The sequence below is a fragment of the Primulina tabacum genome, chromosome 8, assembly GCF_025594145.1.
Source record: "Primulina tabacum isolate GXHZ01 chromosome 8, ASM2559414v2, whole genome shotgun sequence".
Lineage (NCBI taxonomy): Eukaryota > Viridiplantae > Streptophyta > Magnoliopsida > Lamiales > Gesneriaceae > Primulina > Primulina tabacum.
The window spans coordinates 20,372,137-20,444,225 of NC_134557.1; the positions used below are offsets into that span (position 1 = coordinate 20,372,137).

At 35.7% G+C, this 72,089-nt stretch overlaps 1 pseudogene; it reads right to left on the reverse strand.

The window, feature by feature from the left end:
• Positions 1 to 9,548: 9,548 nt before the first annotated feature.
• Positions 9,549 to 57,612, reverse strand: LOC142554632 (uncharacterized; annotated as a pseudogene).
• Between the last annotated feature and the right edge of the window lie 14,477 nt (positions 57,613 to 72,089).

Here is a 72,089-nt window from a genome sequence, read left to right on the forward strand (position 1 = left end):
GTGGCTTCTTCAATGCCATGACGAGTCCATTGAACTTTCACAAGAGGAATAGTCTTTGTTCTGAGTTGTTTTTCTTTACGATCGATAATCCGAATCGGTTTCTCGACATAACTTAATGTCTCATCCAGCTCGGTCTCGTCTGGCTGAATAATATGAGAATCATCAGGGAAATACTTCCGTAGCATAGATACATGGAATACATCATGTATCCCTGATAATGAAGGCGGTAAAGCGAGTCGATAGGCACGATCTCCTATCTTCTCGAGAATTTCATATGGACCAACGTATCGTGGAGACAACTTTCTTTTTTTGCCAAATCTGACAACTCCTCTGAAAGGTGAAATTTTCAAAAATACTCTGTCTCTTGCCTCAAATACTAACGGTCTACGTCGAATGTTGGCATATTTGGCTTGTCTGTCCTGTGCTGCCTTCATTCTTTTCTGAATCAGTTTCATTTTTTCAGTCATATCCCTGATCATATCAGGTCTAGTCTCCGGAACTTCAGAGATATCATCCCAATAAAGAGGGGATCTACATTTTTTTCCGTACAACGCTTCGAAAGGCGCCATCTCAATACTCGTTTGATAGCTGTTGTTGTACGAAAACTCACAGAGAGGCAATGCATCTTGCCAATTAGTGCTAAAATCAAGCACTACAACTCTCAGCATATCTTCCAATGTCTGAATCGTCCGCTCTGACTGTCCGTCAGTCTGTGGATGATATGCGGTACTCAGATGTAACTTCGTACCTAGAGCCTGCTGAAAACTCTGCCACAAGTGCAAAGAAAACCGAGGATCACGGTCTGAAACAATCGACTTCGGCACTCCGTGCAATCTAACCACTTCTCGGACATAAATATCGGCCATCTGGTCATATCTGTATGTCATTTTGTATGGAATAAAACATGCAGATTTGGTCAATCGATCAATCACGACCCAAATCGCATCACAACCTGTGGAGGATCTCGGTAACTGCGTCACAAAATCCATGGAAATGTGATCCCATTTCCATTCAGGAATGGATAAACTCTGTAACAATCCTCCTGGTTTCTTCCTCTCAGCTTTCACCTGTTGGCAATTCAGACACTTGGCTACAAATTCAGTAACATCAAATTTCATCTATTTCCACCAATACTGCGTCTTCAAATCATTATACATTTTCCTGCCACCAGGATGAATGCTAAAACGACTGTTGTGCGCTTCTGTCAGTATTCATTGTCTCAATTCTGAAACATTTGGCACAACAATACGATTATTCACATACAAAACACCGTCACGAACCTGATATTCGGATTGATGTCCAGCTCTGACCATAGCAATCGAATTCTGTACGTTCTGATCAACTTTCTGTGCCTCTTTGATTTTCAATATCAATTCTGGTTCAGCTCGAATTGCACATAATCTCAGAGGCTGACAAACTGTTTCAAAAGCTAATTCAGACAAACATTAGTCTTCTATCAAATTCGAGACACCTATCGTCGATAAGGATAAGGAACATACCTTTCGACTCAGTGCATCAGCTGCTGCATTGGACTTTCATGGGTAATATTTGATTTCACAATCAAAATCCTTCAATAAATCGAGCCATCTTCGTTGCCTCATATGCAGCTCGGACTGTGAAAACAGATACTTTAGGCTATGATATATCTCAGGTACCAGAACTTGGGCCTGATATGATTCGTGAAATGACTGAGAAGGTAAAGATCATTCAGAAGAGAATGAAGGCAGCGCAGGATAGACAAGCCAAATATGCCAATATCAGACGTAGACTGTTGGTATTTGAACAAGGAGACATAGTGTTTTTAAAGATTTCTCTTTTCAGAGGCATTGTCAGATTTGGCAAGCGTGGAAAAGTTGTCTCCTAGATACATCGGTCCTTACGAGATTCTGGAGAAGATTGGCGATCGAGCATATCGACTGGCTCTTCTTCCTTCTTTATCTGGGATACATGACGTTTTTCATGTATCGATGTTGCGTAGATATATGCCAGATATTTCTCATGTCATTCAGCCTGACGAAGCCGAGCTTGATCAGACGTTGAGTTATGTTGAGCAATCGATACAGATTCTTGATCGGAAAGAGAAGCAGCTCAAAACGAAGACTATTCCACTTGTAAAAGTTCAATGGAGTCGTCATGGCATCGAGGAAGCGACTTGGGAGACAGAAGCAGATATGAGACAGAGATATCCCGAGCTATTTCTATGACGTGAGTATTTATTTAGTTTTTATTATATTGCATCTTGTATATACTTCGATTGATTGAAGTCGATTTCGAGGACGAAATAATTTTTTAGACGGGGAGAAATGTAAGGCCCGAGGATTTAGTTATCATAATCAGATTTGTTTTGTTGATAATTAAGGTGATTGTAGACGCATTGTATCGGACCGGAAGAAACGAGAAAGTAGATGCAATTTTTGGTGCGAGATGAGCTCTCGAGCATATGCGCCACCAGCACGGCGCATATGCACGCAATTTCAAGAACCATTGGCGCACATGCGCGAGTAGATACGCGCACATGTGCTAGGGGTCCAGAAGTCCTCGCGCATATGCGCGAGATGAGGCGCGCATATGCGCGAGGTGTTGAAATGGACATTGCCGAGACCCGTACGTCTCGCGCATATCGCGCATATGCGCGAGACGTGTAGGAAAAAAAAATACGACACTTGTCCCTTGCCATGCATAGATGATATATGTGTCTTCATTTCCTTTCTAGTCTAGCCTAAGAACCGAGAGAAAGAGGGAGCAAGCTTCAGAAAATTCCCTGAAGTTTCATTCCATCTTTGAATTGTGATTACTCAAGATTTAACCATCCAAATTTCAATTCAAGTTCATATTTGTGCTCCTTGCATCAAAGGCTACAAGAGGATGCAAGTATTGTTAACTTTCAACATATTCTTGAAGTTGAGATATTGGGGACATCAGATTTTGATGGCTATTTGTGCTTATAGTGAGCGTTTATTCGTAGTCGGATCGAAGAAATGTTATCGCATACAATTGTTATGAATTTCCAGCATATATATGTATGAGCTTATGCAGAATTTCAGAGTTTGAAGTGTATATGATGGTGGTTATGAGTTATTGATATGGAGTATTGATATTGAGTTGATTTGGTATTACAAGATCACGTCCTTATGCCGTCGAAATGTACCGAGAATGAATATTGCTACGTACATGTATTGGTTGAGTTGAATGTTGATCTTGTATCTATTGAATGTTGCCATTTCAGATTCATCGTGCCTCACTTCGACTTCGAGACCTCGACATCGATAAATGTTTAACAAGAAAGGTATAATTCAATGTTTGTTTGGGAAAGACACAACTCAAATGAGATTCAATTTGAGTTTCCCAACAAAATCACATACTTGTTCTGTTTGTACTTTATATTGATTTATATATATGTACTGAGATAGGAGTGTCATTGGTAGATACGCCAATTTTCTAAACGTTCGGTGATATCGATGCTTCGGATCAGATTCACTCCGATTGTAGATTTCGATACAGACCAGACCGAATTTTAGGAATAAGATGTAACGCCACCACGATTGGGAGAGTAGGTGGGAGACCTGTTACATCTTATTCACACCGGGATCCCTAGACTTAGATACGAGTCGAGTTAAAGAGTAAGAGTCAGATTGTTTTATCTGTAATCACTAATGTGCCATAATTACTGATTATGTGTTATGATTTGTATTAAACTGCATGACATGCATGTATACATGTTTTATACTAGGATTTATTCTCACCGGAGTTTCCTGTTGTTGTTGTGTCTGTATGTGTGCATAACAACAGGTAGGGCAGGATCTGGGTCGCAACAGAGATGAGAGATGGATATAGCGTGGTGATCACGGGCATAGCAGATGTACTAGTAGTTTGTACTTTTGTCATGTACTGTATTTGAATACTAGTTTGTTGAAAATGTACTAGACAAGACATGTATATTATGTTTGTAGAGATAAAATAAATAAAGACCTTGTGCCTGTTTATATACATTTGAATTAATGTTAAAAGCAAAAATTTGACCCACATTTTCTAGCAAAGATCTAACTAATCCCAAAAAGAATCGAGTTAGAGCCCGGGTCCCCACATCTGGAATGCCTGAAAGTGCCCTGGAGTGCGGGTTAACGAAGGAGTTGGCACGAGGACGTGCAGTCTAAAGGGGTCGGGAATGATGTGTCCCACATCGGTTAGCAAGAGTTGTCTTGGGTAAAATATATATGAATTCACAATCCTCCTCTCATGAGCTAGCTTTTGAGGTGGAGTTAGGTGGATTCATATCACGATATTAGGCTGGTAGAGCAGAGAGAATTCCGATCTGCAGTGAATTATGGTTAGAGGGAAGAGCAGGACTGGAAGGAAATAAATGTTAAGAGACAATGGAAACGATAGGATTCACAGTCCAAGGTTCATCGGAAATTTAAGAAGAGAAATCAAGTCCCACAAAAACCTCAGGAGCAGCGACCACTAGAAGCCACCGCTCCTAAACCCGAAGACAAACCTATTTGCCCCAATTGTGAGAAGAACCATCGAGATGTTGGAAATTTTAATAAAATTTAGAGGTTGAATAAAAAATTATGTCTCATGAATGTGAGAGTGTCTTTTTGCTCTCCACATTCTTTAGTTAATTGAAGAGTTTTGGCTCTTCATATTCTTGAGTTAATGAGAAGATTAATTGAGTTAATTAATCTTGGCTGACTCTTGGTGTGTATTTTGTGGCTTATAAATAGTGTGTTCATTTCCTCAATTCATACACACGAAAATTTTATCTCTTCCAAGCACTCTTTTGCATTACATATTGTTATCTTTCCATTTGACCTCCGTTAAATCTCGGTGATAAAGTAAAGGTACGTTTTCAGTTCTCCGTAATAGTGCCTCATGCTAAGTCACTGCTGGTTGTTCCGTTGTATCTTGGGAAACAGACGTCCAAGACGATCCTCAAAGCACATACAAGAGGGGACAAATTTGTTTTAAAGAAACTGTACACGGTACAGGCCCCGGTTTAGTTTTGCTTTCTTTTACACAATAGTCATACTGTAAACATCACACTTATTTCGGTTATTGTTTTATCTCTACAAGTTGGTTTCTACGCTACTGTTTTTAGCAATTTTTCTAACAAACCTAAAACAGATTACTCATTACGTGGTTTGTTTCATATATGGCTACTGAAACCAGTGTGAAAAGGGAAACTAGTTATGTTGTCCCTACTGTGGCTCAAGTTGTCCCTCATGTTACCCCACGTGCTGCTGCGGTTGCTATCCCAGCCAGTCACGGTGAAAAGCCTAAAAAGTTCACTGGTGTGGACTTCAAAAGATGGCAGCAGAAGATGTTGTTCTACTTGACGATGCTGAACCTGGCCAGATTCCTGTCTGAGGATGCTCCTAAACTCGAGGAGGGTGATGGTGTAAGGCCCGAGATTTTATTACTGTAATCTGAGATTGATCTGAAATGATTTATTTATTAATTGAGATGATTATAAATTAAACGGATCAGACCGGGAGAGCCAAAAGAAGATTTGACATTTTGGTGCAAGAAAAGTCCCCGCGCACATGCGCGACATGTATGGGCGCACATGCGGGAGGAAGACCGAACCATGCGCGCACATGCGCGGATTGAATGCGCGCATACGCGCGGAACGTCAAGAGAGTTCGGCGCACATGCGCGGCAAAAGGCGCGCATATGCGCGAGTAAGTGGATGCACGAGACACGGCGCGCATATGCGCGAGCGGTTGAGACACAAGCGCCGAGATAATAAATCTCGCGCATATGCGCGGGGCTTGGGCGCGCATATGCGCGAGAGGTTTTTTGGCAAATTCTGGAGAAACCACGTACAATTTACATGCAATATATATATATACACATATATCAACTTTGGCTTTAGAAGAAAGAGGAGGAAATCGAGAAGCTCAGAATTCCTTCGAAGAATACAAGTGAGATTTACGCAAAATCCGTCCGTCCGATTTTAAATCCGACTTGGGTACTGTGTTCCTATCAACGCAGGCTACAACTGGACGTAAGTTTTGTTACGTTTAGACACGATTTGAAATTATGATATTGTCAGAATTGAATATGAATCAGATATAGTGTTTCTGCTACAGTAGGCATTGTATAACTGAAGTCAGATTAAAGAATAGACTTTTTATGCAATTGTTATGATTTTTGAAAGATATTGATTGGGATTTGATATCAGAGTTGTGTTGTTACTGATCTTAATTGTACAGATATTGAGATTATAAAATGTACTGATACTGATTATGAATTCTGATATTATATCTGTGATGTTGAGATTGACGGGGATATCGAGATCGTATTGTTACGCCGTCGAAATATCAATTGATTTAGAGTGATCAGATTCAGTAATGATTTCGATGATATCGTTGATATGAATTAGATTGTACCTTGTTCAGATATGGATCAGATTATATACTGATTTGAGTATTGATCAGAACACGTTTTGAATCGAATTATATACTGATATTGTATTTATGTGATTGTCATTGCCATACTGGGTATGGACAGATTGGAATACAAGACTTCGTCTTTGTCAGACCGGGAAGACAAATGTATAATTCATGTTTTGTTTGGGGAAGACACAACTCAAATGAGATTCAATTTGAGTTTCCCAACAAAATCACATACTTGTTCTGTTTGTACTTTATATTGATTTATATATATGTACTGAGATAGGAGTGTCATTGGTAGATACGCCAATTTTCTAAACGTTCGGTGATATCGATGCTTCGGATCAGATTCACTCCGATTGTAGATTTCGATACAGACCAGACCGAAGTTTAGGAATAAGATGTAACGCCACCTCGATTGGGAGAGTAGGTGGGAGACCTGTTACATCTTATTCACACCGGGATCCCTAGACTTAGATATGAGTCGAGTTAAAGAGTAAGAGTCAGATTGTTTTATCTGTATTCACTAATGTGTCATAATTACTGATTATGTGTTATGATTTTTATTAAACATGCATAACATGCATGTAAACATGTTTTATATTGGGATTTATTCTTACCGGAATATCTGGCTGTTGTCTTGTTTTGTATGTGTGCATGACAACAGGTGGGACAGGATCGGGGTCAAGAAGATGATGAGAGAAGACGAGTTTAGAGTGGTGATTCCGAACTCATTGCAGACTTGGTTTAATACTTGAAATTTAGTAGTTGAACCTTAGACTAGTTTGAATAATTGTTGTACATTATTGTACTTTTATATTGAGATTTATATTAGGTAAATTCCATTACGTTCCGCACTTACATTTTTTTAAAAAGAAAAACTTTTAGACCATGTTTATATTAATGGATAATTAAATCCCCAAAGATGATTAAGAAGATGATTAGCGTCCGGGTCCCACAGAGGGAGATGTTGAATTTGTTAGTGCTGTGGAGGCATGGAATTATTCCGATTTCTTATGCCGAAACTATGTGCTAAACAGATTGGCGATTCGTTCTACAACTTGTTTTGCGAAAAAAAAACGGCTAAAGAGCTATGGGAATCCCTTGACAGAAAGTACAAAACCGAGGATGTCGGGGCCAAGAAGTTTCTTGTTGGCCGTGTTTTTTGGACTTTAAAATGGTGGATTCAAAGCCAGTTACCGGCCAAGCTCAAGAGTTGCAAGTGAGTCTTCACGAGATTCACGGTGAGGTGATGACTTTGAGCGAATCATTCCAAGTGGCTGCTATTGTTGAGAAATTACCACCAGCTTGGAAGGATTTCAAAAATTACTTGAAGCAAAAGCGCAAGGAGATGAATGTTGAAGAGCTCATTTTTCGACTTCGCATCGAGGAAGACAACAAGAGTTCGGAAAGACGATTGTTTTCTCCTATTGTTGCTAAAGCAAATGTTGTCGAGCATGGTCAAAGCTCGAAAAAGAGAACCTTTTCCACCTCCAACAAAAGGTTGAACATGGGACCCAAGGGAGGCATTTCGAAGAAAAAGTTCTTTGGAATGTGCTACAGCTATGATGGCATGGGTCACAAGGCATCATGAATGCAAGAATCCAAAGAGAAACCGAGAGGTGAATGTGGTAGAGAACATATCTCAAGATGTTTCTAGCATGAATCTCTGTGCTGTAATATCAGAAGTTAATCTGATGGGTTCAAACCCAAGGGAGTGGTGGATCGACACTGCTGCCACTCGCCATGTTTGCTCGAACAAGGAGATGTTTGCTACTCTTGAGGAATCTGTGAATGGTGAAAATTTATTCATGGGAAATTCCGCCACTTCTGAAATCAAGGGTCAAGGAAAAGTTGTCCTAAAGATGACATCGGGAAAAGAACTGACTACGAACAATGTGTTGTATGTACCTGACATCCGCAAGAACTTGGTGTCCGGGTCGCTTCTTAACAGGCATGGTTTTCGCATTGTCTTCGAGTCAGATAAGGTGGTTTTGTCAAAATATGGAATATTTGTTGGCAAATGTTATGTTTGTAATGGTTTATTCAAACTCAATGTAATGGCTATTAAGCCCATGATGAATAAAGTTAATACTTTTGCTTACTTGCTTGAGTCTTATTGTTTGTGGCATCGTAGACTTGGACATGTTAATTATGATACAATTCGTAGACTAATTAACATGAAAATCATTCCTTCATTCCTAATTGATAAACAACACAAATGTGAAACTTGTGTTGAGGCAAAACTAACGAGATCATCTTTTCGAACAATTGAAAGAAATAGTGAACCGCTTGATCTAATTCACAGTGATATATGTGATTTAAAAGGTGTACAAACTCGTGGTGGAAATAAATAGTTCATTACTTTTGTTGACGATATCACAAAATATTGTTATGTGTATCTTCTTAAAAGTAAGGATGAAGCTATTGACAAATTTGTCCAATATAAAAGTGAAGTTGAAAACCAACTTAGCAAGAAAATTAAGGTGCTAAGAAGTGATCGTGTAGGTGAATATGAATCACCATTTGCTGAGTTTGTGCTCAACACGGTATCAAACATGAAAGAACTGCACCTTATTCTCCTTAGCGAAATGGCATTGCAGAGAGAAAGAATCGCACCTTGAAAGAAATGATGAATGTGTTGTTATTAAGTTCTGGTTTACCACAAAATATGTGGGGGGAAGCTGTTCTAACAGCAAATTACCTTTTAAATAAGGTACCTCGAAAGAAGCAAGATAAAAGTCCATACGAATTATGGAAAGGTAGAAGTCCTTCCTACCAATACTTGCGAGTGTGGGGGTGTCATGCCAAGGTAGCAGTACCCACTCCATAGAAAGTAAAGATATGACCAAAAACTGGTGATTGCATTTTCATTGGATGTGCTCAAAACAGTAGTGCGTATCATTTTCTTGTACATGAATCTCAAATAACTGATATTCACAAGAATACGATAATGGAATCAAGAAATGTTTCGTTCTTTAAACATGTTTCCATACAAATCTAAAGAAGAACCAAGTTCATCCAAAAGATTATATGAGACAATTGATAAAGAACAAGAGCTTGATCGAGATATTGAACCTAGACGTAGCAAGAGAGCTATGACTGAGAAATCCTTTGGTCCGGATTTCGTCACTTTCATGATGAAAGTGAACCTCAAAGCTTCAAGGAAGCAATGAGTTCATCTGAGGGACCTCTATGGAAAGAGGCTATCAATTCCGAAATGGAATTCATTTTACAAAACCATAAGTGGGAATTAGTAAATCTTCCTCCGAGAAGTAAACTACTAGGCTGTAAATGGGTTTTCAAAAGGAAAATGAAATAAGATGGAAACATAGATAAGTATAAAACTAGATTGGTAATCAAAGGTTACCATCAACGTGAAGGGCTTGATTACTTTTGACACATATTCTCTTGTATCGAGAATAACCTTTATTCGTGTGATACTTGTGATTGCCGCCTTGCGAAATCTTGAAGTACACCAAATGGACGTAAAAACAGCTTTTCTAAATGGAGATTTAGAAGAGGAAATTTACATGGAACAACCTGAAGGATTTTCTGCGACTGGGCAAGAAAACAAGGTTTGTAAACAGGTGAAGTCTCTATATGGCTTAAAACAAGCACCAAAGCAATGGCACAAAAATTCAATAAATCCATGATAGAAAGTGGATTTAAATTCAGTGAATGTGACAAATGTGTATACATAAAAAACACTGAAAATGGATATGTCATTTTATGTCTTTACATAGATGACATACTTATCATTGGTAGTAATGATAATATGATCAAATCCACCAAGAACTTATTGAGCTCAAGATTTGACATGAAAGATTTGGGCTTAGCTGATGTAATATTTGGAATAAAAATCATAGAACATCAGAAGAGCTAGTTCTAAGTCAGTCACATTATGTCGACAAAATATTTGAGAAATTCAATAAGGATGACTCTGCATTGGCTATACCCCGATAGATAATAGTCAGCATCTATCAAAGAATCGAGGTGAGAGTATGTCTTAATTAGAATAATCTCGAATCATTGGAAGTCTGGTGTACTTAATGAGTTGTACAAGACCAGACATAGCTTATGTAGTATGCAAATTGAGTAGATTCACGAGTAATCCAGGAGTTGAACACTGGAAAGCAATTATCAGATTGCTACGATACTTAAGATTCACTCGTGATCATGGGCTGCACTATACCAGATATTCTGCTATTATTGAAGGATACTGTGATGCAAATTGGATATCTGATATGAAAGACTCAAAATCTATAAGTGGATTTGTATTCACTTTAGGAGGTCAGCAATTGCGTGGAAATCTTCTAAACAAACTGTAATAGCCAGATCCACGATGGAATCTGAGTTTATAGCTCCTGACAAGTGTGCTGAAGAGGCTGAATGGCTGCGTCACTTCTTAGAAGATGTTCCAGGATGGGAAAAACCAGTGCCGACTATATGCATACATTGTGATAGCCAATTTGCGATTGGAAGGACACAAAATAAAATGTATAATGATAAGTCTAGGCATATACGTCAGTAGAAACAATACCATTAGACAACTCTTCTCAACTGGAGTTATCTCTGTTGACTATGTAAAGTCAAATGATAATATAGCGGATCCGCTAATCAAGGGATTAAGCAGAGAGTTAGTTGCGAAAATGTCAAGGGGAATAGGGCTCAAGCCTAGAGAATAAATTGGTGTGAAGGAAAACCCAACTTACGCTGACCGGATATCCCAAGAACTAGGTTCAATGGGACAACCTAATCGCACTGATTAGGTATATCACTGTGGGGGCTATCCCTAGCCTCCTTAAAACAAATTCGTTCCCTCTTGTATGTGCTTCGAGGATCGTCTTGGACGTCTGTTTCCAGGATACAACGGAACAACCAGCAATGACTTAACAGGAGGCACTATTACGATGAACTGGAAACGTACCTTTACTTTATCACCGAGATTGAACGGAGGCCAAATGGAAAGATAACAATCTCAATTAATCTTCCCATTAACTCAAGAATATGAAGAGCCCAAACTCTTCAATTAACTCAAGATTGTGAAGAGCCAAAAGACACTCCCACATTCATGAGACATAATTTTTTATTCAACCTTTAAATTTTATTAAAATTTCCAACAATCCCCCACATGGATGAAAATTGATACAAATCTTGGTGACAATGTTCTACAGTTGAATCCTGCATAGGATAGGTAGATGTTATCCTTTGAACCTTCCCTCATTAAATATATTTGCTTTACTAGCTGACCCAGTAGACATGATGACCTTGAACTGTTCTTCCGTTTATGTAAATTAAGATATACTTCACACAAGACTCTCCTTGGTACTATTCAGTTCTCATTATTGTGTTTTTTTTTTTCCATGAACACACGCCTGGTTCTGCGAGAGGTTCTAGAATTGAACCTTACAATTCCTTCGAAGTGGCCCCACTTCTCTCTCACATATGTACACGCTACAGGCCTCGATTTGGTTTTGCTTTCTTTTACACGATAGTCATATTGTAAACATCACACTTGTTTCGGTTATTACTTTATCTCTACAAGTTGGTTTCTACGCTACTGTTTTTAGCAATTTTTCTAACAGGAGGAACATGCAAGATAGGTACACACATTTGTTTTAAGTGTGGAACACTCGGGCACTTCGCCAATATTGTCCACAATTGCAACATCAGTGAATGGGAGAGCATTTGGGATCACAACAGAGTAGTCAAATCCAGTGGCCACAATGATCACAGGTATGATACTTTCAGCTCGCATACCTACTGCATTGATTGATTTTTGTGCTACTGATAACATTAAAATTGTACATTAATTAAATGTTTTATAATATAAATTTATAGTTTTTTTTTATTAAATGTTTAAATATTATATGTTTTATAATAAAGTGTATAAAAAATAAGTTGTTGTGTAATTATAAGTTTTTACTATTTTTACAGGTTCGATAAAACAAGAATATCCTTGGCGTTGCAAATGGGATTAAGATAATTCTTGGACATGTAGAAAGTTGATGATAATATCTACAATATTGGTGACAAGCATGAAAAAAAATCTTCTCACAATTAGGATCAAATAAGCAACAAATAAAGTTACCAAAAGAGTGGCAGTTTTACCATGCTCTAGCATTTTGACCATATCTCTAAAATTACTTGGTCAAATTGTGAAAAATAAATACCACAATTCAAACAAATTACTTGGTCAAATTGTTTAAAATAAATACCACAATTCAAACAACTCAATTATCTACATGTTTTGTTTTACATGGAAACGAAAATTCGGATGGAAAGATTTTCAAAAGTGATGTGTATGATGAAATAATTTCTTGGCTTACAAATGAAGACTTATGTGTAAAAAAATAATATTTTATTTGTGATTGTCTCCCCAAATTTGGCTATAAATAGGGGTACGTTGTAATGTATTGAGATATCCATCATTTTATGAACAAACCTTTGAGTTCATAATATTTCTCTCTTTTTTTTTCCTTTATTTCTTCGTTTAAATATAATTAGCATGTTAATTTCAAGTTCAAAGTTTTATACTTTGAATAATGAGTAGCTAACTTCCCAAAGTTAAGATGAAAAGATGAAACTCTTGGCATGATAATAAGGTTACTAAAAGATAAGAATCTATGTTTTATATTATTTAATCATTATTTATTCTTTATGTTATATATATTTCTTTAAGCATTATTATACCCTACTTAAAAGTGGGAGTTTTGATTTATTGTTGTTATATGTTACACTAAATTCTTGGAACCATTTAAATGTTAGTTTGGTATTACCAACCATTTAAAGTGGATGCCTTAATTTATTATATATGAATATATCATAATATTAATTTCTTGGTACCATTTTAATGTTTGTTTTGTTTTACCAACCATTTAAAGTGGATGTCTTGATTTATTATATATCAATATATCATAATATTAATTTCTTGGTGCCATTTAAATGTTAGTTTTGTTTTACTAACCATTTAAAGTGGGAACCTTGATTTAGTGTTTACAAATATATATATAGCACAATAAATACTTGATAACATTTATAAGTTTTGGTATATATACTTATAAGATAATAATATATAACATAATATAAATATGATTATTTAATATATTGGAACTATTTTATTAAGTGGATTTTAATAATATTCATTAATGTTAACTTTATTAAAATACCAAGAGTGGATCCTTTAATCTCAACTACTTAAATTAAAATTTTGAACAATTAAAAATTGCCAATTAAATATTCAAATAATTAAAAGAAGAAAACAAAAATTAAACAAAAAGACATTGTAGTAGGACTTGTAATTACCTTAGCTTCCCTGTGAATATGATATCGGACTCACCGAATTATACTACTTGTGGACAACCTGCTCTTGGGAGTGCAACAATCAAAGTCGCAGCAAGTTTTTGGCGCCGTTGCCTGGGAAGTATAATTTAATTTCAAGTCTATTTAATTTTGTTTACAGTATGTTTTTCTTTCTTTGAATTTTTATTTTTTTTTTGTGTGTTTTTCTTTTGCATTTGCATGAGAATTTGGTCACGTACACTTAGTGGTTGACTCATTCGAAACAACCCTTTATTTTCACAAAACATGGCGGAAGAACCCATCCAAGAAAATGAAGATGAAATTCAATCTCAACATGATCATGATAGAAGAAGAACACTTAGAGATCACATGAATCCTACACGTACTAGTGCACCTTCATGTCTAGATTTTCCATCTGATGCATCTCATTTAAATTTTAAGCCTGGTATTATTCAACTTTTACCCAACTTTCATGGCTTAGGATTCTGAAAATCTATACATGCATTTACGAGAGTTTGAAGAAGTGTGCAACACATATAATGATCTAAATTGTAGCATGAACACCATTCGACATAAGTTTTTTTCTTTTTTTTGAAAGATAAAGCTAAAACTTGGCTATAAAATCTTAGATCGGGATCCATTCAAACTTGGGATGAATTGCAACAACAATTTTTGAAAAAGTTTTTTCCATCTCATAGAACAAATTCTTTCAAAAGCCAAATAATCACTTTAACACAAAAACAGGGAGAAACTTTTTATCAGTGTTGGGGTAGATATAAAGAATTTCTTAATCTTTGTCCACGTCATGGTTTTGAAATTTGGAGAGTTGTTTCTAAATTTTATGAAGGCTTAACACCTAAAGATAGACAATGATTGAATTTATGTGTAATGGAACATTTAAAGATAAAGATCCAAACGAGGCAATCGAGTATCTCGATTTATTAGCTGAAAATACTCAAAATTGGGACACTATAGGTACAATTGAACCATCAAACAAGATTCAATCTCCCACATCTGGTGGAGGTATGTACACCCTCAAAGATAAACATGATCTCCAAGCTAGATTTACCTCTTTGGCAAAACAAATTGAGGCACTTGATGTAACGCCCTCGACTGATTTTATAAAATAACACAGTGGAATATTAAAAATTTACTTAGAGGGAAGAAGGATTTAAAATTTTCTTGACATAAAAATATTTACAATCAAAAGTATATACATGATCAATAAAGAGTTTCATCAAAATACAAAATATCATTTTTGATCATGTCAAAAGCTAACAAAACATCTTTCTTCCTTCCATCTTTTGTATGCATATGACCTCGGCTCCAATCAATGTCCTAGCTCGTCGCTCTTATCTGCATCACATGAAATAACTGGAATGAGTATAAAACTCAGCAATTGAAACTCTTACATAATAATCAGCACATATCATACTCTGTAAAACATGACTTTGAAATCATTAAATACCATCTAACTCTTAAACATGAATAATATAGTAGAACATGAACATAACGATGGTATTTCTCTTTTCTCTGGTGGATTGATATTTTAATAGTATCTCTATCTCTGTACCTATATTCCATCTATATAAATCTATTACTCTGTTGGGATATAAGCCTATGATCGTTGATCAACTAATTGCATGCATTTTCTGACTATCTTTTTATTAATCCAATAAATCATTTGAATTCTCTCTTGGACATTAAATCAAACACTTTGAATACTCTATTCTCTTGCATTCCCTTTTATACAATTGAGACATATAAAAGTCTCTAATATACAACAAAGTGTATACATACATAACATGAATCAAGTGGAAGGGAATACCATATTAAAACCATTGAAATACAATACATATAATTCATGTGAGCACAAGAAATGAATTCCACTTATAACCAATGGAAACCTTGATTCTAATATCTCGGTACAAATCCTACAACAATAAACCATGAATTGAATTATCAACAACTTAATAATCACAAACCCATAACATAAAACACATAAAACCAACACAATCAAACATTCCATGATTTTTCCCCCACACCATAATCCAAAGATGTGGGGACCCGGGCTCTAACTCAATTTTTTTTGGGATTAATTGGATATTTGCTAGAAAATGTGGGTCAAAATTTTGCTTTTAACATTAAATCAAATGTATATAAATCAAGCACAATAACTTTCTCTCTTCTATTTCAACAAACATAAATGCATGTCTTGTTTCATTTCAAAGGTATACAAACTATTGTTCAATACTAACTACACACCACACGTAGTACATGTCTAGTAAGAAACCATTAATAGTTTTCTTCTATGCCCGTAATCTCCACGCTATCTCGATCTCTCATCTCTGTCGCGACCCAGATCTTGTCCCACCTGTCGTTATGCACACATACAGACAGAACAACAGCCGAAAACTCCGGTGAGAACAAATCCTAGTATAAATGTAGTGCCCAAATTCAGTACACGTATAACCCATGCATCTATTTAATTATTAGATCATTTAATTAATTTTAAATGAGTTTTAGCCATGCATGATTTATGAAAATGCATTATTTTAAATTATTCATGTTTATGGTGATGCACGTTAAAATGTTTTTCGAGTTTCACGTTTCAGGCGATTACTCGAGGAGGGATTGAGGAAAAGAGACCGGTGACGATTGGTGGCAATTTTAAATGTGATATTTTATTTTAAGCTAAGTTCGGGGCGTTTTAAATAATTTATTGAGTTTTAGCATTTTTAAAGTTTAAAGCACTTATTTAGTAATTTTGAGAGTTTAAAACTTTTAAACTTGTTATTGTGTGGGTGTTATTTTAATTAAGGAGTTATTTAAACCAGTGTGTATTTTATTTCCAAGAAATTGTGAGTTAGTGCTTGATTAACTTTTAATTAGTTGTTAATATATTTTTAAGCAATTTATTTCCCTAAATTCACCCCTAACTCATGCACACACACACATTATTTCACACACTACTTATCGGCTAAACACACACACTATCACAATTCACATTTTTATTATTTTAAAACAAGGAAAGACCTAGGGCTCTTGTTCCTAGAGCAGCCGCACCCCCTCCACTAGATTTCCAGCAGGTTTCGTGTATTTTGTGGCAAGAAAATCGTTGCGCGATCGTCCCGAATCAACCTTGCTTCTATCTCCGCTTCGGTGACGCCGTTTCAGTAACGTTTGTTATCATAAGGAATGTATAATCTCTCTTTTGCTGCGTCGATCATATCATAGTATGTGTTGCGTTGTTTTTATGCGTAAAATTCATGTATGATGTGTAGTAGTTTGAGCGGTTAATTGTTTGGATCGATTTTGAAGGAAAATTTTTAGATCTAAACAACGTTTTTACTGTTCTTATTAAAACTTCGAATTTTCGGTCAAGATTTTGGGAAACTTTCAACGCAAAAAACGTAGAACTTTTCAATACATTCGATATGATATAAGATTCGAAATTTTTGGATAAAAATTGAGTGAGTTATGGCGTTTTTCGTGGAACTGCTCAAACTGCGTTTTCAGAAAATTATGATATTGATGCGTTCTTGAAGTTTATTTGTTGCAGGCTTCGTTGGGGATCGACGGGTGATCGTTGTTGCTTCTAGGTATGATTATTATGATGTTGGGTTGGTATTTTGTATGTCGTTTAGTGTCGATAGGTACTCGAGCACCTTAGTAGTCGTAGGAATCGAGTTGGTGTCGTTTACCACGTTTTTTGAAATGTATGTGCCATAGGGTGAACATCGTTTCTTTGGATGTCGTACAAAATTGGTTTGATGTTATAGCATGCTAGGATGGGTCTCGGGGTGTCGATTCATATTCCGTGCAATCGAGTCTAGAAAGTTAAGCAAAACATGTACAAAAACTTTCGTTAGTTCGCGTTCACAGTAGTTACACGGACCCCTAGACGGACCCTAGCATGGGGTCCGTGTCCTCACTTCTTCCCGAGTTTCACTTTTGCGCACCTACACGGACCCCCACCCGGACCTAAGCAAGGGGTCCGTGCCTTCCCTTTTCTTCATGAGTCATTCCACCGCACCCACACGGACCCGGAGCCGGACCTGGGCTTGGGGTCCGTGTACTTGAGTTTTGGGGAATATTATGGTATGCTTTGAGGTTTGATGTCTTGGTTTAGTGCAATGTTTAATAATGTCGAGTCACGGGAATTTTAGAACGTCCTAAGGAAATGTATGAACTCGTGGGTAAGCTTGACTGTTACGTTTAAGTTACAACCATTAAGCTTATGAATTAACGTTAGTATGTTGCAGCAACGACCCCGGTCGAAGTCCAACGAATCCCTCAACGCCAAGTAAGTATGTTGACGTGCAAGAAAATATTTTAAGTTTTTGAGGTATACTAATTGTCTTGTGACCAAATTATGAATGGGTTTGGAAGTTGGTAAACGTGGCCGAGGACCTCTCCATCCCTTTAAATTATGAACGGGTTAGATCGTGGTTGGAAAGCGTTAAATTATGAACGGGGACCAACCAGCCCGTTAATTTATGAACGGGGATCTCATGTATGTGGCAGTGGATACGTCCCTGTCAGCCCAGTACTGTGGTTTGTCTGATCAGGCGTTTATTATGTATGGGTCATTTGCTTTGAAACATCCTCTACGCAAAAATGAAGTCATGTATGGTTAAGTATGATCAAGTATGTAAGCATGTTTATGAAAGCTTTCAAGTTATGGCACGTCTATGTACGTATGCAAGTTTAAGTTCATTTCAAATCCAATCTTCAAGTATGTATGTTCTATTTTAAAGTTGCATGTGGTTTTATTATGTAGTACTCGCTATTTCCAGTTTATACGTGTTGAGTCTTTAGACTCATTAGACTTGATCGATGCAGGTGAGGAAGTCTATGAGGAGATCGGAGGTGGCGACCAAGGGGCAGGCTTGGACTGAGCGGAAGGCTAGACCCGAGGACCGCCCATGTTATTTTAACATTTTTATGCAAGTTTAAAATACTCTGATTTTTTTTATGTTTCGGTAAGAGATGTTTGGGACAAGTATTTTGTTAGCAAGTTTTATTGGTGTTGGATGATTTCAAAGATATTTTTATGAACGATGAGTTGACGACCGTATGGATGTTTATATTCAAGAAAATTTTTAATTTTTCCGCAAATTTTAAGTAGTAAAGAATACGGTTCGTTACAGTTGGTATCAGAGCGGCGTTCCTGTAAAGGGTTATGCCTACTGCTAGTCGCAAGAAGCTCTCGAAGTCACACCTCAAGTATGTAAGTTTTAATTTTTGCATTATGTATGTAGTAAGCATTGAATCATGAATTCAGCATATCCATGTTTTAAGTTTAGATTTCGTGCATCCTATGTCATTGATATCATGTTCATGCATAGTGGGTTTACGTGTTGGGTAATTGATGGGACAGAATGCCTCCTAGACGTGTGGTTGATCGAGAAGCAAGGGAAGAGGATCGAGAGACCCGAAATGAGGAGAGAGCCAATCCTCCACCTCCACCGCCAGATATGCAAGCGCAGATGCTGGCAGGAATGATTCAGTTCTTCGCACAGTTTGCGAGGAATCAGGCTGCAGTTGGCGCGGGGAAGAGGCCTAGACCCAAAGCGGTGTATGAGAGGTTCCAGAGGATGAATCCTAAGGAGTTTTCAGGATCTACTGACCCGATGGTAGCAGAGGGATGGATTAAGTCCATCGAAGTGATCTTTGACTACATGGAGCTGCAGGATGCAGACAGAGTCCGTTGTGCCATATTCCTTTTAGCAGGCGATGCCAGACGTTGGTGGGACAGTGCGTCGGTGGCAGTTAATTTGCCGACGTTGTCCTGGAATGGATTCAAAGAAGTGTTCTTCGCCAAGTACTTCACTGAGGAAGTACGATCCCGGCTGACTAGGGAATTTGTGACGTTGCGACGAGGAGATAGCAGTGTTGCAGAGTTTGTTAGGAGATTTGAGAGGGGATGTTACTTCTTGCCCCTCATTGCAAATGATGCCCAGGCAAAGCTAAGGCATTTTATGGATGGTTTGCGGCCGATCTTGCGCCGTGATGTGAGGGTAGCTGGCCCTACTACATTCGCAGTTACCGTTTCTAGGGCTTTGGCGGCAGAACAAGACCAGCGAGATATTGAGGCAGACAGGCAGGGCAAGAGGCCCTATCGGGCCCCACCGCAGCAGCAACAGCATCAGAGGCCTCAGTTCAAGAAACCTTACCAGGGGCAACCGGGAAAGAAACCCTATCAGGGACCGCCGAAAGGCAAGGGTCCTATCCAGCAGTAGGGGGCGCCTCAGAAGCCCGGTGACTTCCCAGTGTGTCAGAAATGCAATCGCCAGCATCCCGGTCAGTGCTTATGGGGATCCGGGAAATCGCTGGAGCATTCGTCAGTCTAAACGGCATCACTAAGAACTCGTAATGCCCATATCTGGTTCTGAAGGCTGTCTTGTGCACATCTGCAACTTTCACCTTCACCTGATGATACCCTGATCGAAGATCTATCTTGAAGAACACTGTAGCTCCCTGCAACTGATCAAACAAGTCTTCGATTCTAGGAAGTGGGTATTTTTTCTTGATCCTCACTTTGTTTAACTCTCGGTAATCGATGCACAATCTCATGCTCCCATATTTCGTTTTCACAAAGAGCACTGGTGCGCCCCACGGTGAGAAGCTAGGGCGAATGAATTCCTTGTCAAGGAGCTCCTGAATCTGCTGTTTGAGTTCAAACATCTCAGCTGGAGCCAAACGGTACGGTGCTTTGGGGATTGGCATTGTGCCTGGCATAAGATCAATAGCAAACTCTACTTCTCTCTCTGGTGGAAGACCTGTGACGTGGTCAGGAAAGACGTCTGGAAAGTCTCTGACTACTGGCACATCTGATAATAACGGAATGGGTATGTCAGGTGTTGAAATGATGCTGGCCAAGAAAGCCTTACACCCCTTGGAAATAAATTTCCGTGCCTACATGCAAGAAATCATTCGAGAGAAACTCCTCCATCTAGCTGCTTCAAAAAGAAATTGCTCCATACCCAACGGTCTAACCAATACTGACCATTTCTGAAAATCTATCAGGACTCGGTACTTCGTCAGCTAGTCCATACCCAAAATGATATCAAATTCTGGCATCGGCAACACTATCAGTTCGGCATATACTAGGTGGCCCTGCAAATCAATATCAATGTCTCTGACCACACTAGTAGCTGACAACTCTTCCCTTGATGGGACTGTTACTAAATAATTCACGTCAGAGTCCAATAGACTTGACGTCTAGATGACTAGCGAACGATTCTAAGATAAAGGAGTGAGTGGCTCCTGAGTCTATCAGAGCCTTCGTGGATACTCTCTTTGTAAAAATATTTCTTGAGATAAATTAGCACAACACAAAACTTATTTCCCCAAAATTCTACATTAACCTCAAGCATCGTAGAAATTAATATACCAAGTCATTCGAAAATATCACTAGCACACTAATAATTCCCCAAATCAAGAACAAACATGAAAGGCAAAAATTGAATACTGTACTGAATTACATATATTACCAGTCAAAAGTGTCGTGTCTGGGTTCGCCTCCTGGGCGTGCATGGCGAATACCCACCCTTGTGTTGGTTGCGTCCATTGGGGGCAGTCATTTAACATGTGGTCGCTGGCTCTACACTTAAAACATTTTCCTGATCCCCATAGGCACTGTCCCGGTTGCTGGCGGTTGCATTTAGGACACACTGAGAAATTACCAGGCCTCTGAGGTGCCTTCTACTGTTGAATAGGACCCTTGACCTTTGGCGATCCCTTATATGGCTTCTTCCCTGGCTGCCCCTGGAACGACCTCTTAAACTGAGGTCGTTGTTGCTGCTGCTGATGTGGAGCTTGATAGGGCCTCTTGCCCTGTATGTCTGCCTCAATATCCCTCTGATCCCGCTCTGCCGCCAAAGCTCTAGATATGGAAATTGCATAAGTCGTAGGACCAGCAACTTGAACATCACGGCGCAAGATCGTTCCGCAACCCATCCATAAAATACCTCAGCTTCTCCTGGGCATCTATCCCCCTGACGCAACGTCATGAATTCCCTGGTCAATCTTGATCGTACTTCCTCAGTGAAGTACTTGGAGTAAAAGACCTCCTTGAAACCGTTCCAAGTCAACTTCTGCAAATTGACTGATACTGACGCACTCTCCTACCATAGTCTGGCGTCCCCTGTCAGAAGGAACGTGGCACATCTGACCCTGTCTGCGTCTATCAGCTCCATGAAATCGAAGACTACTTCGATGGACTTAATCCATCCTTCAGCTATCATCGAGTTAGTGGTCCTCGAGAACTTCTTTGGGATCATCCGTCTGAACGTCTCGTACACTGCCTCTGGTCTGGACCTCGCTTCTGTATTTGCCGCAGCTTGGTTCCCCGCAAACTGTGCAAAGAATTGAGTCATACCTGCAAGCATCTGTGCCTGCATATCTGGCGGTGGAGAAGGAGGAGCGTCTCTCCCCTCCTCTCGAGTCTCTTCATCATCATCCCTTGCTTCCCGGTTAATCAAACGTTTAGGAGGCATATTGTTCCAGAATTTACCAAACACGTAAGCCCCACATGCATGAACATGATACCAATAATATAAGATGCACGTAAATTGAATTTAAAACATGGACATGCTGGAATTAGAACTTAATGCTTACTACATAACATAAATTTAAAACCTTAAAACTTACAGACTTGAGGTGTGACTTCGTGAGCTTCTTGCGACTGGCAGTAGGCATAACCCTTTACAAGAACACCGCTCTGATTACCAACTGTAACGTACCGTACTTTTACTACTTGAAATTTGCGGAAAATAAAATTTTTTTTAAAAGAGTAATCAAACTTCAATTTCGATAGCGTAAACCATACGTCCCAAAAGTGGTTGCAACAAAAGATCTAAAAAAATAAAGTTTGACAGAAGTATTTGTTTAAAATCTCATAACCAGTAGCGTGAAATCAGAGTATTTGACATTTCATAAAAACTTAAAAACTTGGGCGGTCCTCGGGTCTAGCCTCCTGCTCAATCCAAGCTAGCTCCTTGGTCCCCACACCTAGTCTCCTCAAAATCATCATCACCTGCATTGATCAAGTATAGTGAGTCTAAAGACTCAACACGCATAAACTGGAAATAACGAGTAATACGTAATAAAACCACATGCAACATTAAAATAGAGCGTACATACATGAACTTGAACTTGCACTTAAACTTGAACTTACATACGTACATACATAGACGTGTCATAAACATAAAGCTTTTCTTAAGCGTGCTTTCGTACTTGTACATACATGAACATACATAAACTTCATCATTTTGCGTAGAGGCATGTTTAAAAGCAAGTGACCCATAACATAAATTGCCTGATAAGACTAAACCACAGTACTGGACTGACAGGGAAGATCCATAGCCACATACATGAGATCCCCGTTCATGCTTCAACGGGTGGATTGGACTCCGTTCATGCTTTAATGCTTTCCAATCCTGATCTAAACTCGTTCATGCTTTAACGGGGTGGATTGGTCCCTGGTCATGCTTTACCGCTTTCCAATCCCATACATAATTGGTCACAAGACAATTAGCATACCTCAAAAACTTGAAATATTTTCTTTGCACGTCAAACATACTTACTTGGCATTGAGGGATTCGTTGGATCTCGCTTGGGGCCGCTGCTGCACAAACTAACATGAGTTTGAAATACTTAACATCCATAACTTAGACTTAGGTACTCAAGCTCACCACCGAAGTGAATAAGTAGCTTATGACACTCTAGTTCTCTCAGGACTTGACCGCTTTTAATCATCGTACGAACCATTATCTTAAACTCCAAAAAAAAACCTGATGTGAAGTCTAATTTTATTTCCCAAAATGTGAAGTACACGGACCCCATTCCCGGGTCCGTGTATAGGTCCGTGTAGGTTCGCAAAAGAAATGCTCGAAAAGAAGTGAGGACACGGACCCCGTGCTAGGGTCCGTGTAGGCTCGCAAATTTGAAACTTCCAAGGAAACAAAGGCACGGACCCCATGTCAGGGTCCGTGTAGGCTCGATTTACTGACACTAAGGAGGAAACAAGGGCACGGACCCCGTGCCAGGGTCCGTGTACGCGTCTGTGCAGACTCGGTACGCGTGAACCAACGAAAATTCATATACTTAAGGCTTATTTCTCCTAACTCGATCATACCGACCAAGAATCGACACCCCGAGACCTCTCCTAGTATACTATAACCTTGAATCCAAACCCGTACAACCGCCCCAAAACAACGACATCCACTCTACGACACAAAACAACTCAAAAACACGGAAATTAATCCCAAATCGTTTCCTACGGCTTCTAATTAATTCAAGTGCCTATCGACACTACCCGGCATACCAAATACCAACCCAACATCATACTAAACATACCTAAATGCAGCAACGATCACCCGTCGATATCCAACGAAACCTGCAACAATAAAACTTCAAGAACACATCAATAACATAATTTTTCAGAAAATGCAGTTTGATCAGTCCCACGAAAATGATCATAAATCTCTCAATTTTTATCCAAATATTTTGAATTTTATATCAAATCCAAGGTATCGAAAATTTCTGCAATTTCTGTTTTGAAAGTTTTCTCAGAATCACGACCGAAAAATCGCAGTTTTTGAAAAGACAGCAAAAATGTGATTTTTTATCCAAAATCTGTTTCAAAATTGATCCAAACATCATTGCTCAAACTTCTACACATCACACATGTATTTTTAAGCATAAATAAAAACACAACGCATAATATGACGAGATCGATGCAGAAATAATAGAATATACGTGCCTTGTGATGTTAAAGTTTACCGAACCGACGATAACGAAGCGGGAACGGAGCGAGGCTTGATCAGTAACGGTTAGTGGCTTGTTTTCTTGCACAAAAACCAACGAAAATTGCTGAAAATATTTCAGAGAAGTGGGGCGGCTGCTACTAGAGACAAGAACCCTAGTTTTCTTTCAAAATCTGAAAAATGAAAATGTGTAGTGTGTGTTGTGTGTTTTGGCCGTGTAAGTGTGTGTGTGTGTAGGTGTGTGTGCGTGAGTTACCACCTAATTAAGGGGATAGATTGCTTAATTATTCCATTAACTTGCTAATTAAAAATGCTAATCAAATTGCTACATAAATTGCTATATTAAATGCTAATAAAATGCTAACCCACTAAAAGGGAATTTTAAAAATACGCAGTTGAAAACCTTTAAAAGTTTTAAAAATCTAAAATTCACCTTATAACTAAATTAGACTTTAAGATGATAAAAGCTTAATAAACTATTCAAAACGCCCCATCCACGACTTAAAATTAAAATACCACATTTAAAATTGCCACAAGCGTCGCCGGTTTCTTTTTCTCGATCCCGCCTCGAAATCGCTTGAGACGTGAACTCAAGAAAATATCTAACATGCATCACGAAATATAAATAATTTAAAGTAATGCATTTAAATAAATCATGCACCACTAAGACTCATTTTAAAATTAAATAAATGCTTTACTAATTAAATAAATGCATGAGTTATACGTGTACTGAATTTGGGCTCTACATGCCTTTTTTTGTAATGCACATGGGCTATCCCGATTGGGCTTAAGTCCCCTCATGGTTATCTCATTACCCATTACTCATAGAACTTCTCTAGCCCAGACACTGAAGCTTTTGCCTTCCCAGGATCAGAACCAGGTATTGCCACTATGAGTTTATAGTCATGCCGTTTGGTTTAACGAATGCTCCAGCTGTATTTATGGGTTTGATGAACCGTATATTTCAGAAGTATCTTGATAATTTTGTGATTATCTTTATTGATGATATTCTGATTTATTCAAAGAATTTGACTGAACATCTGAGAACTGTATTGAAAATTCTGAGACTGAGAAACTGTATGCCAAGTTATCGATATGTGAATTCTGGCTGAGACAAGTTGTATTTTTGGCACACATTATATATGGATATGGTATTTCTGTTGATCCTAGCAAAGTTGAGGTTGTGATCAGTTGGCCTAGACCGACATCAGTGCCAGAGATACGCAGTTTTATGGGTTTAACAGGATACTATTGTCGATTCATCAAAGATTTCTCTAGTATTGCTAAGCCGATTACTCAGTTGACTCAGAAGAATGCCCCTTTTGTTTGGCCAGAGGCGTGTGAATCCAGTTTTCTAGAGTTGAAGAAGAGATTAACCAGTGCTCTAGTGTTGACTATTCCATCAGGTACTGGTGATTTTGTTGTTTATTTTGATGCTTCTCACAGGGGAATAGGTTGAGTTTTGATGCAACGAGGACATGTTATTGCTTATGCTTCGAGACAATTGAAACCACATGAGACTCGCTACCCGATTCATGATCTTGAATTGGCTGCAATTGTGTTTGCATTGAAAATCTGGCGACACTACCTATATGATGAGAAATTTGAAATCTATTCTGATCACAAGAGTTTGAAATATCTATTTTCACAGTCAGAATTGAATTTGAGACAACTTAGATGGCTTGATTTATTGAAAAATTTTGATTGTGAAATCAAATATTATCCGGGAAAATCAAATGCAGCAGCTGATGCACTGAGTCGAAAGGTATGTTCTTTATCCTTATCAACGATTGGTGTTTCGAATTTGATTGAAGATTGATGTCTTTCTGGATTAGTATTTGAGACAGATTGTCAACCTCTGAGACTGTATGCCATTCAAGTTGAACCAAAATTGATTTTTCGAATCAAAGAAGCACATAAAGTTGATCAGAATATTCAGAACTCGATTATGATGGTCAGATCAGGGCATCAATCAGAATATCAGGTTCGTGATGATGTATTATATGTGAATAATTGACTTGTTGTGCCAGATGTTTCAGATTTGAAACAGCAGATTTTGACAGTAACGCACTGTAGTCGTTTGAGTATTCATCCTGGTGGCAGAAAGATGTACAATGATTTGAACAAACAGTTTTGGTGGAAACAGATTAAAGCAGACATTGCAAAGTTTGTATCCAAATGCCTGAATTTCTAACAGGTGAAAGCAGAAAGGAAGAAACTAGGAGGTCTATTGCATAGCTTATCTATTCCAGAATGGAAATGGGATCACATTTCCATGGATTTTGTTACGAAGCTACCCCGATCCTCCCGAGGTTGTGATGCGATTTGGGTCGTTATTGACAGATTGACCAAATCAGCATGTTTTATTCCTTGCAGAATGACATACAGACAAGACCAGATGGCAGAGATTTATGTCAGAGAAGTAGTCAGATTGCATGGTGTGCCGAAGTCCATTGTATCAGATCGTGATCCTCGATTTACTTCACACTTTTGGCACAGTTTGCAACAATCTCTAGGTACGAAATTACATATGAGTACTACATATCATCCTCAGATCGACGGACAGTCAGAAAGGACTATCTAGGCATTGGAAGATATGCTTAGAGTTGTAGTGCTGGACTTTGGCACTAGTTGGCAAGATTCTCTACCGCTTTGTGAATTTTCATACATCAACAGCTATCAGACGAGCATAGAGATAGCTCCATTTGAAGCATTGTACGGAAAGAAATGCAAATCCCCTCTTTATTGGGATGAGATATCTGAGGTACCTGAACTTGGGCTTGATATGATTCGAGAGATGACTGAGAAAGTAAAGCTAATTCAGCAGAGAATGAAAACAGCTCAAGATAGACAGGTCAAATATGAGAATATTGACATCGACCGTTAGAATTTGAACAAGGAGGCAGAGTATTTTTGAAGATTTCTCCTTTCAGAGGCATTGTCGGATTTGGAAAGAAAGGAAAATTATCTCCACGCTATAGTGGTCCTTATGAGATTTTGGAGAAGATAGGTATTTGTGCCTATCGATTTGCTATTCCTCCTTCTCTATCTAGGATACATGATTTCTTTCATATGTCTATGCTGAGGAAATATCTACCTAATGCTTCTCATGTTCTTCAGCCAGACGAGGTAGAACTTGATGAAACTTTGAATTATTTTGAAAAACCGATCCAGATTCTATATCGTAAAGAAAAGCAGCTCAGAACGAAGACTATTCCGCTTGTGAAAGTTCAGTGGAGTCATCATGGCATTGAAGAAGCCACATGGGAGACTGAATCAGATATGAGACAGAAGTTTTCAGAAGTATTTCACAGATGTGAGTTTTCTTATTCAGTTTTTGTTATATATTCTGATTTTATGTGATTTGATTGCCTGTGATTTCGTGGACGAAATCATGTCTCAGAGGGGGAGAATTGTAATGCCCGAGATTTTATCCTGTTAATCCGAGATTATTAATTGATAAATTGATGTGATTATAGAAGGACCACTTCGAGACCAGATTTGGAAAAGCATGAGTATTGTATGTGTCAAATCCAGCAGGTATCGCACACATGCGCGGAGATGAGACGCGCATATGCTCGAGAAGCAAGTGCCGAGGCAGAAGACCTCGCGCATATGCGCAAGACTAGGCGCGCATATGCGCGAGCATGTGAATCACCCGAGTGCCGAGACAGTAGGTCTCGCGCATATGCGCGGGACGAGGCGCACATATGCGCGAGATGGTGAATTCATTATTGCCGAGACAGAGAGTCTCGCGCATATGCGCCGGTGTTGGACGCGCATATGCGCGAGATGTGTTGAGTGAATATTAAGCCACATGTCTTGCCATGCATATAATATGTGAACTTAATTCATTTTCCTTCAGAACCTGCAGAAAGAACGTAGGGAACTCCATGAAATCCTAAAGTTTCATCCTAGCTTAAAATTGTGATTTTGCGAGATCCGTTCGTCAGAATTTCAATCCGAGTTTAGTTCCGTGCTCCTATCATCAAGAATTTCAAAAGTATGTGAGTTTATTTACTTTTCAGCATGGTTCGAAAATTTATTGTTTGGAGAATCATAATTTGATCTATATTATGTATTCCTGAGATTGTGGTAATCATATAATCGAAACCAGATCGAAGAACGGACACCGTATGAAATTGTTATCAATTTTCAGCCTATGTTGAATGAGATTGTACGATTTGATATTATGGGTTGAAATTATGATTGATTTTCAGTTGTGATTTGTATCTGTTGATATTTGAGTTGCTGGATATATCGAGATTGTACTGTTATGCCGTCAAAATAGAATTAGATTGAGTTCTTATCATATCCAGTATTTCCTTGAGTTGTATGTGATATTGTAATGTCATTCCAGATTTGGTATTGAAGGCTTCGAATAAGAGATCAAAGCCAGATTGAGGTTTGAATCAACCAAGAACTATGAAAAGAAAGGTATAAATGAATGTTAAACCGGGAAGATACAACTCGAGTAAGAGATTAGCTTGAGTTTCCCAAAACAACATACTATATTTTTATTGCTTTGATGTAATTGCAATTCTTGAGATTGATATGAATAGTCTATTGAGTTATAGCAAAGCATGAGTATGAGTCTTTGGCAGAGGTGCCAAGTCACTGGACGTTGGTTTATATCGATGTGCTTAGGAGTAGATCGACTCATATTGTAGAGATTCAATATAGAGGGCCAATGTCTGGGAATAAGAATGTACCACCATCTAGCCGGGAAGAGTAGGTGGGAGAATTGTTACGTTCTTATTCAACCGGGATCCCTAGATAAGAGTCGAGTCAAGATTATGAGTTAAAGAGTTTGATTTATTGCTTTGTATCGATTTATGCTTTCGTAGACTACGATGCATATTGTTTCCATATGTTATATGATTTTGTATATGTTTATATGAAATGCATATATACGTTGTTTATACTGGGAATATATTTCTCACCGGAGTTATCCGGCTGTTGTTGTGTTTGTATGTCTACATGACAACAGGTGGGACAGGATCAGGGTCGAGAAGAGAATGAAAGATCGAGATTAGAGTGGAGATCCAGGCCTAGATGTAGAACTTGTTTTCAACACTTGATATGTAGTGGATGAACATTAGTTTGTTATGACTTTCTTTTGTACAAGACTTGTACTTTTGATCAGGTTGTAGATATTAAACTTGATCTTGTAATTTGAATGAGATGGGACCTTACTTGTTATAGATATTTGTACACTTGTTTATAAAGTGTTCAACATTTTTAAAAAAAATTTGCAACCCAGTTTATTTAATTGATACATTTAATCCTAATGATGATTGAAAAGAATGAGTTAGCGTCCGGGTCCCCACAGTATCAGAGTGAAGGTTTTCGCCAAAGGGTTGTGTTACTGACTCTAAGAAGCTCAATAAGTCACGCCTCAAGTATGTGAGTTTTTACTTCTTTATATTTTATACGTTAAACTTTTTTAAATGCTTTGATGATGCATGATAGAGTTTAGTTACATGTAAATATTAAGTGCATGTTTGTTTCTTGGTATGGACGATTTGTACAAAGATGCCTCCTAGACGAATTATACGTAGTAATAATGAGGATATACATGAGGAGGAGATCCCAAAGCCTCCACCTAATCAGGATGCTAGTGCTCGTGTACTAGCGGGCACGGCACAATTATTAGAGCAGCATGTTTGATATGCTGTGAGGGGACGACCGAGGCAGCTTATGAGCGATTTAGGAGGATGAACCCCGAGGATTTTTCTGGCACTACTGATCCATTCGTGGCTGAGGGGTGGATTAGATCTTTAGAGGTGTTCTTTTGAGATATGGATATGGCGGGCGCTGACCGAGTTCGTTGTACCATCTATCTGCTGAAGGGCGATGCTTTCTTATAGTGGGAGGGAGCGGAGCGATGAGTGAATCTTGCGACTCTGACTTGGGAGGATTTCAAGAGGGTTTTCTATGATAAATACTTCACTACCAACGTTCGTTCGAGGTTGAAGAGAGAGTTTATGAGTCTCTGCCATGGGTATTTGTCTGTTGCTGAGTTCGTGCAGAAGTTTGATAGGGGCTGTCATTTTGTGCCCTTGATTGTTAATGATGCTGGCCCACGATCCGTCAGGATGTGATGATGACTGATCCTATTGAATATACTACTGCCGTTGCTAAAGCTTTTCGAGTCGAGCAATCACTTAAGGATATTGATTGAGAGGTGCATCGTAAGAGGAATCGCGTCTAACAAGCTAGTCAACATAATAAGAAACCATAACACGACCGCCTAAGCGAACAGGACAGCCAAAACCACAAGGACAACCACCTAGAGAAAACGTCCCGAAGACTATTGAGAAGCCACTTTGGAAGGAGTGCGATCCCCATCACTACAGCAAGTTCATGTGGGGCACCTACAAGTGCTTCAAGTGCAGAGTAATGAGGCATAAGGTGGTGATTGCCCAAAGCTCAAGAAACCCATGACTGGAAGGGATTACGTTATGCATGATGAGCAAGCGGAGCCAGACACTATGCTTATTATAGGCACTCCGACTATGTTAGCGTGTTATATTGCTTTATTGCTTAAAGATAAAAGCATAGATGCTAGAATTAAATCGAGATGCATTGAATTCTTGCAAACACTAGTTATTTGGATCAATTTGTAAAAGATTGAAATTTTTAGTGGCTAAATTGAAATTTATGAAAAATAAATAATGGGAACCTAGTGCAATTCGAAAACATAAAAGGGACTAAAAAACAATTTTTGAAAACCATTGAGGAGAATTTAGACAAATTCAAAATTTCCTATGACTCAATTGAAACTTTCAAAATTTTGGGGGGCCATTTGGTAATTCTCGAAACTTAAGGGGCTACTTTCAATTTTCAAAATTTAAGGGGTTGAAATAATAATATGGGAAACGAGCAGGGCTTAGATGATATGAAATTTCTAAATTTTATGGCATTAATCAAGAATAATACAAATATTACCAGGACGAATATTGTTAGCGAGAATAGCTACTTAAGCTTTGATAGATTTTGGAGCTACGCATTCTTTTATATCTACTATTGGTTTTTGACGGAGGTCAGTATCTATTAGGCCACCAAATGATAATGCATTTATCTTCGAGGCGGCGCAAAACAATCAAATGCTGCATATTTTTTCATGCATGCGTGCGAAGAAGCTTATTCAAAAGAGTAGCCAAGGTTTTCTTGCTAGTATTATATCTGCACTCGACACTGACAGTCGATCTATTGAGGACGTGGAGATAGTTAAGGACTTTACGGACGTGTTCCCTGACGATGTTTCTAGTATCCTACCCGAGCGAGAGGTGGAATTTTCTATTGAGTTGATGCCCGATACAGTGCCGTTCTCTAAGGCACCATATTGTTTAGCACCACTGAAATGAAGGAATTGAAGGACCAAATTCAAAAGCTGTTGGACAAAGGATTTATTCGCCCTAGTTTCTCTCTATGGGACACGCGTGTTAATTGTGAAAAAGAAGGATGAGACTTTGAGGTTGTGCATCGACTTTAGGGAGCTAAACAGAGTGACAGTGAAGAATAAGTATCCGTGGTCCCGAATCGAGAATTTATTTGATCAACTGCAAGGAAGTTCGGTATTTTCAAAGATAGATCTTAGGTGTGGATATCAGCAGTTGAGGATTAAAGAGACGGATGTAAATAAGACAGCATTCAGGACATGTTATGGACATTATGAGTTTTTAGTGATGCCGTTTGGGCTCACTAATGCCCCAGCGATCTTCATGGATCTCATGAATTGCGTATTTTATCCGTATCTCGATCAGTTCATTATTGTTTTCATCGATGATATCTTGATCTATTCAAAGAGCCGTGAGGAGCATGATCAGCATTTGAGGACGACCTTGCAAGTTTTAAGAGATCGGATATTATATGTGATACGACTTTGATTGTTGCACCTTCAAGAGCATATTGTCCACAAGTAGTATAATTCGGTGAGTCTGAATATCGTATCCATATGAAAGCTAAGGTAATTACAAGTCCACTACAATGTCCTTTTGTTTGGTTTTTTTCATTTAATTGTTCAAATTTTAATTCAAGTAGTTGAGATTATAGGATCCACTCTTTGGAATTTTAATAAAGTTAACATTAATGAATATTATTGAAATCCACTTAATAAAATGGCTCCAATATATTAAAAAAATAATATTTATATTATGTTATATATTATTAACTTATAAGTATATAATATTATATATACCAAAACTTATAAATGTTGATATATTTGTTAACACTAAATCAAGGTTCCCACATTAAATATTTGGTAAAACCAATCAAATATTTAAATAATACCAAAAAATTAATATTATGATATATTTATGTATAATAAATCAAGGCATCCACTTTAAATGGTTGGTAACATCAAACTAACATTTAAATGGTTCCAAAAATTTAGTGTAACATATAGAAACAATAAATCAAAACTCCCACTTATAAGTAGGGTATAATAATGCTTAAAAAATAAATATAAAATAAATAATAAATAATGATTAAATAATATAAAACATAGATTATTACCTTTTAAACATTATTATCATACCAAGAGTTTCATATTTTCATCTCAACTTTGGGAAGTTAGCTATTCATTATTAAAAGTGTAAAACTTTGAATATGAAATTAACATGCTAAATATATTTAAATGAAGAAATAAAGGAAAAAAAAGAGAAAAATATTATAAACTCAAAGGTTTGTTTATAAAATGAGCGATATCTCCATACATTACAATGCACCCCTATTTATAACCAAATTTGGGTACCAACCACAAATAAAATATTATTTTATATACATAAGTCTTCATTGATGTTCCAAGAAATTAAGTCATCATACACATCACTTTTGTAAATCTTCTCATCCGATTTTGCTTTTCCACATAAAAAAAACATGTCGATAATTGAGTTGTTTGAATTGTGGTATTTGTTTTTTACTATTTGATTAAGTAATTTGAGAGATATGGTCGGTCCAAAAATCATAATAATCCCATTTGCAAAGCCAAAGTTATTCTTGTTTTATCGAACCTGTAAAAATAGTAAAAACTTATAATTACACAACAACTTATATTTCATACAATTTATTATAAAACATATAATATTTAAACAATTAATAAAACAAAAATTATAAATTTATATTATATAAAATTTAATTATTATACAATTTTTATATTTATCACACCCTCCAACCAGCTTATTTATAGTCTATAGTAATTTAAGCGTTAATAACAACACAAAACATATTGATTAATTTCAATAGAAATGTAATCGGAACTATCCAAGTGTTTAAATTAAAGTTGAAAACTGTCAAAGGTATATCAAGATCATCATAATTATAATTTATGAAATAATCTGAGATGATCAATTCAAAGCTTATTTTCAAGTAATTAAATGTATATGACCTTCAAAAATTCCCAGTAAGAGTGTCAACTCCATATCATCACAGGTTAATAAGTGTTTTAATTCATGGGAACGATTTCTCTCATGGAGTTGGATTACGGATAAATGATCAGGAAAATGGTTTACAGACTGTAGACATACAAATGAGCCAAATTAATCAAAAAATAGGAAATCGTTTGATTAAAAATCTAGTTATTCTTATTATTATTATTATATATATATATATATATATTCCTGATCTCATTTTTTCATAACATCATAGAATCAGACTAAGTTTATGCTCCTTGACCACATATTTAATTATTTAATTTGTACAATATATTTTTTTCTTTCTATTTTTTTCTTTTTTTTATGAGAGATAATTGGGTTGTAGCAAATAACTTTAAAATTACATAGATCTTCAACATTCTTTTTCTCTTTTTTTTCCAGGAAATATCTATTTTTTTCTTCAAAATAAGAACTCAAGGTTTAAACAATAGATAACGTCTCTCATGATCAATAAAGGCTCGAAAGCTGTTTTCTCAATCATCTCCACTCACTCACAAAATATGTGAATTTAAATTTTAGGCACTCTTATGAGGTACATCTTGGACCATATACTTTAATGATTGATCTTATCACAATGGTAAATCACTCAAAAAGATTTCATAAATAATATTTTTATAGTGATTAGAATATTAAAATTGACTTTTTTCAAATAAAAATTTAAACATCCTTTGATAGATTAATATATTTTTTAATTTAAACCTTTCAAACATTTAATGTGTGATATTTTTGCAAAAATTACTAAGATACAAACAATAAACTATGATTTTATTTAAAAATAATAATTTTTTAATATATTTTTAATATTTTTTTGTTTTTTATATAAGTTTGTTCTCCCCCCAATCAGAATATGATATTGTCCCTAATATCATAATAACTATTAATAAAGAATACATAATGAAAAAGATATCACCTGGAATTTTTTTGAAGATAACAAACTGAAACAAACAGAAACCAATCCACGACTTTTGAATCAATGATCCAACTTTCTTTTCTTCATGCTTGATTGCGACCAATTGATATTTGTTATCATCGGATCAGGCTTATGAACAAAAGCTTCCAAATAATCAAATTATTGGTTAGCAGTCGAAGCAGAGTGAGCATCCCTCGTGAATTTTCTTAAATGAAATTATGTTCCACAGCTTATTAAGAAATGTCAACAAACTGTCATAATAATTATTGATATTCAACAAGTCCACATGTTTATTATTAATATTATTAAGTTGTGCTCAAGAAACAGCGTAAAAAATGTCTTCTAATATACCAAAAGCACCTGGTAGTGCGATTAAAGCGTCATAATTTTCTATCATTTTGGTGATTCTTTCATACATAGAAGAGACTTGTAATTCCTTCCTAATCGTAACACATGTAATATTTCTTTCAGCTAAAGCTGTAGGAATAGTACCCAAAACCTGACTACCTCCAAGATGAACAGATGTTGAAACAGATCTCATTAACTCAATATTACCTATCCCATATACCAAGTGAATTTTTCTATCAGCCAATATATTTCCAAGATTATTCGCTGCTTCTACAAACACTTCATTTTTTCTAGGACTCGACCCTCAAAATACAAAAATAATTTTCAATGTTTGTGCAGAGGATCCAGCCATGTTTTTACTTTCTTTTTGGTCTGCGAAAATAGAGAGAGATATGAGAGATTTTATAGGGGTAATATATTATCATGACAAAAATATGGATTACAGTTGTAAGCAAAATAAACAGTAAAAACAATAATGACACCCATATATATAGAAAGTAGTGTAATTGTGGCTCACAATTTTCCTCTGGTTTTACGTCCAGAAACGGCTTCAACACCTTCTATGAGTCAATGATATGCTTCTCATCCAATTTTCTTATAAATTGGCAAATATGGTGTTTTTTAGTCGGATTCCCAAGACTATTACAATGCCGCTCATCTTAGAATTGTTTCCATAAATTGAGAAGTTCGATATGCACTTATCCACCAGAATGTGTCTCAAGAGTCAATAAGATGTTATCTAAAGACTTTGTACTCACTCCATTCTTAATGAAACTAATTTTATCTTCTCTGTAATTGGAAACACATCCCAAAGATCTGCATTATTTGTCACAAGTCCATATTGCACACTTATGACAAACCCCTAACCTTTTAGCCCTTCGTTTTTTCGCACAAGTGCTTTTTCCTAATCCAGACATATACCAAATGAGCAATGACTGTGGAACTTCTCCTCTTAATCGGACCTTAGCTTCTATTACAAGACGAATATCTTCTGAAATTCCTTTTCGCATTAGCAATCTCAATCTTTTTACACCTACCAGCATAAATTTTTTTTAGAATATTTTTAGAAACAGAGGGAAAATATTTACAAATTTTTGAGAGATTTCATCCATTTAGAAAAGAAAAAAATGACTTTTTTTAATTTTGTTATCAGCAATTGTGGGAAACTGATTTAACCGACTATGAGAGCCATGGATTACCGTTATCTGCCATTTAACCGGGTAAATAAAAAGTTCAAGGAAACCTCAAGTAAAAACAAACAAAATAAATGCAACACAAAAAATAAATGATCGGAAAGGGAAATAAAATCTTTTTGAAAGATTTCATTTTCTAAAAATGGTTTAAGCCTTTGTCCATTTACTTTAAAAACATTATCATTTTTAGGATTTTCAATGTCCACAGATCCATAAGGATACACATGTTTTACAACATATGGACATGTCCATCTTGATCGTAATTTTTCTGGGAATATGTTAAGTCGAGAATTATAAAGCAAAACTTTTTTACTAATCTCAAATGATTTTCTAAAAATTATCCTATCATGAAATGATTTTATTTTTGCTTTATAAATCCTTTCATTCTCATACGCGGCATTTCTAAGTTCATCAAGTTCATTAAGTTACAATTTGCGCAATTTGTTGGCATCGTCCATGCTTGAATTAAAAGTTTTGATTGCCAATAAGCTTTATGTTCCAATTCCACAGGCAAATGACAATTTTTTCCATAAACCAACCTATAGGGAGACATATTCAATGATGTTTTAAAAGCTGTTCGATATGCCCAAAGTGCATCATTAAGTCGCAGAGACCAATCTTTTCTATTTGGATTAACAGTTTTTTCCAAATTTTGTTTTATATCCCTATTAGCTAATTCAACTTGTCCATTTGCTTGAGGATGATAAGGAGTAGTTACTTTGCGAGTAATACCATTTTTTTCATTAATGAAGCAAATGGTTTATTAACAAAGTGAGTTCCCCCATCACTTATCATGGATCGAGGAATTCCAAATCTACTAAAAATATTTTCTTTCAATAATTTGTTGACGATTTTACGATCATTTGTTCGACATGAAATTGTCTCTATCAATTTAGAAACATAATCAACTGCAACTAAAATATACAAGTATCCAAACGACGGAAGAAAAGGTCCCATAAAATCAATTCTCCAATAATCAAATATTTCAATTTCAATGATAGGATTCAAAGACATCATTTTATTTTTGAAATCGCACCCAATTTTTGAAAATTTTAACAGACCTTGCATATTTCGTGGGTGTCTTTAAATAAAGTGGGCCAATAAAATCCAAAATACAAGATTTTTGCAGCCGTTTTCTTTGAAGAAAAATTTCCTCCGTATGCTTCTGAATGACAAAATTTAATGACTCTACTTACCTCATTGTTGGGTATGCAACGTTGAAAATTTTGATCTGGACATATACTTGAACAGATACGGATCATCCCAATAAAAGTTTTTTACCTCATTCAAAAATTTTCTTTAATCTTTGGAACTCCATTGCGGTGGCATTTTTTCCTATCACAAGAAAATTTACTATGTTAGCAAACTAAGGTGTAGCAGGGACTTAAAATAGATGTTCATCGGGAAAATTATCATCAATTGATGTCATTAAACAAGATGATCATGTTACTAGTCTCGATAAATGATCAGCTACGACATTCTCGTTCCTTTTTTATCTTTGATTAAAATGTCAAATTCTTGAAGCAACAAAATCCATCATATCAGACGTGGCTTTGCATTCTGTTTGGTCAATAATATCTAACAGCAGAATTATCAGTAAACACAATAGTCGTTGATCCAATCAAATAAGAACAAAATTTTTCTATTGCAAATATTACAGTAAGTAGTTCTTTCTCAGCTGTGGAATAATTCATTTGAGCATTGTTTAAAGTTCTACTTGCATAATATATCACATAAGGCTTACCATTCCTTATTTGACCCAATACTGCAGCAACTGCATAATCACTCCCATTGCACATGATTTCAAATGGTAAGACCAATCAGGAGGTTGCATGATAGGAGCTGATGTTAATGGTCGAATGATTTTATCAAATGCATTTTGACATTCTTGAGTCCACTCAAATGCAATGTCTTTTGTTAAGAGGTTAAAAATGAGTTTACTGATTAAACTAAAGTCCTTTATAGACCTCCTATAAAATCCACCATGTCCCGAAAATGAGCGAATTTCTTTAATGATTTTTGGAGGGGGTAAATTGGCAATGACATCAACTTTTGCTTTATCAACTTCAATTCCATTAGATGACAAAACATGTCCCAAAACAATCCCAGAAGTAATCATGTAATGACATTTTTTTCAATTTAAAATAAGACCTTTTCCTTACATCTTTTTAAAAAAAATTCCAAAATTTCAAGACAATTATCGAATGTATTCCCAAAAATAGTTAAATCATCCATGAGAATCTCCAAACAATTTTCAACTATGTCACAAAAAATGCTTAGCATACATCTTTGAAATGATGCTGGGGCATTGCATAAATTAAATGACATCCTTCTGAATGCAAATGTTCCAAAAGGACATGTGAATGTAGTTTTATCTTGATCTTCGAGTGCAATGGGAATTTGATGATAGCCTGAATATCAATCAAGAAAACAGTAGTAGTGATGACCTGCTACTCTTTCTAAAATTTGATCCAAAAATGGTAATGGAAAATGATCTTTTCTAGTGGCGTCATTTAATTTTCTATAATCAACACATCCACCAACTAGATGGAACTCGACTTGTTAACAATTCACCTTTTTTATTTTTTTTATCACTGTGATTCCAGATTTTTTTGGAACTACTTGTGTTGGGCTTACCCACTTACTATCAGAAATATGGCAGATAATTTCAACATCGAGTAGTTTGAGAACTTCAGTTTTCCCAACATCTTTCATGTGTGGATTTAATCTCCTTTGTGGTTGTTGAGATGTTTTAATATTTCTTCTAATTGAATTTTGTGAGTGCAAATTAGTGGATTAATGACCTTGAGAATTTTGGTATCCAACCAATTGCATTTTTATGTCTTTTAAACGTATCAAATAATTTACCTTCTTGATCACTTGTTAGTTTGGAATAAATTACCACCAGATATATTTCATCATCTCCAAGGAATGCATACTTTAATTCTTCGGAAAGGGTTTCAACTCAAATATGGGTGGTTCATCTTTGTTATCATATTTTGCCTCAAATTCTTTCTCTGATCATAGTAACGAGTGATACCTTATAGAATCATTAAGATTAATTTCAATACTTTCTTTAACAGTATCAATTGTACAAATATCTAATTGGTCACGAGTACTCCCTCCTTGAATGTTTTCTTCCACAAGAGTTTCAGTAAGATTTTCATCTTAACTTTCCTCTCATTTGTCATGTGATTGCTTACAAAGATTAAAAATATTAAGCTCCAAGGTCATGTTACCAAATGACAACTTCATTATTCCATTCCTGCAATTTATTAGAGCATTAGAATTTACTAAAAATTTGACGACCCAAAATTACAGGAATTTCATTACAAGCTTCGATAGGTTGTGTATCTAAAACTATGAAATCTACAGGATATACAAAGTTACCAACTTGGACCAGCACGTCTTCTACCATACCTCTTCGCACTTTAACAGATCTATCGGCAAGTAAAAGTGTGACCGAAGTAGGTTTTAACTAGCCTAGATTGAGTTCTTTATAAACTGAATATGGATGTAAATTCACATTAGCTCCAAGATCAAGCAAGGCTTTTTAATCTTTCGTTCTCCAATAATACATGAAATAGTAGGACAACTAGGGTCTTTGTATTTGAAAATATTATTATTTTAAATTATTGCACTTACTTGTTCGACTAAAAATGCTTTTTTTTTCACATTCAATTTTCTTTTCACAGTGCACAAGTCTTTCAAAAATTTGGCATATGATGGTACCTTTTTTATTACATCTAATAAAAGAATATTAACTTTTACTTATTTAAAAATATCATATATATCAGAATTCAAATTTGATTTTTTTGTATTTTTCAATGCATGAGGGAATGGTGGTGACACTTTCTGTTGAACCTCCTCTTCGCAAGTTATCGGTTCCACTTCCTTATCCTTTGGAGTATCATCATCTTAACAAGGTTCAAGAATTGATTTTTCCACAACCTTACCACTACGAAGGGTAATAATATATTTTACCTGATCCATCGGTTGAGTTCCAGAAGTTCCAGTTTGTGAATGATGATCCTTGGGATTAGCTTGTTGTTGTGATGGAAATTTACCTTTTTCATGAACATTAAGTGCGGATGCAAATTTAGCAAGAGTATATTACAAATCTGTCATGGTTTGAGCAGTTTGAGTATCGGTAGACTCTTGCTTTGCAATGAAATAATTCAATGTATCTTCCAAATTACTTTTAGGTAGAAGAACATACGGTGCATAATTTTGAAAATTTTTTATTTTGGAAATGTGGTTGTGAAAATTGTGCAACATTATCATTATTCCAACTAAAATTTGGATGATTTCGCCAACCTGAATTGTAACTTTGAGAAAATGGTTCAAAATTTGGCCTTTTGAAATTGTTCAAAACATTGTCTTGTTCATGGAGACATTCTTTAAATGAGGGCAAAGTGAGACAATCTTTTGTAGAATGATCACTTGTAATCACAAATTTGACACGCAATTTCTTGAACATATTTTAACTGACCATTCTTTTTCAATTCAAGTGCTTCAAATTTTCTTGCCAAAGAGGTAAATCTGGCTTGGAGATCATGTTTATCCTTGAGGTTGTACATACCTCCACCAGATGTGGGAGATTGAATCTTGTTTGATGGTTTGATTGTACCTATAGTGTCTCAATTTTGAGCATTTTCAGCTAATGAATCGAGATACTCAATAGCCTCGTTTGGATCTTTATCTTCAAAAGTTCCATTACAAATAAATTCAATCATTTGCCTATCTTTAGATGTTAAGCCTTCATAAAATTGAGAAACAACTCTCCAAATTTCAAAACCATGACGTGGACAAAGATTAAGCAATTCTTTATATTTACCCCAACACTGATAAAAAATTTCTCCATGTTTTTCAGTGAAAGTGATGATTTGCATTTTCAAAGAAGATTTTCTATGAGATGGAAAAAAATTTCAAAAATTGTTGTTGTAATTCATCCCAAGTTTGAATGGATCCCGATCTAAGATTTTGTAGCCAAATTTTAGCTTTATCGTTTAAAGAAAAAGGAAAAATCTTAAGTCAAATGGTGTTCATGCTACAATTTAGATCATTATATGTGTTACACACTTTTTCAAACTCTCGTAAATGCATGTATGGATTTTCAGAATCTAAGCCGTGAATGTTGGGTAAAAGTTGTATAATACCAGGCTTAAAATTGAAATGAGATGAATCCGGGGGAAAAACTAGACATGAAGGTGCACTAGTGCGCGTAGGATTCATGTGATCTCTAAGTGTTCTTCGTCCATCAAAATCATGTTGAGATTGGATTTTATCTTCATTTTCTTGGATGGGTTCTTTCGTCATGTTTTGTGAAAATAAAGAGTTATTTCGAATGAGTTGGCCACTAAGTGTACGTGACCAAATGTTCATTAAAATGCAAAAGAAAAAGAAGAAAAACAAACAAAATCAATAAAAATTCAGAGAAAAAAAAACTATAAACAAAATTAAATAGACTTGAAATTAAAATATACTACCCCGGCAACGGCGCCAAAAACTTGATACGACTTTGATTGTTGCACTCCCAAGAGAAGATTGTCCACAAGCAGTATAATTCGGTGCGTCCGGATATCGTATCCACAAGGGAGCTAAGATAATTACAAGTCCTCTACAATGTCTTTTTTTTTGTTTTTTCTTTTAATTGTTTGAATCTTTAATTGACAATTTTGAATTTTTCAAATTTTAATTCAAGTGTTTGAGATTAGAAGATCGACTCTTTGGTATTTTAATAACGTTAATATTAATAAACATTATTGTAATCCACTTAATTAAATGGTTACAATATATTAAATAATCATATTTATATTATGTTATATATTATTATATTATAAATATATAATATATACCAAAACTTATAAACATTGTCAAGTATTTATTGTGCTATATATATTTTTATAAACACTAAATCAAGGTTTCCATTTTAAATGGTTGGTAAAACCAAACAAACATTTAATATTATGATATATTCATATATAATAAATCAAGGCATCCACTTTAAATGGTTGGTAATATCAAACTAACATTTAAATGGTTCCAAGAATCTAGTGTAACATATATCAACAATAAATCAAAACTCCTACTTATAAGTAGGGTATAATAATGCTTAAAGTAATAAATATAACATAAATATTAAATAATGATTAAATAATATAAAACATAGATTATTACCTTTTAATAACCTTATTATCATACTATGAATTTCACCTTTCATCTCAACTTTGGGAATTTAACTACTCATTATTCAAAGTGTAAAACTTTGAATATTAAATTAACATGCTAAATATATTTAAATGAAGATTAAAGGAAAAACAAAGAGAGAAATATTATGAACTCAAAGGTTTGTTCATAAAATAAGGGATATCTTCATACATTACAATTCACCCCTATTTATAGCTAAATTTTGGAAGACAAACACAAATAAAATATTATTTTATACGTACACATAAGTCTTCATTAGTGTTCCAAAAAATTATGTCATCATACATATCACTTTTGAAATTCTTCCCATCCGATTTTGCTTTTCCACAAAAAACAAAACATGTAGCTAATAGAGTTGTTTGAATTATGGTATTTTTTTTACCATTTGACTAAGTAATTTGATAGATATGATGAAAATGCTAGAGCTTGGTAAAACTGTTACTCCTTTGGTAATTTTATTTTTTGCTTAATTTGATCCAAATTGTGAGAAGATTTTTATCTCATGTTTGCCACAAATATTGTAGATATTAAAATCAACTTTGTATATGTCCAAAAATCATAGTAATCCCATTTGCAAAGCCAAGGTTATTCTTGTTTTATCGAACCTGTAAAAATAGTAAAAACTTATAATTACAAATCAACTTATATTTTATACAATGTATTATAAAACATATAATATTTAAACATTTAATAAAACAAAACTATAAATTTATATTATAAAACATTTCATTAATGTACAATTTTTTATGTTTATCAATATGCAAAGTTCAGAAAGTGCGAGTTTTGGCTAGAGAGAGTGGCATTCTTAGGCAACATCGTGTCAAAAGAGGGAGTAGAGGTCGACCCTTCTAAGGTCGAGTTAGTCAAGATGTAAAGGCCCGTATTTTGTATTCATATTTTAGCGGAATTATTAAAATTTTTCTAAAAATAATTATCTTGCTTCATTTATAAAATAAACATGTGAATAGTTTTAACTTTAAAATAACAGCGGAAGTCAACATTGTATTTCCAACAACAACTAAAAATAATCCAACATAATAAAATTTAGTTTGAACGCTAAAAGGTGCAAAAACTAAAACATGAGGTCCTCGGGTTTACTACTGCTGCCCTAAAATAGCTCACTGGTCTCCGCCCGCAGTCTCGACCTCATCAATACCTACCACAATCAAGTCTAGTGAGTCTAAAGACTCAACATGTATATATCGTGAATAACAAGTAGATATATCATAAAAATCGCATGCAACGTAAAAATATGGTATCGAAAAGCGTACAGTGAAAGACATATCATAATTAATTATAACTACGTGCATATATGAAAATCATTTGTAAAAGCTTTGCTCAATAGAGCTCAGTCATATCATATCATAATTTTCTGGTAGAAATAATGTTTCTTAGCAAGTGGCCCATAACCTAACAAGAGTGCCTGATCAGACTAAACCACATTATACTGGGCGGTAGAGATCACCACAGCCCTTGGACTGGATATCCGTACCCATACATAATCGTAAAGCGATCGTAAGTCACTGGGTGGAGAGGTCCTCGGTTGCGCCTACCGACTTCCAAACCCATAAACGTAAGGTGGCCACAAGACATATAGCATATATCTCAAAAATAAACATTTTATATTTTTATGCACGTAATATAATTATAACCTTATTTTTACCGGATGAGTCGGATCGCTCCCAGGCTTGCTGCAACCTAATTCTATTATGTGACACATGCAAATATTCTTATCTTGACCAAAACTTAGCAATAGAACCAAAAACGAGACGATTAGAACCAATAACTTGATTTTTAATCATGGCTTCGTACCAAACCGAATCAACATTAAACCGACGTTTAACCATGATTAAAATACCCCTAATATATTGAAAAATAACCATGAGGACAGTTGTACACGAAAATTGGTGAATGAATCCAAAAACATAAAACACTCTTTCGAGAGTCATTTTGGCACATTGCACCGTAAATTCTCGTACGACCTCTAAACTCAACCGAATCACAAACGGCCAAAATCACGCCTTTCCTAACTCATTGAGGTACTTTCCAGTCCAAGGCCATGAGCTAAAAACCAACCATGAACTCAAACCACCTCCTGAACCGCAACTCACATCTGCTGTCAAGAACAGAAATGGAAGCAGCAACTATTGTGCTTGTTTTGATCAATTTATGAAACTAATGGCCATTGAGGCTTGCACCACCAACCAGAGACTCTTACCAACATCCTAAGGCATGGCTTGGATCATGGCTAAGGGCTAAAATCCAACCACAACCCAAGCAAATACCTAGGACCATCACAGCACCCAAACCGAGCACGCCAATTTCTGCGTAGTGTAATGTATTGAATTATTTTTCTGTCTTGTGTCATTCCAGTGGCCATTTGATCGACCATGGCTTGATCTAGACATGTTGGAGTGTTGTATGAACCATGGCTATGGGCTATAAGTCAAACATAATCCAAACAAAACAATCAAAAACCGAAACCATACTCATACAAAAAATCAGAATTTTAAAACCGATGGGCACTTGTCATGTTTATGTAAAAATCTGAAGGATCCGTGAACCAAGTCTGGAAAAACTGATTTGGTCACGTCCCAGACATGATAAGGAAGGGTTCTAACCATGGCTAAAGTCCCTAGGACAGCCAAGATTTGAACACACTCCTTAACCAACCAAGAACAAAAACCGTGGCTCAAATCTGTATCTTTTGGAAAAAGTTGCTGTCACTTCTGTATTTGTGAGGTTATGGATGTAAACCAATGGGCCAATATCACCCTAACACACTCTAAATTATGCCTAGAAGCAGCCTTGAATGCCTGGAACCGATAAACTCCCTGTAAGCAACAAAATACACTAAACCGTGAAGTGCAAGCCATTGGCCGAAAAGCTGTACATATATTTTTTTTTAGGTACTTTGCTGTCAAATTTCGAGTTGTTGCTTAAATCATGAATATCTAATGGTTTAAAATTATCTATATGACTTGATTGAAGGGACAAGAAACAACATATACATGCCTGGAATTTGTTTTGACAAAACCAAATCAATACGACGAATACGAGCGGCGGAACGGAGTTAGATTTCTTTTCTTGTTTTCTGCTGCTATCTCACGCCTCTAAGCTGCTGCTTTTCTCTGATTATTCTGGTCACAGGGATGGAGAAATGTTATGTAATGGAGGTGATGGTTACAAGAGGTGTTAAAGGTGCCATTATATGCATTAAGGTGGGAGTTACAAGTCAAGAAGTTGAAGAATTTTGAAATGATTTCCTTCCCTAGCTGCCGTTTGTTTTTGCTTCTTATTCCTACTGCACGTGCTCGTTAATTTTCTTAGATAATGGTTTGAGGAAAATGATGTGGATTATAGTATTTGAATTTACTACTACTTATTGAATTACAAATGGGAAATGAATACACCATGAAGTTACCAAACCTTTGAAATATTTTAAATGTTGGGCCAAAATTATTACTAATTTGCATAATGAAATATTGATTACCCCTTGTATTTTAGCTTCTTGATGTCTTACCACCCATTGAACATTTTAGTGAATTAACACATTTATTTAAAATAAACTCTTACATGGCATTACATGGTTTAAAATTTAATTATTTAAATGCTATGTTAAATTTCTTGACTATTTTATACCTAGATTAATTCATCCTCAATTGTTTACCCATCTTAATTTAAGCTTTAATTAAATATTAACCTAAAAGAACTTATTAATTAACTTAGCTCCCATTAATTTAATAAATCCTAAAACATTCTTTTTCTTTAAATTAAATTATTCCTTGACTTATTTAAATTTAGGAATATCTTTCTTATTATTAATTTTATCTTTAATCTCCAAACTCCGGTCCGACCTCGCGTATTCATCCTGAAAAGATAAAACTAAACATCTACTTTTAAAACAAATAAATCATGATTTAAAATTATTAAAAATGGAATAATACTTCGTATATAAAATTTCATATTTAATTTAAATAATGGCAATTATGCATGGCTTATACGTAATCTGATTTTCGGGTTCTACAACTCTCCTCCCCCCCTTCAAGGAATTTCGTCCCCGAAATTAAAACTTACCGAATAACTCGGGATATCGACTCTTCATCTCTGGCTCAGATTCCCACGTAGCTTCCTCCTCTGAATGATTAAGCATTTGACTTTCACTAGCTTGACCATTTTGTTTCGAAGCTTTTTCTCCTGTCTGTCTAAGATTTGCACTGGTCTTTCCTCATAAGACAAGTTCGGAATGAGCTGCAACGGTTCAAAGTTCAAGATGTGCGATGGATTCGCCATATACTTCCTCAACATGGAGACGTGAAACACGTTTTGTACTCCGGCCAAATTTGGCGGAAGAGCAACACGATAAGCTAATGTCCCAACTCTGTCGAGGATCTCAAATGGTCCAAAGAATCTCGGACTGAGCTTTCCTTTCTTCCCGAACCGCATGACACCTTTCATCGGTGCAATCTTCACGAAAACATGGTCACCAACAGCAAACTCTAAATCTCTCCTTCTCTGATCCGCATAACTCTTCTGTCTACTCTGAGCAGTCCTCATCCTATCACGGATCTTGACTACTACATCAGCAGCCTGCTGCACAATCTCCGGACCCAATTCTGCTCTCTCCCCTACTTCATCCCAATGAATAGGCGATCTACACTTACGACCGTACAGTGCTTCATATGGAGCCATACCTATAGACGACTGAAAACTGTTGTTATAGGTAAACTCCACCAACGGTAGCTTTGATTCCCAACTCCCGGAGAAATCAAGAACACATGCACGAAGAAGATCCTCCAAAATCTGGATAACTCTCTCGGACTGACCATCTGTCTGTGGGTGGAAAGCTGTGCTAAACAACAACTTCGTACCCATAGCTGAATGTAGACTCTTCCAAAATGAGGAAGTGAATCTAGGATCTCGGTCAGACACTATAGAAACGGGAATATCATGAAGTCTGACGATCTCCCTGGATATACAACTCTGCATACTGAATCATGGAGAAAGTCGTCTTAATAGGCAAGAAATGAGCTGATTTCGTAAGGCAATCTACGATCACCCGATATAGCATTCGACCCTCTAACTGATATCGGCAGACCGACAACGAAGTCCATGGTGACATTCTCCCACTTCCATTCGGGAATAGGAAGAGGCTTGAGCATACATGCTGGTCTCTGATGTTCCGCTTTCACTAGCTGACACGTCAGACACTCGGATACAAAACGTCGGATATCCCTCTTCATTCCGGGCCACCAATATAATAACTGTAGATCTTTGTACATCTTCGTACTCCCTGGATGAATAGAGTACGTCGACATATGGGCCTCAGATAAGATATCTTCTCGAATAGAATCGCCGCTTGGAACCCACATTCTGTCTCGATATCTCACAATACCGTCTATAACTGTATACAAGATACTACCCTTGGCCTCATCTCTCTGCCTCTGTTGCGACTTTGATTGTTGCACTCCCAAGAGCAGGTTGTCCACACAAGTAGTATAATTCGGTGAGTCCGAATATCGTATCAACAGGAAAGCTAAGGTAATTACAATACCACTACAATGTCTTTTTGTTTTTGTTTTTGTTTTTGTTTTTTTTAATGGTTTGAATCTTTAGTTGTTAATTTTTAATTGTTCAAATTTTAATTTAAGTAGTTGAGATTAAAGGATCCACTCTTGGTACTTTAATAAAGTTAACATTAACGAACATTATTGAAATCCACTTAATAAAATGGTTACAATATATTAAATAATCATATTTATATTATGTTATATATTATTATCTTATAAGTATATAATATATACCAAAACTTATAAATGTTGTCAAGTATTTATTGTGCTATATATATATTTGTAAACACTAAATCAAGGTTCCACTTTAAATGGTTGGTAAAACCAAACAAACATTTAAATGGTTCCAAGTAATTTAATATTATAATATATTCATATATAATAAATCAAGGCATCCACTTTAAATGGTTGGTAATACCAAACTAACATTTAAATGGTTCCAAGAATTTAGTGTAACATATAGCAACAATAAATCAAAACCCACACTTATAAGTAGGGTATAAAAATGCTTAAAGAAATAAATATAACATAAACAATAAATAATGATTAAATAATATAAAACATAGATTCTTACCTTTTAGTAACTTTATTATCATGCCAAGAGTTTCATCTGTTCATCTGAACTTTAGGAAGTTAGCTATTCATTATTCAAAGTGCAAAACTTTGAAGATGAAATTAACATTCTAATTGTATTTAAATGAAGAAATAAAGAAAAAATATAGAGAGAAATATTATGAACTCAAAGGTTTTTTCATAGAATGAGGGATATCTAAATACATTACAATGCACCCCTATTTATAGCCAAATTTGGGGAGACAACCACAAATAAAATATTATTTTTTACACATAAGTCTTCATTGGTGTTCCAAGATATTATATTATATTACACATCACTTTTGAAAATCTTCTTCTCCGAATTTTCTTCTTCACATAAAAAGAAACATGTGGATAATTGAGTTGTCTAGTTGTGATATTTTTTTCAAACCATTTGACCTAGTAATTTGAGAGATATGTTCAAAATACCAGAGCATGGTAAAACTGCCACTCCTTTGGTAACTTTATTTGTTGCTTAATTTAATCCCAATTGTGAGAGGATTTTTATCTCATGGTTGCCACCAATATTGTAGATATTAACATCAACTTTCTACAGATCCAAGAATCATCTTAATCCCATTTGCAACGCCAAGTTTATTCTTGTTTTATCGAACCTGTAAAAAATAGTAAAAAACTTGTAATTACACAACAACTTATATTTTATACAATTTATTATAAAACATATAATATTTAAACATTTAATAAAACAAAAACTTATATTTCATACAATTTATTATAAAACATATAATATTTAAACATTTAATAAAACAAAAACTATATATTTATATTATAAAACATTTAATTAATGTACAATTTTTATGTTTATCACACCTCCCAACCAGCTTATTCCTAGTCCCTAGCAATTTAAGTGTTAATAGCAATACAAAACATATTGATTAATTTAAATAGAAATGTAATCAAAACTATCTAAGTGTTTAAATTAATTTGAAAACTGTCAAAATTATATCAAGATCATCATAATTATAATTTATGAAATAATTTGAGATGATCAATTCAAAGCTTATTTCAGGTAGTTAAATGTACACGGTCTTCAGAAATTCCTAGTAAGAGTCTCAACTCCATATCCTCACAGGTTAATAAATGTTTCAATTTATGGCAACGATTTCTCTCATGGAGTTGGAATACAGATAAATGTTCAGAAAAATGGTTTACAGAATGCAGACAGACAAACGAGCCAAACTAATCAAAAGATAGAAAATCCATTGATTCAAAATCTAGTTGTTCTTATTATATATTTTTTCCTGATATATATATTTTTTCATAACATCATGGAATCAGACTAAGTTTATGCTTCTTGACCACATATTTATTTAATTTGTACAATAAATTTCTCTCTTACTTTCTTTTTTTTTTATGAGAGATATATGTGTCGTAGCATATAACTTAAAAATTACATAGATCTTCAATATCTTTCTTTTTGTATTTTTCTCCTTTTTTTTCAGGAAATATCAATTTTTTTTTCAAAATAAGAACTCAAGATCTAAACAATAGATAGTCTCTCTCATGATCAATAAAGGCTCGAAGGCTGTTTTCTCGGTCCTCTCCACTCACTCACAAAATATGTGTGAGTTTAAAATTTTAGGCACTCTTATAAGGTATATCTTGGGCCATATACTTTAATACCTGATTTTATCACAATGGTTAATCACTCAAAAAGATTTCATAAATCATATTTTTATATTCATCAGAATATTAAAATTGACTTTTTTTTTCAAATAAAAATTTAAACATTCTTAAATAGATTAATGCATGTTCTAATTTAAATCTTTCAAACATGTAATGTATGACATTTTTGCAAAAATTACTAAGATACAAACAATAAACATGATTTTATTTTAAAATAATATATATATATATATATATTTTTTTTTAAATTTTTTTTTAATTATTTTTATAAGTTTGTTCTCCCCCCAATCAGAATATGACATTGTCCCTAATGTCAAAATAACTATTAATAAAGAGTACATAATGAAAGAGATATCACCTGAAATTTTATTGAAGATAACAAACTGAAACAAACGCAAACCAATCCACGACTTTTGAATCAACGATCCAACTTCCTTTTCTTACTGCTTGATTGCGACCAATTGATCTTTGTTATCATCGGATCAGGCTTATGAACAAAAGCTTCCAAATCATCAATTAATTGGTCGGCAGTCGAAGCACAGATGAACATCCGTCGTGAATTTTCTGAAATGAAATTCTGTTCCACAGCTTTATCAAGAAATGTCAACAAACTGTCATAATATATATTGATATTCAACAAGCTCACAGGTTTATTATGGATATTAAGTTGTGTGAAAAATTTCTTCTAATGTACCAAAACCACCTGGTAGTGCGATAAAAGCATCAGAATTTTCAATCATTTGAGTGATTCTTTCATACATAGAAAACACTTTTAATTCCTCCCCAATCGTAACACCTGTAATATTTCCTTCAGCTAAAGCTGTAGGAATAATACCCAAAACCTGACTACCTCCAAGATGAGCAGATGTTGAAACAGATCCCATTAACCCAATATTACCTCCCCCATATACCAAGTGAATTTTTCTCTCAGCCAGTATCTTTCCAAGATTATTCGCTGCTTCTACAAACACTTCATTTTTTCCAGGACTCGACCCACAAAATACACAAATATTTTTCAATGTTTGTGCAGAGGATCCAGCCATGTTTTTACTTTTCTTTTTTTTTGTCTGCGAAAATAGAGAGAAAGATGAGAGATTTTATAGGGGTAATATGTTATCATGACAAAACTATGGGTCACAGCTGTAAATAGAATAAATAGTAAAAACAATAATGACACACATGCATATAAACAGTAGTGTGATTGTGGCTCACAATTTTCCTCTGGTTTTACGTCCAGAAACGGCTTCAACGCCTTCTATGAGTCGAGGATATGCTTCCCATCCAATTTTCTTATAAATTGGCAAACAGGGTCTTTTTTAGTCGGATTCCCAAGACTATGACGCTCATCTTGGAATTTTTTCCAAAAACGGAGAAGTTCAATATGCACATGTCCACTAGAATGCGTCTCAAGAGTCAATAAAATGTTATCTAAAGACTCCTTACTCAGCCCATTCTTAATGAAACCAATTTTATCTTCTCTGTTATTGGAAACACATCCCAAAGATCAGCATCGTTTGTCACAAGTCCATCTTGCACACTTATGACAAACCCCTAAACTTTTGGCCCTTCGTTTTTTCGCATAAGTGCTTTTTCCTAATCCAGGCAAATACCGAATGAGCAATGATTGTGGAACTTCTCTTCCTAATCGGACCTTAGCTTCTATTACAACACGAATATCTTCTGGAATTCCTTTTTGCATTAGCAATCTAAATCTTTCACACCTTTCTGCATAAATTTTTCTTAGAACATTTTCAGAAACTAGAGGGAAAATATTTACAAATTTTTGAGAGAATTTAATCCATTTTGAAAAGAAAAGAAATGATTTTTTTTATTCTTGTATCAGCAATTGTGGGAAACTGATTTAACCGACTATGAGAGTCACGGAGTACCGTTATCCGCCATTTAACCGAGAAAATAAAAAGATTAAGAAAACCTGAAATAAAAACAAACAAACTTAAATGCAACACCAAAAAAAAAAAAATCAAGGATCAGAAAGGGAAATAAACTCTTCTTGAAAGATTTCATTTTCTAAAAATGGTTTAAGCCTTTGTCCATTTACTTTAAAAATATCACCATGTTTAGCATTTTCAATATCCATAGCTCCATAAGTATACACATGCTTTACAACATATGGGTCTGTCCATCTTGATCGTAATTTTTACTGGGAATATATGAAGTCGAGATTTATAAAGCAAAAGTTTTTTACCAATCTCAAAAGATTTTCTAAGAATTGTTTTATCATGAAATGATTTGATTTTTGCTTTATAAATCCTTGAATTCTCATACGCGTCATTTCTGAGTTCATCAAGTTCATTAAGTTGCAATTTACGCAATTTGTTGGCATCATCCAGGCTTGAATTTAAAGTTTTGATCGCCCAATAAGCTTTATGTTCCAATTCCACAGGCAAATGACAATGTTTTCCATAAACCAACCTATAGGGAGACATATTCAATGATGTTTTAAAAGCTGTTCGATATGCCCAAAGTGCATCATTAAGTTGCAGAGACCAATCTTTTCTATTTGAGTTAACAGTTTTTCCCAAAATTTGCTTTATCTCCCTATTAGCTAATTCAACTTGTCCATTTGTTTGAGGATGATAAGATGTAGTTACTTTATGATATACAATATTTTTTCATTAATGAAGCAAATGGTTTATTAACAAAGTGAGTTCCCCCTTCACTTATCATGGCTCGAGGAATTCCAAATCTACTAAAAATATTTTCTTTTAAAAATTTGATGACGATTTTATGATCATTTGTTCGACATGGAATTGCCTCTATCCATTTAGAAACATAATCAACTGCAACTAAAATATACAAGTATCCAAACGACGGTGGAAAAGGTCCCATAAAATCTATTCCCCAACAATCAAAGATTTCAATTTCAATAATAGGATTCAAAGGCATCATGTTTCTTTTTGAAATCGCACCCTAATTTTTGACAATTTTCACAGATCTTGCAGATTTCATGGGTGTCTTTAAATAAAGTGGGCCAATAAAATCCACACTGCAAGATTTTTGCAGCTGTTTTCTTTGAAGAAAAATGTCCTCCGCGTGCTTCTGAATGACAAAATTTAATGACACTACTTACCTCATTGTCGGGTATGCAACTTCAAAAAATTTGATCCGAACAATACTTGAACAGATACGGATCATTCCAATAAAAGTTTTTTTACCTCATTCAAAAATTTTCTTTTATCTTGAGAACTCCATTGCGGTGGCATTTTTCCTGTCACAAGAAAATTTACTATGTTAGCAAACCAAGGTGTAGTAGTAACTGAAAATAGATGTTCATCAGGAAAATTATCGTTAATTGGTGTCATTTCACAAGATGATCCTTTTACTAGTCTCGATAAATGATCGGCTACGACATTCTCGGTTCCTTTTTTTTATCTTTGATCACAATGTCAAATTCTTGGAGCAACAAAATCCATCGTATCAGTCGTGGCTTTGCATCCTGTTTGGTCAACAAATATCTAATAGCAGAATGATCAATAAACACAATAGTCGTTGATCCAATCAAATAAGAACGAAATTTATCTAATGCAAATATTACATCAAGTAGTTCTTTTTCAGTTGTGGAGTAATTCATTTGAGCATTGTTTAAAGTTCTACTTGCATAATATATCACATAAGGCTTACCGTTTCTTCTTTGACCCAATACTGCATCGACTGCATAATCACTCGCATTGCACATGATTTCAAATGGTAAAGACCAATCAGGAGGTTGCATGATAGGAGCTGATGTTAAATGTCGAATTATTTTATCAAAAGCATTTTGACATTCTTGATTCCACTCAAATGCAGTGTCTTTTGTTAAGAGGTTACAAATGGGTTTAGAGATTAAACTAAAGTCCTTTATAAACCTCCTATAAAATCCAGCAAGTCCCAAAAATGAGCGAATTTCTTTAATGGTTTTTGGAGGGGGTAAATTGGCAATGACATCAACTTTTGTTTTATCAACTTCAATTACATGAGATGACACGACATGTCCCAAAAAAATTCCAGAAGTAATCATGTAATGACATTTTTCCCAATTTAAAATAAGACCTCTTTCCTCGCATCTTTTTAAAACTTTTTCCAAATGTTCAAGACAATTATCAAATGTATTCCCAAAGACAGTTAAATCATCCATGAAAATTTCCAAACAATTTTCAACCTTGTCGCAAAAAATGCTTAGCATACATCTTTGAAATGTTGCTGGGGCATTGCATAATCCAAATGGCATCCTTCTAAATGCAAATATTCCAAAAGGATATGTGAATGTAGTTTTATCTTGATCTTCGAGTGCAATGGGAATTTGATAATGACCTGAATATCCATCAAGAAAACAGTAGTATGGATGACCTACTACTCTTTCTAAAATTTGATCCAAAAATGGTAATGGAAAATGATCTTTTCTAGTGGCGTCATTTAATTTTCTATAATCAATACACATCCGCCAACTAGATGGGACTCGACTTGTTAACAATTCGCCTTTTTCATTTTTTATCACTGTGATGCCGGATTTTTTTGGAACTACTTGTGTTGGGCTTACCCACTTATTATCAGAAATAGGGTAGATAATCCCAACATCAAGTAGTTTGAGAACTTCAGTTTTCACAACATCTTTCATGTGTGGATTTAATCTCCTTTGTGGTTGTTGAGATGTTTTTGCATTTTCTTCTAGGTGAATTTTGTGTGCAAATTAGTGGATTAATGCCCTTGAGATCTTTTAGTGTCCAACCAATTCCATTTTTATGTCTTTTAAGCATATCAACTAATTTACCTTCTTGATCCCTTTCTAGTTTGGAATAAATTACCACCGGATATGTTTCATCTTCTCCAAGAAATGCATACTTCAATTCTTCTGGCAAGGGTTTTAACTCCAATATGGGTGGTTCGTCTTTGTTCTCATATTTTGCATCAAATTCTTTCTCTGATCCTGGTAACGAGTGATACCTGATAAAATCATCAAGATCAATTTCAATATTTTCTTTAATAGTTTCAATTGAACAAATATCTAATTGATCACGAGTACTCCCTTCTTGAATGTTTTTTTCCACAAGAGTTTCAATAAGATTTCATCTTCACTTTCATCTCCTTTGTCATGTGGTTACTTACAAAGATTAAAAACATTGAGCTCCAAGGTCATGTCACCAAATGACAACTTCATTATTCCATTCCTGCAATTTATAAGAGCATTAGAAGTTGCTAAAAATGGACGACCCAGAATTACAGGAATTGCATTACAAGCTTCGATAGGTTGTGTATCTAAAACTATGAAATCGACAGGATATACAAAGTTATCAACTTGGACCACTACGTCTTCTACCATATCTCTTGGCACTTTAACAGATCTATCGGCAAGTAAAAGTGTTAACGAAGTAGATTTTAACTCGCTTAGATTGAGTTCTTGATAAACTGAATATGGAAGTAAATTCACACTAGCTCCAAGATCAAGCAAGGCTTTTTTAATCTTTCGTTCTCCAATAATATATGAAATAGTAGGACAACCAGAGTCTTTGTATTTCAAAGTATTATTATTTTTAAAGATTGCACTTACTTGTTCGGCTAAAAATGCTTTCTTTTTTACATTCAATTTTCTTTTCGCAGTGCACAAGTCTTTCAAAAATTTGGCATATGATGGTACCTATTTTATTGCATCTAATAAAGGAATATTAACTTTTACTTGTTTAAAAATATCATATATATCAGAATTCAAATTTGATTTTTTTGTATTTTTCAATGCATGAGGGAATGGTGGTGACACTGTCTGTTGAACCTCCTTTTCGCAAGTTATGGGTTCCACTTCCTTACTCTTTGGAGTTGATTTATCATCATCTTCACAAGGTTCAAGAATGGATTTTTCCACAACCTTACCACTTCGAAGGGTAATAAAAGATTTTACCTGATCCATCGGTTGAGTTCCAGAAGTTCCAGTTTGTGAATGATGATCCTTGGGATTAGGCAGAGGTTGTGAAGGAAATTTACCTTTTTCATGAACATTAAGTGCAGATGCAAATTTAGCAAGAGTATCTTTCAAATCTGTCATGGTTTGAGCAGTTTGAGTATTGATAGACTCTTGCTTTGCAATGAAAGAATTCAATGTATCTTCCAAATTTCTTTTAGGTGGAGGAACATAAGGTGCATAATTTTGAAAATTTTGTTGATTTTGGAAATGTGGTTGTGAAAATTGTGCAGCATTATCATTCTTCCAACTAAAATTTGGATGATTTCGCAAACCTGGATTGTAATTTTGAGAAAATGGTTCAAAATTTGGCCTTTTGAAATTGTTCAAAACATTGGCTTGTTCATGGAGACATTCTTTAAAAAAGGGCAAAATGGGACAATCTTTTGTAAAATGATCACTTGTATCACAGATGTGACACGCAATTTCTTGAACAGATTTTAATTGACCATTCTTTTTTCAATTCAAGTGCCTCAACTTTTCTTGCAAAAGAGGTAAATCTAGCTTGAAGATCATGTCATCTTTGAGAGTGTACATACCTCCACCAGATGTAGGAGATTGAATCTTGTTTGATGGTTCGATTGTACCTACAGTGTCCCAATTTTGAGCATTTTCAGCTAATGAATCGAGATACTCAATTGCCTCATTTGGATCTTTATCTTCAAATGTTCCATTACACATAAATTCAACAATTTGCCTATCTTTAGGTGTTAAGCCTTCATAAAATTGAGAAACAACTCTCCAAATTTCAAAACCATGATGTGGACAAAGATTAAGCAATTCTTTGTATCTATCCTAACTACTGATAAAAAGTTTCTCCTTGTTTTTGAGTGAAAGTGATGATTTGCCTTTTGAAAAAATTTGTTCTATGAGATGGAAAAAACTTTTTCAAAAATTGTTGTTGCAATTCATCCCAAGTTCGAATGGATCCCGATCTAAGATTTTGTAGCCAAGTTTTAGCTTTATCTTTTAAAGTAAAAGGAAAAAGCTTAAGTCGAATGGTGTTCATGCTACAATTTAGATCATTATATGTGTTGCACACTTCTTCAAATTCTCGTAAATGCATGTATGGATTTTCAGAATCTAAGCCATGAAAATTGGGTAAAATTTGGATAATATCAGGCTTAAAATTGTAATGAGATGCATCAGGGGAAAAATTAGACATGAAGGTGCACTAGTACTTGTAGGATTGATGTGATCTCTAAGTGTTCTTCGTCTATCATGATCATGTTGAGATTGAATTTCATCTTCATTTTCTTGGATGGGTTCTTCCGCCATGTTTTGTAAAAATAAACGGTTATTTCGAATGAGTCGACCACTAAGTGTACGTGACCAAATGCTCATGCAAATGCAAATGCAAAAGAATAAAAACACACAAAAGCAATAAAAATTCAAATAAAGAAAAATAAAATATAAACAAAATTAAATAGACTTGAAATTAAATTATACTTCCCCGACAACGGCGCCAAAAACTTGTTGCGACTTTGATTGTTGCACTCCCAAGAGCAGGTTGTCCACACAAGTAGTATAATTCGGTGAGTCCGAATATCGTATCCACAGGGAAGCTAAGGTAATTACAAGTCCACTACAATGTCTTTTTGTTTTTGTTTTTTTTTAATGATTTGAATCTTTAGTTGGTAATTTATAATTGTTCAAATTTTAATTTAAGTAGTTAAGATTAAAGGATCCACTCTTGGTATTTTAATAAAGTTAACATTAACGAACATTATTGAAATCCACTTAATAAAATGGTTCCAATATATTAAATAATCATATTTATATTATGTTATATATTATTATCTTATAAGTATATAATATATACAAAAACTTATAAATATGTCAAAGTATTTATTGTGCTATATATATATTTGTAAACACTAAATCAAGGTTCCCACTTTAAATGGTTGGTAAAACCAAACTAACATTTAAATGGTACCAAGAAATTAATATGATGATATATTTATATATAGTAAATCAAAGTTCCCACTTTAAATGGTTGGTAAAACCAAACAAATATTTAAATGGTTCCAAGTAATTTAATATTATAATATATTCATATATAATAAATCAAGGCATCCACTTTAAATGGTTGGTAATACCAAACTAACATTTAAATGGTTCCAAGAATTTAGTGTAACATATAGCAACAATAAATCAAAACCCACACTTATAAGTAGGGTATAAAAATGCTTAAAGAAATAAATATAACATAAACAATAAATAATGATTAAATAATATAAAACATAGATTCTTACCTTTTAGTAACTTTATTATCATGCCAAGAGTTTCATCTTTTCATCTCAACTTTAGGAAGTTAGCTATTCATTATTCAAAGTTTAAAACTTTGAATCTGAAATTAACATGCTAATTGTATTTAAATGAAGAAATAAAGAAAAAATATAGAGAAAAATATTATGAACTCAAAGGTTTTTTCATAGTATGAGGGATATCTCAATACATTACAATGCACCCCTATTTATAGCCAAATTTGGGGAGACAACCACAAATAAAATATTATTTTTTACACATAAGTCTTCATTGGTGTTCCAAGATATTATATTATATTACTACATCACTTTTGAAAATCTTCTTCTCTGAATTTGCTTCTTCACATAAAAAGAAACATGTGGATAATTGAGTTGTCTAGTTGTGATATATTTTTCAAACCATTTGACCAAGTAATTTGAGAGATATGGTCAAAATACAAGAGCATGGTAAAACTGCCACTCCTTTGGTAACTTTATTTGTTGCTTAATTTAATCCCAATTGTGAGAGCATTTTTATCTCATGCTTGCCACCAATATTTTAGATATTAACATCAAATTTCTACAGGTCCAAGAATTATCTTAATCCCATTTGCAACGCCAAGTTTATTCTTGTTTTATCGAACCTGTAAAAAATAGTAAAAACTTGTAATTACACAACAACTTATATTTTATACAATTTATTATAAAACATATAATATTTAAACATTTAATAAAACAAAAACTATATATTTATATTATAAAACATTTAATTAATGTACAATTTTTATGTTTATCAGCCTCCACTTTGCCAACTGCTCGTCTGCTAACTGTCCACTGCGAATACGGTCTAGAAGAGAAGTCTGAATCGTCAAAGTAGATAGACGAGGAACTCTACCTCGAGGATATGTCTCTAGATCAAACCTCTGCATCTCAGACTGAAGAGGTCTCGAAATCACCAAATGAGCCATCACTGCGATTTTCCTGCTCAACGCATCCGCAACCACATTAGCTTTACCAGGATGATAGCTAATGTCACAGTCGTAATCCTTTACTAGCTCCAACCAATGCCTATGCCGCATATTCAACTCTTTCTGTGTAAAGAAGTATTTGAGACTTTTGTGGTCGGTAAAGATCTGGCACTTCTCTCCGTACAAATAATGCCTCCAAATCTTCAATGCAAATACTACGGCTGCCAACTCTAGATCATGGGTAGGATAATTCTTCTCATGAATCTTCAACTGACGAGAAGCATATGCTATCACCTTCTCATGCTGCATCAATACTGCGCCTAACCCGAGTTTTGAAGCATCGGTGTACAGAACAAAATCTCCGGGCCCTGAAGGCATGGCCAATACTGGCGCTGAAATAAGAGCTTGCTTCAATGTATCGAAGCTCTTCTGACACTCCTCGCTCCACACATACTTAACATTCTTCTTCGTCAATGACGTGAGTGGAACTGCGACGGAGGAGAATCCCTGAATAAACTTCCGATAGTATCCTGGTAGCCCAAGGAAACTACGGATCTCTGATGCATTTTGCGGCACAACCCAATCTCTAACTGCTGCAACTTTCGCCGGGTCCACCTCAATATCGCTGCTAGAAACGACGTGGCCTAAGAACGCCACTTTCTCTAACCAGAACTCGCACTTGCTGAACTTGGCAAATAGCTTGTGCTTTTGTACGGTCTGCAATACTGTGGTAAGATGTCTGCTGTGATCCTCTTGATTCTTTGAGTAGACAAGAATATCGTCTATGAATACTATCACGAACTGATCAATGATACGGCTGAAATACGCGATTCATGAGATCCATGAAAATCGCTGGCGCATTCGTCAAACCGAACGGCATCACAAGAAACCCGAAGTGGCCATACCGAGTCCTAAAAGCAGTCTTGAGAACATCGGCGTCTTTCACCCGTAACTGATGATACCCAGAACGCAGATCAATCTTAGAGAATACGGAAGCTCCCTGCAATTGATCAAATAAATCTTCAATCCTTGGAAGTGGGTATTTGTTCTTCACTGTAACTCTGTTTAACTCCCGGTAATCAATGCAGAGCCTCATCGAACCATCCTTCTTCTTCACAAATAAGACTGGCGCGTCCCATGGCGAAAAACTCGGGCGAATGAATTCCTTGTCAAGAAGTTCCTGAATCTGCTTCTTGAGTTCTGCCATCTCTGTCGGTGCTAATCGGTACGGTGCTTTTGAAATCGGTGAGGTACCTGGCATAAGCTCAATAGAAAATTCCACCTCTCGCACCGGTGGCAAACCAGTGACGTCATCAGGAAAAACGTCTAGAAAGTCCCGGACAATAGGAACATCGGATGCTGACTGTTTGGGCGTCTCGGGAACAGATACAAGAGTAGCTAAAAATGCTCGGCACCCTCGATGCATGAGTTTCCTAGCCTGTACATAAGGTATTATACGCGGTAAATTAAAATACCTGTCTGGTTCGAATAAGAATTGTTCCATCCCATGCGGATCGGACTAGAACAGATCTCCGCTGGAAATCAATCAAAACTCTGTTCCTCAATAGCCAGTCCATCCCCAGAATGATATCAAATTCTGGCATCGGCAGAACGATAAGATCCGCATACACAAGATTACCATGAAGTTCAATGTCTATATCTCGGATCACATTAGTAGCTGTCATCTCCTCTCCAGAAGGCAATGCTGCTGAATACGCTATGTCTAGCCCAATTGTCTTGATCTTGAGAGAATTTGCAAAAGGTTTCTGAAATGAATGAATGAGTAGCCCCTGAATCTATTAAGTCTTTCGTAGCTGAACCGGCTATAAAGATTCTCCCTAAAAGATTGGAATATCATGCTAAACCCAATAGTTTTACAAGAACTATGCTTATAGACATGCAAAGGTCAAAGTTCTTTTAACCTAAATTCCCGTAGCTAACACTGATTAGAACATGCAATCCTATCATAAATTCTAAGTTCAAAATCTTAACCCAAAACATTAAACTTCAAATACAATTTAAAGATTTAGGATACCTGTCATGAGCATCGTCTCCGGGTTAGTCTCCGCAGCATGAAGAGCAAAAACTCTGCCTTGGGTAGGCAAATTCTTCGGAGGGCAATTCTTCAATATGTGGTCAGTACTACCACATTTGTAACACTTTTTCGAACCATACATACAAGTCCCAGCATGACGACGTGAGCACTTGGCACAGACTGGATACTCCACTGTCCTCGGGACTGCTCATCCCTGCTGTTGCTGCTGCTGCCCTCTGATCCTGGGTGGACCGTGGAAAGGTCTCTTATTCTGATGTTGCGGCTGAGGGGGACGGTGTGGTGCCTGAAATGGTCGTTTACCCTGGCGATCACGCTCAATATCATTCTGGGCTTGCTCTGCCGCTAGAGCTCTGGAAACAGCAACATCATAGGTAGTAGGGCCAGCCACCCTAACATCACGGCGTAAGATCGGCCGCAAACCATTCAGAAAATGCTTCAATTTGGCTCCAGCATCATTAGCAATTAGGGGTACAAAATGACATCCCCTCTCGAACTTACGGATGAACTCCGTAACAGTCAAGTCTCCCTGCCTCAGGGTCATGAACTCCGTGGTCAACCTGGAACGCACCTCTTCAGTAAAATATTTAGAGTAGAATACCTCTGTGAAACGCGTCCAGCTCCAGGTAGCCAAATCCAAAGCTACAGATCCTCCTTCCCACCACAGGCGAGCGTCTCCTCCCAACAGATAAGTCGCACAACGAACACTATCTCAATCTTCGAGCCCCATAAACTCGAAAATAACCTCAAGGGACTTAATCCAGCCCTCGGCAGCCATAGGATCTGACGTCCCTAAGAACTCCTTCGGTCGCATCTTCATGAACCGCTCATAAATAGCCTCCGGCCCCGTCTGTCTGGCTCCCACTGCATTGTTCCCCGCAAACTATGCGAAGAACTGAGTCATCCCAGCTAACATCTGGGCATTAAATCTCTCTCCTCGTTCTCATGACGATGCTCATCACCTCCCGTGCGATCAATAATGCGTCTAGGAGGCATGCTGTTCCATAATTATAACCCATACGTAACCAACGTGCATAATTCCACTATTTCTTTAAATTTAAATAAATTCTGCATAATCGTAATCTTGACATAAAATCTTTCATGCAATCATGATGTAAAAATATTTCAGGCTTTAAACTAAATGCGCAATCGTAAAAATTACAGACCAAAGACGTGACTTCATGAGCTTCTCGAGAGTAGTAGTAGTACAACCCTTTACAAGATCATAGGCTCTGATTCCAACTGTAAAGGCCAAAAACATGCCTTTCTTAACTTATTGAGGTACTGTCCAGTTCAAGGCCATGAGCTAAAAGCCAACCAAGAACTCAAACCACCTCCTGAACCGCAACTCACATCTGCTGTCAAGAACAAAAATGGCAGAAGCAACTATTGTGCTTGTTTTGATCAATTTATGAAACTAATGGCCATTGAGGCTTGCACCAACAACCAGAGACTCTTACCAACATCCTAAGGCATGGCTTGGATCATGGCTAAGGGCTAAAAGCCAACCACAACCCAAGCAAATACCTAGGACCATCACAGCACCCAAATCGAGCACGCCAATTTGTGCGTAGTGTAATGTATTGAATTATTTTTCTGTCTTGTGTCGTTCCAGTAGACATGTTGGAGTGTTGTATGAACCATGGCTATGGGCTATAAGCCAACCATAATCCAAAAAACACACCCAAAAACCGAAACCATACTCATACAAAAAATCAGAATTTTAAAACCGATGGGCACTTGTCATGTTTATGTTAAAATCTGAAGGATCCGTCAACCAAGCCTGGAAAAACTGATTTGGTCACGTCACGTCCTAGACATGATAAGGAAGGGTTCTAACCATGGCTACAGTCCCTAGGACAGCCAAGATTCGAACACACTCCTTAACCAACCAAGAACAAAAACCGTGGCTCAAATCTGTATCTTTTGGAAAAAGTTGCTATCACTTCTGTATTTGTGAGGTTATGGATGTAAACAAATGGACCAATAACACCCTAACACACTCTAAATTATGCCTAGAAGCAGCCTTGATTGCCTGGAACCGAGCAACTCCCTGTAAGCAACAAAATACACTAAACCCTGAAGTGCAAGCCATTGGCCGAAAAGCTGTAAAGATTTTTTTTTTAGGTACTTTGCTGTCAAATTTCGAGTTGTTGCTTAAATCATGTATATCTAATGGTTTAAAATTATCTATATGACTTGATTGAAAAGACAAGAAACAACATACATGCCTGGAATTTGTTTTGACAAAAACAAATCAATACGACGAATACGAGCGGCGGAACGGAGTTAGATTTCTTTTTTGTTTTCTGCTGCTATCTCACGCCTCTAAGCTGCTGCTTTTCTCTGATTATTTCGGTCACAGGGATGGAGAAATGTTATGTAATGGAGGTGATGGTTACAAGAGGTGTTAAAGGTGCCATTATATGCATTAAGGTGGGAGTTACAAGTCAAGAAGTTGAAGAATTTTGAAATGATTCCCTTCCCTAGCTGCCGTTGGTTTTTGCTTCTTATTCCTACTGCATGTGCTCGTTAATTTTCTTAGATAATGGTTTGAGGAAAATGATGTGGATTATAGTATTTGAATTTACTACTACTTAGTGAATTACAAATGGGAAATGAATACACCATGAAGTGCAATTAGAGATGGTTTAAATTGAGAGTTACTAAACCTTTGAAATATTTTAAATGTTGGGCCAAAATTATTACTAATTGCATAATGAATTATTGATTACCCCTTGTATTTTAGCTTCTTAATGTTTTACCACCCATTGAACATTTTAGTGAATTAACACATTTATTTAGAATAAACTCTTACATGGCATTGCATGGTTTAAAATTTAATTATTTAAATGCTATGTTAAATTTCTTGACTATTTTATACCTAGATTAATTCATCCTCAATTGTTTACCCATCTTAATTTAAGCTTTAATTAAATATTAACCTAAAAGAACTTATTAATTAACTTAGCTCCCATTAATTTAATAAATCCTAAAACATTCTTTTTCTTTAAATTAAATTATTCCATGACTTATTTAAATTTAGGAATATCTTTCTTATTATTAATTTTATCTCTAATCTCCAAACTCCGGTCCAACCTCGCGTATTCATCCTGAAAAGATAAAACTAAACATCTACTTTTAAAACAAATAAATCATGATTTAAAATTATTAAAAATGGAATAATATTTCGTATATAAAATTTCATATTTAATTTAAATAATGGCAATTATGCATGGCTTATACGTAATCTGATTTTCGGGTTCTACACAAGCAGTAGCCAGTGCCTAACAGTGTGACGGAAATACGCAATTTCTTTGGTTTAGCTGGCTATTATTGTAAGTTCATCAAGGGTTTTTTAAATATTGCAGTACCCTTGATGTCATTGACGAAGAAGAATGCAAAATTTTTATGGGAACCGGAGTGTCAAAATAGCTTTGATCAGTTGAAGCAAGCACTCACTACAGAGCCAGTGTTAGGAATGTCGACATAGCAAGGGGAATATGTGGTTTTTACTGATGCTTCGAAGCTAGGATTGAGCGCAATCCTTATGCAGTATGAGCGAATCATAGCGTATGCGTCTAGACAGCTGAAAGTACACGAAAAGAATTATCAGACGCATGATCTTGAGCTCACAGCAGTCGTATTTGCGATGAAATTTTAGAGGCATTACTTGTATGGTGAGAAATGCAAGATCTTTACGGATAATAAAAGTCTTAAATATTTCTTCACCCAAAAGGACTTGTATATGGAAAAAGACGATGGCTAGAGCTTGTTAATGATTACGACTATGACATTAGCTACCATCCCGGCAAGGCTAATGTAGTGGCGGACGCTTTGAGTAGAAAATGGATTGTCTTGACACATTTATAAGTACAGAGACCTCTACAAGTGGAAATTCAGCGCTTTGACGTTGAAGTTTATTCTAGGGGGAGGCTCGTAATCTTGCTACGTTGATAGTGTATTCCACTTTATTAGATAGAATTCAAGCCGAATACTCTAATGATGAGCAACTGCAAAAATGGAGACAACGAGATGAATCGAAGGGCAGCATGTTATATTCAGTCGAGGATGACATTGTTATGTATCGAGGTCGACTATGGGTTCCTAGAGGTGATTCACTTAGAGTTGACATTATGACTGAAGCTCACAATACCCCTTATTCTGTTCATCCTGGAAGTAAAATGATGTATAAAGACTTGCAACTTTTACATTGGTGGCCGGGAATGAAACGAGACATTATGCGCTTTGTATCCGAATGCTTGACATGTCAACCAATGAAGGCAAATCATCAGAGACCGACGAGAATTCTTCGACCACTCCCCATTCCCGAGTGGTAGTGGGAGAACATTACTATGAATTTCGTAGTAGGTCCAACGACAGTGAAAGGACTCAATGCCATTTGGGTAATAGTGGACTGTCTTACTAAATCAGCACATTTCCTACCAGTGAAGATGACTTTTTCCATGACTCAGTATGCAGAGCTATATATTTGAATGATAGTTAAACTTCATTAGATTCCAGTGTCTATAGTGTCGGAAAGAGACGCAAGTTTAACTTCATCATTTTGGAAGAGTCTACATGCAGCATTGGGGACTAAGCTACTATTCAGTACCACATTTTATCCTCAGACATATGGTCAGTCTGAGAGAGTCATACAAATTTTAGAGGATCTACTCTGAGCATGCATGATTGATTTCCAAGGGAGTTGGGAACTGAGACTACCTCTAGTGGAGTTCACCTACAATAATACTTATCAGTCATCTATAGGAATGGCTCCATACGAGGCACTCTAAGGAAGGAAATGTAGATCGCCTGTCCATTGGGACGAGGTAGGAGAAAGGGCTACGATGGGACCCAAAATAATTCAGCACACCGCAAAAATGGTCGCTAAGATCCGAGACAAAATGAAAACTGCTCAGAGCCGACAGAATATCTACGCGGACAAAAGAAGACGAGATCTCGAGTTTGCAGTAGGTAATCACGTGTTTATAAAGATAGCATCTATGAAGAGTGTTATGAGATTTGGCAAGAAATGAAAACTTAGTCCAAGATTCATTGGACCATTTGAGATACTCAAAAGAGTGGGAGCATTAGCATATCGAGTGGCGTTGCCACCTAATTTTGCAGGAGTCTACAATGTCTTCCACATATCGATGCTCCGCAAGTACATGTCAAACCCTTCACATGTACTGAAATTTCAGCCACTGCAACTTACACCAAACATGTCATGTAAGGAGAGGCCTACTCAAATCTTGGGTTGACAAGATAGAAAGTTGCGGAACAAGGTGATAAATAGTGTGCTGTCGTTAACCAACCAAAATTAAATTCCTACTCTCTAACTAAAATTTGTGTAATGATGAGCAGGGTCGAATCCACAGAGAACGACAGATTTATTTCTTTCAATCAAAATGTAAATAAAGGGGGATTTTTGTATATGAATTAAATAAACTACTAAACTAAATTTTTCCACGAAAAATAAACAATAAATTTAAATGACAATTAATCAACTAGGATAAAGTAGAGAATTTAATATGAAAAGGATATGATTCAAGGGAGTTCTAGTATTTAATTATATCACTATTCATCGGCTAACAAATAATTTATTCAAGTTGTTCCAAACAATTAACTTTAGCAATTATAGGGATAGCCGCTAAAATTCTTGTGTTTTCCTAAATTAATTGACCGAACTCAGAATCCCGTCAAAACTTATCAATAATTAACTGGGCACGATAGCGTTCCATATTAATTAAAAATAACATTTTCGTTTTGTGAAAACAGTTAATCCTGAATTCTAACAACCGAGATAGCTGCAATTGATAGATCGAGTTTCGTTGATTTATTTAGATTAAATATATTATGATAGCACAACACATCTAATATATGCTACTCGTGTACCAATCATTCATGACAATTATAGATCATTGAACTTATGGTTAGCCATAGAAAATCATAAATCGAATTAAATTGTCAGATTAAACGATATACAATATTCATAGAATTAAATTATAAATCAACAAATACTTGGAATACAAAAATAATAAATCTAAGAACGAATACTTCACAGTGATAAATTAAACAGTAAAAATAACCCTTAAATCAGAAGTAAAACTTAGTCAAGCATGGCTTGGTTTACAATCTCCATGAAAAAAAATAAAGAAAAGAAAGGTACTAGAGCCGTGGAGAAAATCGGAGAGCCCCCCCTTTTTTTGTTCTTTCACGTGTGTTGTTGGAGATTGGTTGGGAGAGTTCTTTTTTTCTTGAGTAATCAGCCGCCGCTTTTTTTGTGTTACGTGAATAGTATAGGAAAATCAAAAGAGAAAAAATTTTTGGGTCCAATAAAATAAAAATAGAAAAGCCCAAAAATCTAAAAAATAAAATCTAATAACTAAAACCTAAAAGATATTAGGAAATATCCTCCAACAATATAGAGTTTTTTCCATAAAAAGCTTCATATTTTATTTCATCCTTGATATGAAAATTCCTCAACTCTCAATAGGCAACTGAAGAATCGTCAAAAGGCGTGATCACGACTTATCTAAAAACATCTTCTGAATTTTTCTGCTCCACGTCTTCCACTAAGATCATATCGACAACTTTAATTGTGATATAAAATCACCCTTTTTAGCCCAAATTTATCGTAAGAGCAAAAAACTTCTACCTACAATAAAATCACAAAAAAATATGTCAATTAAGCACGTTGAAAGTGGTAACAATGAGAGATATGACAATAAAAAATGAAAACTACTATGAGCCTATCAAATCTCCCACACCTAAACCATGCTTGTCCTCAAGCATAAAAGAATTTGATTCATTATTTCAACTCATTATCTTCTTTCTGCTTCATTCACTTATCTGCAAAATATTTTGTGTTGGAACTTTTCAAGTTCGCAATCTTGATTTTGATGATAACAAAACTTGTTATTGTGTTTCTAACATATTTACTCAAGTGTGAAGTTATTAACACAAGAAGCAAACTAGAAATGAATTCTGCACAAACTGAATTTCTGGCAAGCTTTGGTTTTTTGACAATATCTCTCAACTGGATGATCCAAATGACAATCCGCCAACTTGACTAATTAGAAAATGCAATTTGGAACAAGTCGTATTTCACGTCAGTTGGGAAAATTCGGATGTTATCATAGTCTAACTGATCGCTTAATTACCGAACCGATCACACGAAAACAGCAATCAGTTGGGTTTGAGCAGTTGCGGTATTTTGGTCATATTTCTCAGCTCAATTATTGAAATGAAGCGATTCAGTATGCGTTGGAAAGATAAGACGATGATCTACAAATCATCTTCAGAAGTCAAAGTCTGAATCGAAGCTTAAGATGCTGATAAATGACTGATTAAGTTACTGGTTCTGCACAAACTGAAATCAGTTAGGCTGATTTCAGCACACCAACTGAAACTGAATTAGACCAACTGAATTGAACCAGCTGCTGACCGACTGAACCAGTTGCTGATCAAATGAACCAGACCAACTGAACCTGTTGCTGATCAACTGAACCAGACCAACTGAACCAGCTGAACTGAACCGAACCAGCTGAACTTAACTGAACCAGCAGTTGACCAACTGAACTGAACTGAACGACCAGTTGAACTGAACGACCAGTTGAGTTGACCAGTCTGGAAAATGTCCAGCAAGGAGAATTTGACCGTTGCAATTCCAGAAACAGTACAGAAACTTTTGAAACGGTCATATTCTTGTGTCTAACGTATATATCATTGTTGGAGCTTATAAATACGACATATTGAAGATCAAACAAGAGGTTTTGAAGAGGATTCAAAGCATGGGCAGTTAGCATCAAGAAATCAGCTAGTTGAGAGCACAAACCCTTTTGTGAGGATATATTTTTGATATACACTATAAAGGATAAATTTCTCAAACACAATCACTCACACATATACAAGAGAGTTGAACTTCAAAGTTTAGTTGAGTGAGTCTTCACACAAAGACGTAAAACAATGTGTTTGTAGTCTTTTCATATGAGACATTAAACAATATGCTGATTGTGAGGTGCTGCCTACAATCTTGAGTGCTAGGAGTTCAGTTTAGGCAGTAGGTAAATCCTAGCTGAGTGGGTTTGTACAAGTGTTTGTATAAATCAAAGTCTTCTAGTGAATCCTTCCCAAGGGGAAGAAGGGGTGACTTAGGAGCATTTGAAGTCTCCGAACATCCACAAACAAATTCGTGTCTATTTGTTTATTGCATTTACTTATCATTTTCATAGTTTTAAAGATGCATTGTTGAAGCATTTTATGTGTTCTTCAAATAACAAAATATTGCATACAAAGTGTTTGATAAAATGCTTCAACTAAAATATTTTTACTCATTCAACTTGCATATATTTTAAATCCTTTACAAAATATTTAATCGGTTTCTACGAAGGATTATTTCGAGTATTTTCCGCTTGGTTTGAACACCAAACTCGATTTAATTCATCGGTGTTCAATATTTCAAGAACCGAGCTATTGTAGCTCAACGGTGATCCCCCTAACCGATCCTATCATTTTGTCATGCACCAAAGCAATTTAATTTTTTAGCACCTAACATACCAACATCATGAACAATTGCTTCCATCCGAATGTGTAGAAATAAAAAATGCACAGGGTCCAAACACTCCTCACATGATTCGCTCATTTCACTCGTAAGTGTCTAGGCATGTATTAAGGAGCTCTCATGTCAAAACACCGAAAATGTTTACCATAAGCTTGGAAATATATCATATCCTCTACCAAATGAATGAATTAAAATGCACAAACAAGGGCTGTAAATGGGTTGTACCGTGGCTAGAGGTCAGGTAGGAAAGAAGTACAACGGTTTATGGAATTGAAGAACACATACACACCTTCCACAAAGACAATTGCATCCTGCTAACAATAACATCTTCAATCTCATTATAATATCCAAGAACATATTTTTTTTCCGTTGGCTAACCATAAATTCAGTTATCCTGTAATTCTTCGTTGCTCTTATTTTCCTTATCACTCCCTTTTTTTTCATTTTTTTTACATAAGGAGTTTTTTTGAGACAACGATTTCGAGCATTAATCACTCGATCTCAATAATGTGCACTTTCTTGGCTCAAAGCGATGCTAAATGCGAAAAGTTTGTATGATTCTCCAATTCAAGGTTCAAATAGAGGAATAACCAACAACAGGGATTTATCATGGCTTGTAACGTGGTTATTTTCCAACAAATAGGCTCAGGCTCGAACTTGGCTCACTAGGGATAAATGAATCAGGGTAGGCTCAAAAAGAACGGCACTAATGATGCATAAAAAAAAAAACGGTACATACACAATAAAATAAAATGGAGCATGATATAGTGTTTGCTCATAAGCTCAAAGCTCACCAAAGAAAATGGTACGTGTGCTAGACCCTATACACTTGTCATTTCAACACATCATAAAGAGCAACTTCCTATAAATGTAGCAGTAAGAATGCAAAATCAGTTTCACACAAAGAAAACATCAGTTTTTTCATAGACTCGCATCAGAGGCATTCAAGATTCAAATGAGAGAGATAATGACTAAACACTAAATGCTTTAAGGATAAAAAAATTCACTCTACCATGTTGTTTTTTTTTTTTTTTGGTAATTAAACATGCAAAAAAGGAGAAAAATAGAAATTGAAACGAGAAATATGACTGAATACCCCTCCCACACCTATATGTGGCAATGTCTTCAATGACATATAAAGTAGATGCACAACACAGACAGTAAAAGCAAGCAAGGGAAGTTAGAGAACTCCCCTGAAAATTGTTGGGTATCGTAGAGCAAGGCGTCCTATTGCTGTGGTGGAGGGAATGGTGGGTCGAATCCCATGTGTTTGTAAAACGCCACCTGGTTTTATTCCATATGTTGCAAAAGCTGTGTGATCTCATCAAGCTCCACGTCAAAGCGTCGGCAAAGAGTTGGGGAGGAAGTGGGTGGAGGCTCACGTGAATCCAAAGACTCCGGTGAGTCATCTGATTCATAGTGGGTGTGGTTGGAACGTGCCTCTGCGGTACTTGGTGGACAAAAAGTGAAAACTCCATGGAATTGTTCTATTATTCCCATATTTTCTAAACAACGCAAATCCAAAGGCTCCATAGAACAAGCGACATGAAGGTTATTATTGAGCTCAATCAAATTCAAATTAACAGCAAGGGCAGTGATCAAAGACCCAAGAATCAGATGACGTTTATGCGCGACCACACCAACAAATTGTGAAACTAACCAGTAGCTGAGGTTCACTTTAATTCGATTTTGCATACACCACAGAAAAAAGAACTCAGCTTTCGTCAACACACCCGCAGAATGCATACGACCTGAAAAAGTAAAAGCCAAGAACCTATGAATATATTTCCATACCGGATTATGTAGATGATAATCTTTGGATTTACTTGGGTCGTAGTCGTTTTGTGTGGAACAAGCCCGATAGAAAACAATGGGATTAAATTGATCATGAAAATCACATGCACTAGCCAAATATTTATCAG